The sequence below is a fragment of the Balearica regulorum genome, chromosome 1 (assembly GCF_011004875.1).
Source record: "Balearica regulorum gibbericeps isolate bBalReg1 chromosome 1, bBalReg1.pri, whole genome shotgun sequence".
In the NCBI taxonomy this organism is placed as follows: Eukaryota; Metazoa; Chordata; class Aves; order Gruiformes; family Gruidae; genus Balearica; species Balearica regulorum.
In genome coordinates, this window is record NC_046184.1 from 191,857,360 (window position 1) to 191,928,677 (window position 71,318).

Sequence of the window (71,318 nt, forward strand, 5' to 3'; positions counted from 1 at the left end):
CCCCCTCAGCGGGGAGCCGCGGGGCGGGGAAATGGCGGCGCCTGCGGCGGCTGCGCTCCCGCGGGACGCCGGGCGGGGGGCGAGTGTGAGCGCGTGTGTGCGCGCGTGTGTGTGACAGGGGGTGAGGTGTGTGTGTGAGACGGGTGCGTGTGAAGGGTGGATTCTGTGCGAGTGGGTGACTGTGCCGCGGGGTGAACTCTGTAAGGGAGTGACCGTGTCCGTGTGTTTTGAGGGGGTGAACTCAACGTCTGCGGTGGGGGTGAGCTCGGGGAGGGGGGGCACCGTGTGGTGAAGCGCACGGCGTGTGTGGGTGCAGAGGAGTGCACTGTGTGTGTGTGTGAGAGCGTGTGGTGTGTGTAAGTGTGTGTGTGAGAACGAGCGTCTGGTGTGTGTGTGTGTGTGTGTGCGTGAGCGCGGGGCGGCGCGGCGGGGGGGGCGCAGGGGCGGGCCAGCGGCAGCGGCGCTTCTGGCCGCGGTCCAGCCCGGCGCACTAATACAGGCTGGCGGCTCCCGCCTGACTGACGCCGGCCGGGGCTGCTGCTGCCGCTGCCGCTGCGCCCTGGCCCCGCCGCCGTCGCGCAGCTGCAGCCCCGCTCCCGCCCGCGGCGTACCGAGACCCCAGCCCGCGCCCGGTGGCAGGTAAGAGCCGGGGCTCCCGGCCGCGTCCCGGGAAGGGCGGGGAGGGGGGAACACGGGAGATGGGGGACGGTCCCGCCGCCGCCGCCCCAAACTTCGCCGCATCCTTCCCCGTGCTGCGCCGGGTCCCGGGGCGGCGGGCCGCAGCATCCCTCCGTGTGCCCAGCGGGGCACCCCCAGCGGCGCCCCGGGCCGGTGTCCCCGCGGGTGCCGGCCCCGGCCCCGCTGCGCTGGGGCGGTGTGCGGGCGGGGGCTGGGGCTGGGGCAGCAGCGAGATGAGACAAACCGACGCCAGGACGGCGAGCGAAAGGAGGAGCGCGGGGAAAAAACATTTTTATGGATGGCTAAACGCTGACAAGTCTTCCCGCTGTTAGGATTTCTTCTCGTTTAAGTAAGAGAGAGAGGGGAAAAAAAAAAAAAAAGAAAAAAACCAAAACACACCAAAACTCCACATGACACGTTTGGAAATACTTTTCCTTTCAGAGGTTATTTTCTGTTCAAGAAATGCCGCTCCTGGACATGCTCCCAAGCAAAACGGAGCAGAATTGCTGGGATTTGGGTTTGTATTCCAGCTAGAAACGGGGACTGACTTTTTTTTTTTTTTTTTGGCTCCGAAGTTAAAACGTTACTTGTTAGCAAGTAACCAACATTTCCAAAAACAATAGCCCTCAATATGGCAAATTGTGAATTATTGTAATTTTATCTCCATGCCCGGGCAGCTCTAAGTGGAGGGAATTCAAAGTTCGACTCATTTATAACAATTTGGATATTGTGTGGTAACTTTGTGTTTTCCTACTTTGATTTTTACGGGTAAATTTATTTGATGTTATCCAGGTCTGTTTTAAAAGAGGCATTAGTGGGAATAAAAATAAATGACACACACACAGACGCGCACGCACACATGCGTGCTGTTCATTACTTGCGTTTTATAAATTAGTAACAAAATTTTCAGCCCCGGAACGGTCAACTTTTCAGTGAATGAGCTCTCCCTTGGCAGAAGTGGGAAACGATGTGCACGGCTCAGGAATGGCTTCGAGTTTGCAGCAGTTTGGGAAGGACACTGCAGATAATGCAAGTTTCAGTACTTTGTATCTCTGATGTGTGGAAATGTGCATCTTTATACATGCATATATTTGTATGGTAGGAGTAATCTTCTCATCTTCAGGAGTATAAGCTGAAGAAAGCACTGCAAAATTCTTCCCCTCAGCAATGGTAGGACAAATGTCATCACTCAAAACAAACCTCATCCGTTTTAATCCAGCCAGACAACTCCCTTCTTTCAGATTTGATAAGTACCAGTGTCTGGCTGGTTCATGTTTGTTTCCTGTTAGATTTTAAAGCAGAGGCTGGGGATGTTTGTGGTTTGTTTGTTGTTGTTGTTTGTTTGTTTTTTTAATATTGGGATAATGTGAGGTAGTAGCTAAAATAAATGTGTCCAAAAATATATTTGAAGTGAGTTGTATCAAGAAGGGTATCTTGTATTATGTTTACTGAGTTTGGCGGTAGTTCCCATTCTTGTCTGTCCTTTGTGATGGAGTTACAAACGTTTTCTTCTTCACTTTGTTAACTCGTATATAAGCTGATAAACAGTAATTCTGTAAAAATGAATGGAATAATGGTCAAGTGTATTTTATCATTAATCCTTTTGATAATCATTATTTGTAAATTGATAGGAGTTGGAGATAGAAGCTTTTCTTTACGGACAGCAACTGAAACGAATATGCACAAAGCTGTCAACTGCACAACTTTGTGAAGAAGTTGGGTATTAATATTTTATTAATGCACTTGCCCAAGGCTAAGAGGCACACACGTGTGTGCTAAATATCTGTGAAAGGTGGGGATGTGTAGAGAAACTGGGTAGCACCTCTGGTTTGGAAGCTGCTCTCACGGAAACCGGTAGTACTGCCCCATGTTGTCTTCAGTGGGTACCAGACGAGGCCTAACTCACTAAAACAGGAGTGTAGAAGTGTCAGTATAACGTATCTCATAACATCTGGACAGTTAATCCTCCTTTCTCTCCTTTTATTCTTTTACAGACTTTCTGCATCTCGCGTTTGAATCCTTAGCTATCTGCTGTTATCAGCCCGGGAGATAGTGTGTCATGTAATCCTCTCTCCTGAATGCTGAAGTGCTGTAATTTTGATGGCCAGGCTAATCTGTCTCGATAAAGTTTTATTTTTCCATTGTTAAATTCAAAGGACAATGACTACTAATTACAAGTGACCTCTAAGCAAAACACTAGCTAGAGTTTATCACCAGTGCTGATACTGGCTAACAGTAAATCCAGCATCAGCAATATCAGGCACCCTGTTTCAAAGAAATTTAACAGAATAAGGGGAACCAGAATGGAAAAAAATATATGTGCCTTGGGTAATTTGTCTGCTGCAAAAAATACAGTAAAAATGTACAGAGATTCCATTTGCTGTGCAATATACCCCTTACAAATAATAATTACAGGGATGGGGAAGAAAGAAAAAAAAATCATAAATATTTTAACTGAAAACAGCACAGCAAAAACATACATAGGAAAGGTTGTTACGGTAGACTGCCTGGTTTCCTGCTGCAGGCAGGTATAAAGAATCATTAGTGTTATTGTACTTTAACAGCAAAAGATAGTAATAACAATGACAATTTGAGAGAATCATTGCTGTCCTATTAATGTCTTTGAGAACATTTGTTGTAAGGAAGCATTAGACTCTGAATACAGTATAATAAAATTAATTTTTCAAAAATATCCCCAATTATTTCCCATCTTATATTTTGTCTGTAATGTTCGAATGGTTAATACTGTGGGAATTTTACAGATGAAGAGGTGAATTAAAGAGTCTCGGGTCCCGTGTATTTATTATAGCAACTGAAAACCTTGCTGTGCTTTTGCAGATGAGTGGATGTAATAGACTGCGGGATCAGAGCCCAGACTGAGATCCTGACTAATACATGTATGCATTTAAGTCACAGCAGGTGAAACATTATCTGCCCAAGTTTTGTGCAGATACCTGTGATTTTTAGACAGATTGTTCTACAGGACCACTTGCAGATTTCCGCAAGCACTATTGCAACATCTTAGGTGGGTATAAGGTTGAGTAGTTTGCTTTGAGATTCAGGTCCTCTGGACAAGGGCACAGCAAGGACACGGTGGAGGTGGACACAGAGTGGACTCCATTTCCTAGTTTATGCAGTCACCCCTACATAAAAACACAAAACAGAAGAAGAAAATCTGGTAATTGATCTCTATTCTTCTGAGACAGCATTAAGATCAAAGTGTGTTTCTGACTGGGAGGAGAAATGCCTTATCTTTCCCACATCCTTCTCTCCAGAACTTGTTTCCTTCCCACTCTTTTTCCTTGTCAGTAGCATCACCATCCTCCCTTCTGCCAAACTTAGCATCGTCTTTGACTCTTCAGTTTCCTCACAGGTCTTGGTACTCCCAGATGTCTCCTGACACTTTTTCTTCATGTTATGTCTTACATTCCTTCTTCCTTTTGTCTGCAGCTGCCAAAGCATTAGTCCACACTGTGGCAACCTTCCAGCTTGATACTGCAACCTCCCGTTTCCCAACAAGCTCTTTTCTCCCACCTACGTTCTGCTCCCAGTCAGCATGACCCCTGCCAAAATCCTGCGTCTTTTGCTTTTCTTTCTGAAACGTCTCCATGCAGACTCCTGTTCTGGAGTCTCTCTGTATGCCTGGTCTTTGTTTAGGCTTTGAAAATGTTTCCCACTTCCAGAGTTCCCCAGAACTATTGGCCTCAAACTCGCCATCCACTGAAAGAGAGAAAGGAGGAGGAAAGAAAATCAACAGACCCTTGGGTCATTACAGTTTGTTCTGCTTCAGGCTTCCTTTCACTCTCATTACCTGGCTGCAGTAGGAGCCAGATTGGACGTTTCTTGCTGACGGTTGTTCTGTTTGTTCAGTCTGGTGCTGTACTTGGTCACACAGCTGCACTGTGAAGAACAGGAGGCAGGTAGCTGGCGGTGGTGGTACCCTTTCCAGAAAGTGGTGTCTGCTCATAGCAAAACTCCATGTAATGAAGAATCCTTTATAATGCAAATTGCTCTGCTGCTGAGCTTAGTACATTTCAACAATACGTAATCATTTTTTTGTGTGTGTTTTCTTACCATGCCTTTTCTTTTTTCTTTTTTTTTTTTTTTTTTAGCATGCCCATGCAGCATTCCTCATCAGGAGAGGTCATAGTGCTTTATAAAGCTGTCCCCATCAGGGTACCTGTATGACAGATGCAGAAATCGAGGCACTTGAGGGAAAGCCATTTACCCAGAGCCGGTGGCGGGATGCAATCCCACACACTGCCCAGTAGGCACAGAACTGACCAGAGGCACAACTAGTTCACATGGCTTTTCGAGACTCCCTTATGATTACTTGCTGGCCTGGCCTATCCAAACCTACTTGTCTCTGTCAAATTACTCTAGCCTAGCTGCCAATGTGCAGTTTCTTACCCTGCAGCACATATGAGGTAGCTAATTTATCTCTCTCATCAACAGATCTTGAATTACTCCACACAGGGTATGAGGCCTCCATAGGGACATCTAGAATAGAGAAACCAAAATTCATTCCTGTGTGAGGCAGCAGCCTGTGGCTGCCATGCCTGCCCTGCTGCATGTCCTACAGCACTGGTGCTGGGACCAAGGCTGCTTGATGGTAACCTGCTCGAGACTTCTGGGCTACAGGGGCTGCATGGGGCAGAGCTGAGTGCTGGAAGGGGAGAGGAAGGGGAGAAACAGCCCTGGAGAGATGGGACATTCCTTGGACACCTGGGGTGGCTCTGCAGAAGAGAGATCTGTTTCTGTTGAAGACTCAGGCCCTGTTTCTGCCTTTTGCTCAGTATTCTGTGTTTTCTGAAGCTGGTTGTTAGCATGGCATGTCATCTTAAATGCTAAAGAGAATCCAGCCCTCGTTTTATACTCCCAGGCTCAATGTAGGCATATGAAGCCTATTTAATCTCATAAGCAAGTGTTCTGGTTTGTAGAGAAGCCAAGCACCCACATCTTCGGCTGAAGTCACTGGGAATGGCCAGCTGTCTCCTCCTTTTCCCCCCACAGGAGGGAACTAGATAGACAAGTTCTTGTTCCTTTTGTTCTTATTCCTGTTGTTGCGAAATAACTTCCATAGAGACTCCAAGCATATCCAGATATTTTTCATGGAAAACGGCCTCAGTGGTGTTTCTTGGGAGCATTGGCCCCTTGTCCAAGGCAATCCCTGCCACTGAATCAGATCTTTACATGGATAAAATACACTAATACTCGTGCTTACCTGTCCTCCACACTCTTTTTTTTGCAGTTCTCCAAGATGTAGGCCCTGTGGATGCTCCACCCTTCCTCCCCCCTGCAGGGTTTCACAAGCCACTGAGGGCTCAATTAGCACAGATTACTGCGGATGTTCATGCAGGAGAACCTATATGTCAATCTTATTGCATTAGCAATTTCCCAGTGATGCACAATGAAAGCCTTTTAGGAAAAACAGATTTGAATGTGATACGGTTTGAACACAAGGAAATGCTAATGTGATTCCGTGGAAAACTGCTAACATGATGTGTATGGAAAGCCTTTTGTGTGTGAAATACATCCCCCCATATGCACTTGGCCAGGCTTTCTCACCTGGGAGGAAGGAGAGGTGGCGAGCAGCACTGCTGCTCCCTCTCCAGGCCTGCTGTCAGTCAAAGAGGAAGCACTTCTGGAAGTTCTTCCTTGTGAGTACTTTATTGATGATCTATATCATCTATTGATCTATATTTAACTTGCCAAGCTGTGTGAAGCTAAATCTTCCACAAAAGATGTCTGCCATGTTAACATGATAGCTGAGTGAGTAACCCTTCAGTCAGACCTCCCAGATGTCTGTCTGTCTCTGGGATGTCGGGTGTTAGGCAGGGAGCCTCTGTGCCAGGCTACATCTAGGAATGTGGCTGGGGGTGCCCTGTCAACCTGGGGTGCTTGGAGGCAACAGACTCCCCAGCTAACTCCCAGTGTCACAGGTTATCTCTGACTTTGTGGCATTAGATACCTGGCACAACTAGGCAGCAGATCTCAAAAGCATGAGATGCAGTCCTTGCATGGGGAGAACCAGGTGCCAGAGTTTCCATCGCCAGGATCAGATCTCACAGATCTGACAGCAGCAGCCAGCCTTCTGTCAGTTCTGTGTATTCCCCCAAGAAATAGAGGTATTCAGCACTGTGCTGAACCTCATCCAGCTGGCCCTCAGATCTCCTGTTAGGTAGATGGGACGTGCTACCATACAAGACGATGAGAACATTTGCTTTATCTGTTTCCCCTCTGTGCACTGTAAATGTACAACCAGAGCTCCACAAGTGCATTCCTTTCTAACAACTTAAGACACTAAACTTTCAGGATAGGTTACCATCAGACTTGAGCGCCACATCCTTGGTGAAGTAATTGTTCTTTAGATGTATCCTTATTCACAGCATTCTTAATATCTAACTCTAAGCAAATCCTTTTCCTAAAATGGATATTTGGGAATGGCTCCAAGAATGCCAGTGATTGATAAGGAGGATTACAGGATCCGATTAGTGTGGATATAAACTGAAGGCCAGCAATGAAGCTGAAATTCTTTTCTAGTCCCCTTCTTCCTTTGTGAAGTGTTTGTTCTGGAGGCACTTGGCGGCATGCTTTGTATTAGAGACGAGTCAGCGTTTATTTTAAAAGCAGGAACTCTATTTTTTGCGTATTTCAAACCGTTCCATTTTTAGAAACACCGATGGGCTTTGCTACAGTTTCTCTGGGAATGGTGGGTATGTGAGGAATGCAGGACCAACTGTCTATAAAATGGGGATAACCAGAGTCATGAGAAGACATTTTGGCTCTTCAGGGCAGGTTGATGCACCTCCCCATCATATCCCACTGCCTCATTCCTTCTCCCCCAAATACTCTCCTCGGAGCTCCCCCATAGCATGTGTGCTCCTTAGTCTCTGGCTCTGCGGGAGGAAGGCAGCTGAGAGAGGGGCTCTTCCTCAGAGCTGCAGGTCTGAGCCTGAGCAAGGCAGCCACAGGAAGGGATAAGGCAGGAACTGGGTGAATGGGTCTTCCTCCTGCCTGCAGGGAGCAGGGCGTGGGGCAGAGAAGAGGATGTGTCCCTGTGGGATTGCATCTCAGAAACTTCGGTGTGGCCCAGCCGGGGAACATGGTGCGGTTCACTCCATATAAACATCAGATGCTGGTTTCCTTTAAAAATTAATGCCAAGGAAGGAAGTGCAGTCAAAGAGAGATCATAGTGATAAGTTGGTCTAGTTTCATATTTTTGTACAGACTTTGGTTGTGGTAATTTTGTGGGGTTCCTTCAAATATTGTGGGAGATTTTCAAAGACACAAATGAGTGAGAACATCCAGCCCTTTGGTTTGGGTTTACCGCGAGCAGCAGGAGGCAGGTAGCCCAGGGGCCAAAGCCAGCGTAGCCATGTTAGCCTAGTGCTGTACCTGAAGAGAGGGGCTTTTTTGCTTGGTCATAGTAGGGGACATAGGATCGGAAGGGACCATCTCGAGGGGTTTTCCAGTCCCTTCTTCCTCCCCAAGGCCAGCACAGTTCTTCTTGAAGAAAGCTGTGCAATCTACACTCACAGACCTCCAGCAGCGGTAACTATCCCAACGCGTAGCTATCCTGTTCATACCTTCTCCCTATTTCTTCAAGTGGACATGAAAGACAGATTGCCTGTATACTGCTTGCAACAGCCTTTTGCACATTGGCGTACTGTTACCATGTCCATGCCCCTCTCTTCTCCCCATTTTAAGTCAAACTAACAAACCTTTGTTGAAGCATCTGTCGATGTGCTCACCCAGAGCAGTCCCACCGCAGGAATTGGTACATCCCTTTCCAACTGGGCATCATGGGCATACCAAAAGTGAGCTGGGTACTTAATTTTCTTTTGTGCCTGAATTTACACCTCTTACACACACCCACAAGTGTTTGATATACAGAGATTTGTGTAGCTGTGTTAAGGTGTGCAGCTTACCTACTCTAATCTGTCCTTCTCTATGTCAAATGAGAATGTGTTATTCCTGTCAAGAGAAGCTGAATGATGCTGAGCAGATGAGTTAATATTTGAGTGATTCCACAAGCTCAGAGAAATTATTTGGAAGTCGTAGATTTTCAGGCACTGGCATGAAATTTTGTCATTTTATCCAGGAGGTGGTGAATTCAATGAAAACTCCACAGTGTAGACAAGTGGCTAGAGAGACATGAAGTGCTGTGGGATTTGCTCTGTGATATTGATGGCTTCACATAAAGTTCAGTGTAGAAGGACTTTCAGGACAAACTTGAAAAAGCCCAAGAAAATGAATTTCAGAAGTTTGCATTATTCATTTAAGCTTATAGGAATAAACAATGAGATGTTGCCAGTGCTGTGTGAAACATGGATAAATTTGAGTCTCAAGTACTTTACCTCCTATCATTGCAGCTGTTTTCAATTGGAGCAGTCCAGGGTCAAACCAGGAAGAAATTTAGTTTCTTAATTAAAAAAAAACCAAAAACCAACAACCTTCTTTACATGTCATTTAATTAAAACCCTGGGTGTCAGGTTCTGCGGTTGTGGAAGAACTTGGTAACATTGTAATGAATAATTCATTCTCTTTATTTTGTTGGGTGCAAAAGACAGTGGTTTCAGATGGGCTCATAACAGCACCCTTGTCTGGCTGGTCCTAAGCACAACAAGAAGCCCTGGGGGATCCCAAATGATGTTGTGGGTGCCACAAGTGGAACATGAGTCTTTTCCACTGATTTACATACGTCAAGAGTAACATGTGGCCGCTGTTCCCGAGCCATGAGCTGGTTACTGGAGCGGCAGCAATGGTGGCTGTGCAGCTCGGGTGCTTCCATGCTGCTCTTGTGGAGTGAACGCATGTGTGAAACCTCTCCTGCCCAGTGAGTGGCAATGACTGTGTGACCTGGGAAGTTCTTTGACAGCCCTGGGTGCACGCTGGGCACGTTTGAAACCAAATCAAGACTCGATTACACTGGGAGAACTCACATGCTTCTCTCTTTTGTAGGAGGTAGAAGTAACTGAATCAGTGCTAGGTAAAAATAACTAACCAAGTGCATGGTCACAGCATTCCTCTCTACATTGTTTGACTAAAATAATTTTCTCCCTTCCAATTCTGTTGTGATTTAGTCACTGAGCGGCAGACTTCCAGCTATAATTGTCTCACTACTCCATTTTCCAGCCGCGTGCATCTCCAAGAACTGCACAGCTTGTGTCTAGACGACCCTCTGAGAAATCTCCCTCTGTGGCCTTACTTAGCTGTTGCAGTGACACCGAGACTGATGATGTCAGCCATTTTCGAGACTGATAGCCATGCCTCTCACGGCTCAGTTAGCCAAGACAGGCACTCTGAGTGGAGGCAGTGTCTTGGAGCTTTATTCCGAGACCAGATACATACACACATCTGCATACACATGCACTTACACACACATGCATGGATACGCTTTTGAGGGAGGCTAGGCACTGTGCTTTTACAGTTATGTTTTAAGCCTGTTTTCACTAGCATCTGTGCAGTTTTCCTTTTTGACTTCTGCATAAGGCTTGGAGTGAAATGTAACGGGGACTGGTACAATTCCCCTGCTACGCCCATGGGAATTGGATTAGAGAGGAACTTCATCAGCATGTTGGCCTGCACAGACATTCTGGTGAGGGGTGATGTGAGTCTTCCGCAGCACAGTGAATCCTTTTTACATTAAGCGAAAGCTAAATTTCCCAAAATCTTTCCATAGTGGAGGAAATGCATAGTCAGCATGCTGCCACATGAGACACAGAGGAGGGCATGTTTAATTTCCACAAGCTCTGGAACCCATCTTACTGACTTCAGCAGGACCTGGCTGAGGTCAGGAATCAGCAAGCTCATAATGATGGTGTATTGTTTGTTTTCTCTGCTCTTGGTGTGTCAGGCTCTTTAGTAGCACAGTGGAAGTTACTGTAATGAAGTTCCTGGAGGAACACATTTCTCCTCCTAACTTGAGGACCTACAGGCTAGTTCTACACTGGCGGGTGAAAAATGGGCTTAGGAGTAGGAGAAAGTATCCCAGTCCCCTTCACTCCGTGTCCATGTTGCTGAGTGTTAGCCTGGCAATCATTCCTTGAGGTGAGACTCATCTCACACAGCATTAGCTGTATGTGGTGCTTGGTTTTGCTGATCTTTTTCTAAGTGTTTACTTCTGGGTGGAATGGTTCATGCCATGTACATGCATGTTTTTATCAAATACGTATTTAGGGGCTTGAGGGTGACTAGGTCAGATATGTGTGTCAACAATTTGGACATGTTTATGTGCCCAGGGAAATTCTACTGAAAGGCTGTTTCCATGCTAATAAACGAAACATGCCTAACGTTCTTAGCCTTGAGGCCAACTGGGATGGAGAGGCTTGCTTCCATGCAGTGGCTGTCTCACCCTCCAAAACAGGGTGACTCTATGCAGACTTCTTATTGGGAGTGACCCCGGTCCCTGCTAACTCCTGAACTATGCATAAGAGTTATTTGGGAGAGTGCTACTGGCATAGACCAAAGCCATGCCAGATACCATGGTAATAATTTATTCTATAGATAAAATTTCCATGCTCAGAAATGTTCCCAAGCACTAGTATAGCCATAGCTAAGGTAGGCACCCTATGTTTAGGGAGAATAGAGCAAGTAAACTGGGCTGAAGCATTTCCAGTCCCACCTTCTCCTGCTCCTGCAGACCACAGAAACAAAAGGGTGGGTCTGTGCTCACATGCCATATGTCTTCTGTCTCTCCCCTAAAGCAGGCTTCAGATCTTACTCTGAACTTGGCAATGGAATAAAGATTTACAGCATGGAAGACTGACCATGTTTGGTCTTGACCGGTCACTTACCTGACAGATGGACAAAGCCTTCTTTGTAGTCCCAGAGGAGGAAATCATGTTAGGGATGTACCCTGAATGATGCCTGGCTCATACTGACGATAGTACATCATACTGTCACTGGGGGAGGTAGAGGCGGCCAGACCAGAACTTCCATCATGGTATGGCCCAGGGCTTGATACATGTGGTGGGGTTATGGATCAAAACTCTAAGACTTCCCTCCTCTCATGCCACTCTCTAGCAATGAGCATTGAGAAATATGATGGATCATCAGCACAGAAAATACATCAAATGTGGTTTTGGAACTTTTCAGTGCTGGAAGTTTCCAGTTGGGTAGGCAAGTGGCCTGTTACAAAAGGCATACAGCTTAAGCAACTACTGTCCCGAAAGACTGTTAAAATGAATTGTGAATTGACATCTCTGTCATTACAACCCTGGAGCAGTGTGTCTGCTGAGGTATTTCATAATGGAGTATCCAAGCCTAGCAACACATGGCTTAGGCTGCTGAATAATATGCAGTATTATGTAATTTAATAACATTAAACTAGGATGTTCTGATAATAATATTATTTGAAAGCTGTTTAGTTTGTAATACCATTTATATTTTGTATGTCAGTTGAATTCGGAGAAAAAAAAGATTCTAGAAGAAACTAAGGGGAGTGTGGTAGGAAATTGTGCAACGTACTTATCTGAGACTACATCACATGGTCTGCAAAGCACGGCTTTTGCTTTTATACACATAGTTTTGGCGACTCTCCCACTAGCAACAATAGTGCTCAGACTCATACTGATGTCACTGTTAAGTTATTTAATTTGACTGAATGAGATTAATGTGTTTATTTAAAACCTTGGTCAAAATGGAAAAGAAAATCTCAGGACAATACTTTTACGTGAACATGTATGTTTTCATATCTGATGATTGTGATGTTGCATTAACTTATCAGGGGCAGTTGTTTACACATGCTAACGCCTGGGAGACCCTCTCAGATAAGAAGTGTGAGCCATTTTCCCTCTGTGTTGGTTTTGCGTGGCAAGGTTTTGGTAGTGGGGGGGCTACAGGGGTGGCTTCTGTGAGAAGCTGCTAGAAGCTTCCCCTGTGTCTGACAGAGCCAATGCCAGCCGGCTCCAAGACAGACCCGCCGCTGGCCAAGGCCAAGCCAATCAGCGCCTCTGTGATAACATATTTAAGAAAGAGAAAAACAGTTAGAGAGAGTTTTTGCACCCAGAGAGAGGAGTGAGAAGATGTAAGAACATCTGCAGACACCAAGGTCAGTGAAGAAGGAGGGGGAGGAGGTGCTCCAGGCGCCGGAGCAAGATTCCCCTGCAGCCCGTGGTGAAGACCATGGTGAAGCAGGCTGTCCCCCTGCAGCCCATGGAGGGAGGATGAGGGGGTGTAGCGATTCCACCTGCAGCCCGTGGAGGACCCCACGCCGGAGCAGGTGGAGACACCTGAAGGAGGCTGTGGCCCCGTGGGAAGCCCGCGCTGGAGCAAGCTCCTGCCAGGACCTGTGGATCCGTGGAGAGAGGAGCCCACGCCAGAGCAGGTTTGCTGACAGGACTTGTGACCCCATGGGGGACCCACGCTGGAGCAGTCTGTTCCTGAAGGTCTGCACCCCGTGGAGGAGACTCACGTTGGAGAAGGCCGTGAAGGACTGTCTCCCGTGAGAGGGACCCCACGCTGGAGCGGGGGAACAATGAGTCCTCCCCCTGAGGATGAAGAAGCGGCAGAAACACCGCATGAGGAACTGACCGTAACCCCCACTCCCCGTCCCCCTGTGCCGCTGGGGGGGGCGGAGGTTGAAGCCGGGAGTGAAGTTGAGCCCGGGAAGATGGGAGGGGTGGGGGGAGGTGTTTTTAAGATTTGGTTTTATTTCTCATTCCTCTACTCTGTTTTGCTTAGTAATAAATAAGATGAATTCCCTCTCTAAGTTCGGTCTGTTTTGCTCGTGATGATAATTAGAGAATGATCTCTCCCTGTCCTTATCTCGACCCGTAAGTTTTTTTTTCATTGTACCTTTTCTCCCCTGTCTAATGAAAGAGGGGAGTGATAGAGCGGCTCTGGTGGGCACCTGGCCCTCAGCCAGGGTCAACCCACCACACCCTCTCAGTCTGGAGCAGAGACTTCTACACCACTACTGGTCCTGTGGGCTTTCATCCCAAGCTCTCCTCGCTTCCTGCTGCTGCTTTCAGGGCTGAGCCACAGAGATCCCTGCATTGTTTCATTTTCTCGCGTGAGGATGGGGTTGATGCTGCCAGGCAATGACAGTAGCACGGTGGTGGATCCTCCCCAGGTTCTCACCAGGGCAGCGAGGGACAGACACCTCCACTGCACCGGATGCCTAGATGGGGCTGGCACTGGGCTCCTTAGGCTGAGCCTGCTCCCACAAAGGCTAGAGACCGCCTGCCTGAATTTTATCCACATTATGTTTTACAAGCAGCTTGAGGGTTTTTTCCTGTGATAAATCATTCTGAACTTATTTCATTCTCACATATACTTTCTAAGTGTTTGGAATAGACCTTGGTTTTGACTAAGAGGCATTAGTAACTATCCAGTTAAATGCTCCAGGTCATTGGATTTTTACTAATACAGAGCGGGAAAAAAAATCTGGAATCTGAAGTTTCTCTTTGTGTGATGGGACAAGTTTGGGCTGTTCTGTGGAATCGATCATTGATTGCTGAATGGCCCGAGTGATTTCTGCCGTGCTCTGTCAAGAACTTTTTTTGACAGTTGAGGACAACTGGACATACACTTAGATTAATAATGTAGAAATTGCATAAGGCAGAGCTCAGTGCTGTTGTGGGTGCCTGAAGCAAGGTGTGCCTGCTCTTCTTTCCACTTTTTTAGTCCCTCTGCTCATATTTTCATGCAGCCTCCTGTTCGCTGGTGCTTGAAATACAAATCTCCTGGGGGAATAACAGCTGCTGCTGGGGCTTGTGACATGCCAAAGAGTTGCTTTTATACTTTCTCTTCTGTGGGGCCAAGTGCTTCCATCTCCCTAGCTCTGTGGAAGGCTTTTGGGAATTTGAGCCCCTGTCCTCATCATTGCTACTGTCATGGAAGAAGGGAAAAAGCTCCTTATGTATAAATGTGTCTGCATTTCTCAGGGTGCCGGGCGTCCTAAAGGCTAAATCAGTGGGGTAGAAGAATGGGCATGAGGAGAAAACAGAAAGGCTAGGAAGAAAACAGCTCTAGGCAGTCACTGGTCCTCAGCAAACATTGCACGTTGTCTAAGAGTCTCTGATGCCATGGGCCATGTGTGCTTACTCTGCAGCATGCTCCAGAGCTGTGTGGTGCTGAGCATATCAGGCTATGCCGAGGAACCAGTCTTTGGGACCAGCATCCTGTCTGAATATGTTGCACCTGTGCCTGTGCTCAGTGTCCCCAAGTGCTCTTTGAACTCTTACAGTTTAAGGAAACTGCAGAATAATATGGTTTGTAAGCCCTGCTGCTCCCAACACCGGGCAATATCTCTCTGTCTCCTTAGTGGCTGCACATAAGTAGTGCTGAGGACTGTGTCCAGGCCTTTACTGGTGGGGGCCAAGAAGGACCAAGTCCTCCCACAAGGGTGGAGTAGAGTAGTCGTGGAGCTACATCTCTGGAGGCATCCATTTGGAAGCTGCTCCCATCTCCTGCTTTAAGTGCCCTCTGTATAGTTCAGTCCTTTGGACTTGGTATGCACAGGGGGTCCATGAAATATATTTAAAGCAGTAAATAGCTTGACACACAAGGACGTTTTTCCTTGGAGTTCCAGTCAGTGGAAATATGTCATTTTCAGCTAAAATTAGACTGGCTCCAGCTACATTAAAAAAAAAAAGGAAAGAAAAAAATAAAAACCCTCAAGAACTAAACTCTTTCTGTTGGACTCTGTCAGATGTAGCAGCTCCTAGCAGAAGTAACTCAGGATCCATCCAGCACAAACCGTGTCCAAAAGTCTGTGATTTTCATCCAAAACCCCTTGAATTGTTGGAGAGAATGAAACAGACTGGCTAGGCAAACAAGCTTTTCTCTTGCATGTGAGACAATGTAAATAAACTTAGAGAATAGTGATGGATCTTTCAAAGGCAATAAATGAAATCTGCGAGTAGTTGAGTTTTAAATTCATTTTGCAGTTAATATTGTATGACTTTTGACAGTAGAGTGAGATTGGAGGGACAGAGAGGGAGTTGAAATCAAAAATATATTCTACTCATTACTTCTATAAAATTTGATATTACAGATTTAATTTCATAGAAGATACTTGAGCTGAATGTACAGCTACCAGCATAAAAATCTAAAGGTACATTTTCTGTTGTAGTAAGTATATCCCCAACCCTGCAACAATTTGCCTAGTGCATTAAACTCTAAACACAACTTGAATTGACTGGACACTTAATGCTTTCCAAGGTCCAACTCTAAAATGTGTGTGAAGGGTAGTGAGGAGGAGAGGCTTGGACCCAAAATAAACAGCAAAAAACACAGAAAACCATTGAAAGTTAAATACACATTTTGAATAATTTCTCTTTCAAAAGATTTTATTGAAGAAACAGTGAAAGAAGTGTGTGAAGCCTAACTATGTATTGTGTTGTTATTCCAGGCTTCATCATCAGCTTCTTGATGTTTGGAAAGTTCTGAGACCCACTCTGTTGGACTACTTGTAACCAGTGCTTAAGGCTACAAAAACATACGTGTGGAAGAACCTTTCCTTGAAGGAAGCGTCCATCTTAATATTGTGGAAACTCCGTGCAAGCCTTGCAAGGCAGGAGAGTGATTTGTGCTTCTGTTGACACTCGTGTGTAATCTCTGCTTCTTATGCACTCCAGCACCCCTATCAGTTCCTTGTTCTCCTTCACCAGCCCTGCAGTGAAAAGGCTGCTGGGCTGGAAACAAGGAGATGAAGAGGAAAAGTGGGCAGAAAAAGCTGTTGATTCCTTGGTGAAGAAGTTAAAGAAGAAAAAAGGTGCCATGGAAGAACTGGAAAGGGCTCTGAGCTGCCCAGGTCAGCCCAGTAAATGTGTCACGATCCCACGTTCCTTGGATGGGCGGCTGCAGGTGTCTCACCGCAAGGGGCTTCCCCACGTCATATACTGCAGAGTGTGGCGCTGGCCTGATTTACAATCTCACCATGAGTTGAAACCACTGGAATGTTGTGAGTTCCCGTTTGGCTCAAAACAGAAAGAAGTGTGCATTAACCCCTACCATTACCGGCGGGTGGAAACCCCAGGTAATTATATCATCTGTAAATGATTCACATCCCTCTATTAGCTCGTGCACTGGCAGGTCTAGTCTTCGTGCATCCTACCGAGTTGAGCTCTGAAATCTGAAAAAGCAGTTTCCATGTGATGGAAGGTCCCTGGATCTTTCCCCACCTGGAGGCATCACAGCTCCGGCAGCCCAGAGTAAAGAGGGAGTAAGTAGCGCATTGCCCTGGAGGATCCGTGCCCCATCGGACCCCCGAGGGCTCCCGGATCTTGTCCAGGGTGCTGAAAGCGATCTTCTTCTCTGTGGGCATGGGTCCTGGCAGCCCTCTGAACCTTCTCCTTGCCAGCTAGACTCCATTTGCATGAAGTCTGGGCACCAGCCTGGACTTACCACCCTGGCTAGATCTATGCCTCATTGTCTGAAAACCAACAATTGACTCATTAACCCACAGGAAAAAAGTGTATCACTAGCTCTCTCTCTAAAGATCAGAGTTACAGTAAGATGGCTTATTTTGCTGTGGGTATGAAACCAGGTCAGTTGATTCTTCCTAAAATGCCTGGTAGCCTGCCTTCAGTGGGGTTTACTTACTTGAATGGATATCCCCCAAGTTCACATAAAACTTTGAATTTTTCCACTGATGATTCTCTTTAGACAGGACTTGGTCAGCACTGAAAACTTATGAACTTGCTGAAGGGTCACTTAATTGGGCTTTGTGTCAGTGAAACAGCTGTTAAAAAAATACAGTGTTCAGTGTTGACTTCTGTAGGGATCTTAGAAAGCAGGGCTGGCAGAGATCTTGAGCAGTCATCCTGTTCTCCTCTGCCCGTACTCCCAAAACAAAACAAATTACCAGGTACATTCCTGACAGATGTTTTTCTAATGAGCTCTAAAAATCCCATGTGATAGAGGCTCCACAACCTCCCCAGGCAAATGAATCTATTGCTTTGCTATCCCTACAGTTCAAAATTATTTCTAATGTCTAACCTAGCTCTCCCTTGCTGCCAAAAATCACAGTAATTTAATTTACTAATGGATATGCTTGGTAAGTGTATACTTATTATTCTGTGATTACTCTTTGTCTGGCATGAACTTTACTCTGAGGTGACATTAGGATCAGATAAGTGAACTGTGGGATGTTTCTTTTCACACAGATGAAATAAGGGAAGGACATTTGTTAACATTTGTTAAACAACAGGGGCTGCTTGCTTTTCTGATAGTCCTTCCACTGCAGCAGAGCTGTCATTTTGAAGTTGTATCTGAACTGCTGTAAACATTGTCACAACTAAAATTTTACAGCTGCAGTGAGTGGTGCTTGTTGTCAACAGTTTTCAGTGGAAAGAGCTGATCTCTTGCCTTGCTAAAATAAACTCTTCAAGAATCTAAGAAAAGATGCTCATAAAATATCCCATTTTGTGTATCTTTCTCTTTCAAGGCTGCAGTCTTTAGTGTCTTCTCATTTCTTCTGGTGTAACTCCAGTGTAGTTAATGGAGTCTCCTCAGCATGGCACCTGACAGCACTGCACAGTTCTGTTTTCCACCCCAGTCTTCTGATCTGTTCAGTGCCAGCTAAGAAACACTAGAACTGGGATAATCCAGCAGCTACTAAATGGCTGACAAAGCTTGTTGTTCTGACCCCAAAACGCAGAAGGTTTCAGCTGTGAACAGGTCTCTATCGTTTGTCTGTGGAGCCGACTGGCTACGTCTCTGCTAGTAAATGAGACGGGACCAAGGTGCAGGTCTGAGTATTGCTGAATCAGTAGCGTACTCTTGGGCACAGCTTTGACCCGTGTGGACTCACATGAGCTAGCAGTCCTCAGGGTGCAGGTGTTAGCCCACGGAAGGAACTTGGGGCACTTCGGATGTGACCACCTTGTGTTGGAGGTGAAGGAGAGCGCAGCTGTGAGGATCCAAGCTGTGCCATGCCAGTTCTCCACAGGACCCAGGAATTGGTTTTGGGCTGTTGTATTCACCCCTACTGCTCTTCTGACAGGGACAGCTTAGAAGCCGAAGCTCACAAGTGAATCACCTGCCTGCTAAAGATGAGGTGCAGTAAGGAGTACAGCGTACTCAGGTTTGCTGGGGCAGCAGCAGGAGAGGTAACTTACACCGCTGCAAGTGGCAGTAATGCAGGTCCAGGCCAGAGGCAGTTAGAAAGCAGTGGTGCAGGGAGGTGGTGGCGACGCAAGGGAAGAAATGAGCTTCAGGAGAAAGCGGTAGCAGTGAGATCACCACAGAAAAGGCTGGGAGTGGTTGATCTAGGTGCGAGTCCGTTTAAGCAACAGTCCTCTTTTAACTACAGGAAATCTTCTGCATCTTGGCTGTTGGCAATCTTAGGCTTATGTGAGATTCTCTGAGTCTCATCCTCTGGAGCTAAAGAATCCACCCACGAAACTAGTCAGCAGTGCATTTTTTTATAATCCACAAGCCAGTATTATTTTCATACGAATGTCAATCCTTCGGTGGCTCACTTTCCATCACTGCAGTCTCTCTTGCTGAGTCAACCACTCCATGACCAGATCCGTTAACTTTTGTTCAGAATGAATGAGTCGTGTCAAAGATGGGAGGGCCTCACCCTTTCCTTAATGGCCTGGCAGATGTCTAGAGCTCTGTTACTGGAGAGCAGCTTTAAGCTCCAGTCTGAGCTTCAGGGGTTTCATTGCCTCTGCTGTGTCCTCAGGCTGCCCAGCCACATCCTAGTGTATGCTACCAGTGTCCCCAGCAGATTTCTTCTCAGGTCTGCTCAGCAGCAGGTGCCATTTAGAAAAAGGCAGCAAATATTTCCTCTGTTTGTGCAACATCCCACTGCAGAGGGGGCTAGGCCACCTAGCCTAAAGTAGATAGGTATGGTAATTAGGCTCTGCTTCCCCCTTCACTGTTTTGCCTCAAAGAGCTGATCAGAAGTCTGAATGGTTGGTTGTCAGGAGAAGCTGCAGTTTCAGAAAAATATAGAAGCTGCCTAAACACGTACCCTATTATTTTTATATGAGATCATTCATGTGTAGATACTGCAAATTCTAGTGTGCACCATTGCTGTAGACAGCAGGAGCTTAAATGAACTTTTGACTTAGAGTAACTGACTGCTTTCGTCAAGCCCAAGTGGGACTAAGGTGTGGTAGCTTCCCAGTTGGAAGACCACCTGATGATCTCACTGTTGGCCATGTGTTTGGTGTTTGTGAATGGTCATGGGCATAGGGAACAGGTGGATCTCACCAGAGGGTAGGTCTCCAAAGGTAGTAAAGATGGGCTGATGTGCGAGGAATCACAGTGTGGGTGTTGTACATGGAATTAAATTATGAGGCAGATAATTTGCTTGCTAGCACTTGAAGTCACAGGCTCTGGGCACAGCCAAGTTTCCAGCAAGAACTGTTGCAGCTAAAGGGAACCTGAGAAAGCCTAGTGCAGGAAAGGCAGTGGCAGGACTTGGGGCATGACCGTATTTGTCTTCAGTTGAACAAAGATTGTCAACACTTGGACATGCATAGAAGGAAGGATCCGCCCCTGGCTCTCAATGGACAAGAGCAGGTAGAAGAAAAGGACCCCACTGAGTGGAGACAATGCAGGTAAATTATGAGGACAGACAGGTCCCAATGCACTCAGTCACTCACTTTCATGCCTCTGGTCACACTTCCCTCAGAGTGCTCCAGCCCTGGAGAGTGACATCTGTTACCAAAAGAACAAGGAGAACAAGGCCCTCTGGGGAATTTTTAGCCACAAACAAGAAAATCTCTGAATTCCTCATCACCACAGAGGCTTTAGCCCTCTAGGCAGCCACAGAGCAGTCAGTGGAAAGATTGAGTGAGGTGGCAAAAAATGTGCAGTAGAGCAGAAATTAAGAGTACCCTGGTCAGAGCTGGGAAGGAGTTCAAGGCTTTGAAAATTCCTCTTGCTGACTCACTCAGGGCGAGTCAAAGGCTTTCCCTGGCGAGTGCTGTTCACACATCCAGATTCTCAGCTTTCATTTAGAGAAGGAGTTGCATTGAGTTCTCACAGGGCTGAAGAAAGCCGCTTTCTTAGCGGTGGTGCACACAGCGAGGTGCCAACCTCCCAACGCTGCATGGCGTTGCTGTAGCACAGCTGTCCCTTGCTCAGCACCTCTGCTGAGTGCAAAGGAATCATCAGTTCCGCACTTTCAAGGGCTGCTGGTTAGACCTGGCTGAGCAGCAGCAGACCTGGCAAGCATCATGCCAGTTTCATGAAGCAGCAAAGGAAAACTCCAGAAGCAGCAGCAGCAGCAGCAGCTCACATGTTCCTATGATCCTGGGAGGGATCCAGCTCACTAAAATCACATCTGCAGTGGTGATACTGGCCTTGGCCCAATATGGAGCAGATAAACTGAGCACCAAAAGAGTCTCTTTCTCTCCACTGGCTATGAAGATACCCGTGGGGGACTGGGCAGTGCATCTCAGATGCGAATACCTGTATTGTCTATGAGTCCTACATGGGGAGTCTAGGAAATCCAAAAAGCTAAAGGAACGGTAAAGAAGCAGAAATACCTTTCTCTACCAAAGGACTTAAGAGACTGGCAACAAAATCTTGATCCCACAGGTAAGGGTATATCAGAGGCAAAAGGAAGGAAAGTAGTCTCTGGAGCACCATCCTTGTGCTGGCCAGAAGCTGATTAGAAATGCATTGGGCCAGAGAAGGGTCTGTGGATAGTCTCTTAACAGGCATCCCAGTGCCTGTGTTTCCAGGCAGGTAAGAAGATAACTTCTGCAGTGAAGCCCCTGTCATCAGTCCAATCTTTTCTGCGTTTTTAAGGCGCAGTTCTTCGGATCATGGTGACTGGCAGAAGCATGGTTTAACCCTGCCCCGGGTGCAGCATAGTGCTATATCAAGCAAGAAGCTGTAAACCTGTTGTTGGTACCAGGCACAGGTCTTCCTCCTCCCTTAAACTGCCCCAGGTCTCTGAGCAATTGATGTGCACTGAGGGTGCACTTCAAGGAGGATGTTCCTACAGCTTCTTCTCATGCACATGTTTTGCATTATCTATATATTATTTGCTTTATAGCAATTATTCCACTCTTTCATTATGCTGGATAAATGAGAGTTTGCTGTAATTAAAAGGTGTTAGCTAACCCACCAAAAAAGAATTTGCCTTACCTAAACAGAGCTTTTGGACTCAAACAATATGTTAAAACATGTTCAAACCATATATTCCTGTCAGCATTTATAACCAGGAGTGCACACTGCTATTTGTTTCCATGAGCTAGTCAGGGTAGACTGAAAGATTACGTGCTGCTGGGTTTTAGGCCAGAGGGACTCTGGACACTAGGTCAATCAATACAAGCCTGCTGAATTGTTCCTGGTGTTGGGACAATTCATCCTTGTCACAATAACTCAAATTGCCTCCTTATCTTCTCTGGTGGTTTTTAAATCTGCACGATAGCAACTGGGGATTCATTCTCCCTACTTGTGTTTAAGGGCTTAACTAAGACAATTAGGCACTACGTGAGCTAGTAACTAATAGGGAAATCTTGGGATACATGAATTGCCCGTTGTAGGTGCTGTTTGCCCCCAAAGGACTGCGGGGGGCCCAGTTAAAGCCTCAAGTTGAATTCTCATATGCAGAACTATTTAGCAAGCCTCTTTTTGTGTTCCAGCCCAGGGGCTGCATCTTCATAGGCAGCTCACTAGTTGGGTTTTCTAAAGTGTTTTTTGACTCCAATTCTGCTCTCCTGATATGTCAGAATCCAAAATAATTTGGGTCAACTTTAGATTTCTCAGTGCAGCAATACTATTGCAGCACTGACAGTATGAGATGTAAGTGAAGAGAGTTTGTGAAGAGAGGTGGTATCTTCTATTAGACCAATTTTTACATGGATGAATTTGGATTTCGGTCTTCTGACCTGCGTTTTTCATGCCTGAGCTACCAACCATTGACATTTGCCTCCTCATGCTAGATCTTTTCTAACTATATTGCAAGAACTAAATTAATACTACTGCAATATTTGAATTGCCATTTACATTTCCTTTTAAAGATCCCACTGTCTGGCTGGCAGCATTTTCAAGTACCTGAAGACCTTTTAAATCTATTGTCTAGCTTCAGGTCTGTGCTTCCTTTTGCCCATCTGTAAAACAGTGGCAGTAGAATATGCAGTGTATTGCAGAGCACTGTTAATTGTTATTAAACTTGGCTGTGGTTTTGTCAAATCCTGGTGATAATATTTAGCAAAATCCTGACATATTCAGTCTTTCAGAAAGGAAGGAATAGGTAATTTTGAGAGGGAGAAATGCGTCACTTGCATTTCTGTAGGAGGGCTGTGTGCGCATGCTGTACCTGTGAATTTTATGGTACCTGGCTCAAGTCAGGAAAGTCCATATTTTGCATATGGAATTGCTGTAACTGACTGCAAATTTGGGAAAAAAAGGGATCCGAGAGTCAGCTTTTGATTCTTGTTTTTGGACAGGTTTGTTGCCCTTCAGTGACTCCTATATAGGCAGCAATTCTTGGGCAACGTGGAATATGCCTCTTTTTAACTTACAAAGAGATATACTTTCGAGAGTGCAGTTTTAACTAGTTTTTTCTGTTCTTGTTCTTATTTTCAGTCCTACCTCCTGTACTCGTTCCAAGACACAGCGAGTTTAACCCTCACCTCAGCCTCCTCGCCAAGTTTCGAAACACTTCTCTGCACAGCGAGCCACTGATGCCACACAATGCCACCTATCCTGATTCTTTCCAGCATCCTCCATGTACCCCTTTTCCATCATCACCCAGCCACATGTTCTCCCAGTCGCCTAACAGCATCAGCTACCCCAACTCACCAGGAAGCTCTTCTGGACCAGGAAGTCCCTATCAGCTCACGGGTAAGAACGAGCTTTCAGACATCCTGACTGAGGCAGTCAAGGTTCTTGCCAGAGCCTGGGGTCAGGTGCCAATTCTGTGTGCCCGTCCACCAGGTTGTAGCTACAAATTGAGCTCTTGGATAGGATGGATTTGGAATGTGATTTCTTGTGTCTTAACACTCTCTTAGTATTGTCTCCTAGTCCTTCTAACGGATGCTCAAGGAATTAAGAGTTGTAGTCATCCCACTCCTAGAAGTGCCTGGATAAGATTTCATGATTACTGTAAGAGGAAAGTTGAGGAGAGGAGCAGGTGTGCCAGGTCACCTTCTGCCTGAAGCTGCCCATCCAAGCTTCTGATACAATCCACGGAAAAGAGCACTTGCAACACCTAAGTGAGGCACCTCTAACAGAGATGGTCAGGGTAGGGACCTTTAGAAACTCCATCAAGAGAGACAGGATAAAATGGGGAAATCAGTGTGCAGAAATATTTTTTAATGTATGGTGATCCCACTGACTGTATAAACTTCATGAAATTAAGGCGTTTAACAAACTGGCCCAACACTTGGTGAAGCCACCAGGCAGATTCCTATGACTTTGGAACGTGTTTCATCAGCTTCACAGTTCTGAGGTCAGTAGGGTTATGTCACTCAGATTGCATTGTGAACTCCTTACTTAGTACTGCTCTAATTACCTGAGAATTTAACAATGCTTTTGCTGTTAAATATACCAAGAAGGTATATTTACCTACACACAACACAGCTGAGAGCTAGCTTTAATATAAAAACATGGTTCAGATTCACTTCTGCACTTTGTTGAAACTCTCAAATAGTTTCAATGATCTCAGCTTTTTCACAAAGATGAATTCAGGTCAGAATCTTGTAGCTTAATGTTTTCATGTCTCAACTACAAAGCGTTTAAATTCATGTCCTTAATGATATGCCTGTTTTGATTTTAAGTGCAAGAAAAGTGTTTATTTTTACAAGGTATTTGTAGTATTTGAACCTTCTTTTAAGCTGGACACTTCAATACAGTGTGGTGTTTTTCCTTCCCTCTCCATTCATTGAATGAACCTTCATTCATTTCTTCTCTAGATTTATACTTTAGATTAAATCATATTTAGCAGCACTGAAACATTTCAGCAAGTAGTAGGACTTGTTTGTCTTCTCCCATCTTTTTCTTTCACCTCTGTGTCACCAAGCTGAATTCAGTGGAGCTGGTCCTGACAGGTAAATCAGACCTGTTCCAACTATGTAATGACTCTCACTCGTGCGTTTAGCTGAACTTGGGACCTTGCAAAGCTACTTAAAAATGGAAGTGGCTCAACCTGAGCTTCAGTATATCACAGCACATGGCATGCTGATAAGTATAATTTGCCTGTGTAACAATCGGGGATGGAAGACTATCTAAAGCAAACTGGAGTAACATTAAGAACCTTGAGTGGGATTGGTGTGACCAAATATAGATGTCAACAATGCAAATTTCTGCATCTCATGCAATTGTCTATGGTCTCTTTGTAATCAGTGGAGAAAAACAGGCACTCCTAGAACGAGATTCATTGCATCTTAAGGTATATGTCTAAAGTAGCTGAGATGCACCGTATTTGCAGGTGCCTATTTTTCTTTAGTTGGTATAAGGAGAGCTTATGGTGACTAGCTTAGGTGTAGACATCAAAAATACCTGTATAACCACATTATATTCATTTCTGTGACTTGTATTGTCTTCCACTCTTTCTTGATTTTATTTTACTATTCTAGCTTGTTGCATTTTCTGTGGGAGGGTTATATCATCTATATATTAGAAATATAAAATAGCATATGAAATTCCTAAATCCTGTACAGTTCTTAAATAGAATAACATTCCTGTGCAGTACTTACGTGGAAGATTCAATGGTTGTCTTATGAGACAGTCCACATTTATGCACTCTGGGTGAAGTTGCTCTGTTTTGAGGGCCTGCCAACAGACCCCAAACACAAGAGGAAATTTCAACCTGGAACCAAGTTAAATCCTGGTCTTCTTAAAGAGACCGTTAGTCCTGCAAGCTTGTCTATGCCTGTACTTTACACATAAGCCTACTGAGTTTCTGTTCAAATGAATAAAACTACATGCTTTTAGTGCTTATGCAGTGAATGTCAACATTTTCTAATACAAAAATGAAGTCCCTTTTTCATTGGCTTTCTAAAGCCTCCTGTCTTTCTTCAGAATCCCCCACTATAGAATCACCTTCTGTTTTCTAGCTTACTGTGCCATAAGTGAAACAGATCAGGAGCTGGGCAGGTTGTGAGTTGATACTTTTTCTCCATACTTTTTCATCACATCCATTGCTTTTTGATAGAAGACTGAACAAACCAGAAGAGGGCCAGCCTTGCCTTGTAGGACAGAGGTAAAAAGGGCAAATCTGGAGGGAGTTTTACCGAGTCTGAGTTTAGAGTGTAAAGGCTTTCCATAGGCTTTTTTTATAGCCTGTGAAGAAAGAGAGCTTTCTCCCGGAGGATCAATTAAAGTTAGCTTCTGCTCTTAACTCAGCATCTTCAAGTTTTAAATTTGTGAGAGAAGTCTGGAACTGAAGGATCAAACTGAGTTACTCTCTTGGGGTAACAACTGGTGTTAACAGAGAGCTTGACTGGACACCAATCTAGGCCTGAGGCACTGTTGTGACTGTCCCTCTCTTTTTCAAGTGCAGCATGTCCAACATGGCAGCCCTTCCTTCCGGTCCTCCCTGAACATGTAATGATCTTGATCTGGAGACTGAAGGGAGGTCAGGTTCAGATTTATGCTCTGTTTCTAGCCCTTCTCTAGTTAAACAATGCTGAAGAAGTGTTAAGTATCCACTAGGAGAATTTACCAACGTATTGATTTAGGTGTCTTTTCTTTCTTTTCTTTCTTTTTTTCTTTCTAATAGTGGAAACTCCACCCCCACCTTACCATGCAAGAGAACCTCCAGGACCCCACAATGGGCGGTCAATGGATGCAATAGCTGAAAGTCAACTAGTGCTGTCTTTGCCCAATGGAGGTAAATCTGCCGATGGAGAAGCTGAAAGTAAATAACCATTTGTACTATTCTTCAAAGAAAAACTGTTAAGCAAAAAAATTGTTATTTGAACAAGAAGGTTCAGTGAACTGCAGTAGTAGGTTTCAGACAGTTCTGCAGTAAGGCTGTGTACTAGACCCATCCGTTAGCTAGCAGAATAGGTTGATTTAAGAATTCAGTGAATTGTATGTGAAGTTACAGAGTTTAGACCTTATTTGCATCCATTGACTAGTGCAGTTTGAAAGCTGTTAATGAAAGCAAACACTGTTATCTACGTTGTAGACAAATACATCAAATCAAGGATGGTGAGGCAATATAACACACAAGAGCACTATCAATATCAGAACTGATTTCTTTATCACCTTCAGTTCTGGGTTCCAAGTACTTTAAAGCCGTGTGGTTGGGACCTTTCTTACTGCCATCTTTGTATTAGTGTTACATTACTGGCTGGCTGGAAAAGAAAAGGATGTGTTCTAGTGACGTACAGGGAGATTTTTACAGAAGGCCAAACTCTTTGTTCTTATATAAGAATGCTTCAGTAAGAGAGGGCATGGATGGTCAGAGTAGAAGGGTCTGGGATCCTCCTTGCTCCCCTTAAAGCAACTTCATGACCTCTCCAGCATGGTCTCTGCTACCTCCAGACTAGCAATGGCAGGTGATGCCTCCAGCATTCAAAGCCCATTGCTGCAGAGCAGTGAGGGGAAATGGAGTTCCTCTGCTGGGTTTTCCTTTGGCTTCCTGCTACTGCAAAGGAAAAATCACCATTGTTCTTTTAGTCCAGCATATTGTAGTCCTAAACAAATGTCCTTTATGGCATGAGGACTGAACACTGTGCACACATGTGCACATTAAAAATATTATGCCAGCCTTCTGAAACAGTGAGGAACATGTATGTATCACAGAACTGGAGCAGAAGGAAGATGAGGGTGATAGGGCTAATTACAGATGCGTACACAGAATGGCCAGATAATAACTAGATATCAGACACCAATACTTTTAAATAAATTGTCGAGATACTTTAACCTCTTTACCATCCCTGATCACTGCCCTAGTGAATATTAGTTCGAAGTTTATTAGAGGTTATGCACAGAGGTGCTCTGGAGGCAGAGGGACTCACATGCCTGTGGTGGGCAGGCAGGATAAGGTTTCCCACTAATTCCTGTAGGACAAATGAGGCTCAGGGATTCTGTTACGTTTTTGAGTCTTTCTCTGTCTCTGAGTTAGAAAACCTGGGCAGGGGTAGATCGAAAAGAAATGACCTTGCTGACATTTGTGCTTACAGTCCCACATGGAAGCGGAAGGCCCCAAAGCATGCAGAAAAATTGAGTGGAGTGATTGATTACTTCTGAACTTCAAAGTTTGGTATTAAGCTGAAAGCTTGGCTCAGTTTTGACTTGCTTTGAGCCCATCTGTCATCCCTAGCTCCTGCTGGTGTGCAGAGCAGATGTATCCCTTACTATTTTCAGTGTAGAGATTGGGCCCCAAGGTTCAGTAAGGAATGTCAGCATGTGCTTAATTTAATGCAGTGGAGTTATCACTTTTAAGAACAAGTGGGACTCCTCAGAGGCTTAGAGTTAAGCTGGTGTACCAGCCCTTTGCATGTTTGGGGCTTCAATCATAAAATTAAGAAGAAACAGAAGCTGCTGTTGAGATAAAGCCTGACATAAGTGACTGTTTAGATGAAGAGCTAGGGGGATGGGAGTGGGAGGGAGGGAGGGAGGGAGGAAAGGAGACAGAGAATGATTGTTTAAAAAATATTACTGAGACCTGAGCAGCTGATTAGGTTTTTTTCCTGCAGACTTTCGGCCTGTTTGCTATGAGGAACCCCAACATTGGTGCTCAGTTGCCTACTATGAACTCAACAACCGGGTAGGGGAGACTTTCCAGGCTTCCTCTCGAAGTATCCTTATAGATGGATTTACAGATCCCTCAAATAACAAAAACAGGTTCTGCCTGGGACTACTCTCAAATGTAAACCGCAACTCTACTATAGAAAACACCAGGAGACACATAGGAAAAGGTAAGAGGAAATCTCTTTTCACTGGGAATATTCAGGGCTTGAAAGAGCTGTGCATTGCATTAACAAACCTAGCAGATCTGTTAGATGTACTTGTCTTAAAGCCAAACCTTCTGAAATAGAAGAAAAGCTGCTGATTCTTTTCTGACTGGATAACAATCAGCAGAGTAGCTCCTCACAAAAGCTATTTATTTGGCCAGCGAAGAGAAAAATGTTGTTTATAGTTGTGTGTTCTAATTTAGCAGTATGTATTTTCATTTTATTTATTAGAGCTTCTGGCAACTGGGAATATTGCCATTGAAATGCCACTAAAAGGATAATTGCTGGTGCCTGAGGGCTGGTTCTCCTACTACCAAATAACAAAGGCAGATGGATGAAACACTTAGTAGTTGAGTTATTTAGCTGAAGTACTCTACCAGAGGTGCCTTTGTAGCTTTTTCCCCCCTACCAGTCTGATTCCCTGTTGTGTCAACTTCTCGCCAGTAAAACTAAGTCCAGGATTCTCCCTCCAGCAGTTGTCCCTGTGTGCTCCACTTCTGGTGCACCCATACCCTGTGCACGCAGGATCATGTGCTGCTGGTGACAAGTACAAGGAGACCACACCTGGACGTGCGTGGCCGCACACACTCCATCCCAGCTCGCTAGGGCTGTGCAAGGCCTGATACTCTCCCAGAACTTACTGTTGGTTGTGGTGGTGACTCAGAAGCCCTGTACCGGCCACTTCTCTGTGCAGACGAAGGTTTGCCTGTTCTGGTATATCCAGTCTAGACTCATTATCTTGCCAACCCAGCCTCTCACCAGTAGCTGCCTGGGAATGGATTTCCCACTGGGCTAATTAACTCTAATTGTTCCACTCCTATTATCTTGTCAACCTCACCTCATTTCCCAGGCCTAGAGCAGTATTTTAATTGGCTCTTGATAGTCTAGTGTTGAATGACTGAATACAAGGAAGCTCTGAGACAAATGTGACATAGTTTTTACAGACAGCAGTGAACCTGAAGGCTAGTGCAAGAGATGTTGTACATAGCTCTTGCACTTTTCTCCAGTAGGGAAAGCCCTTGTGTTGTGGATGCACTGTGTGAAGCCAGTGTGATGCTACAAGTGTCCGTCATATTAGTTTGTTGTGAGGGGTGGAAATGAGTAGTACACCTTGTTCTAACTTAGAAAATAAAGCAAAGCTTCTCTATCAGCATAAGCTGTCAGAGAGGTGTAGATCAAAGCTGAGCCCGGCCCTAAAAGAAGAAAGACAAAAGATCCCAATCAAAGCTGTCATCTGAGAATGTTACATCCTGTGACTTTCTGCCCAAAAAGAGGAAGAGACAGAACAGAAAGAAAATTATGTAAATGCTAATGGTCCTCATCCATTCAAATCTGAAGATCTGTCTTCATTGATTAAAAGTCCTTTAAAGTCTTACACTAGGAATCTGCCCAAGGGAAGGGAGCAGGTTACCCAGAGAGGAGCTTAGTATATCAGAGATCCTTAATTTTACTGCTCTTCCCTGTTTATGCAAATCTTAAAAAAAAACATGTTCAAGTGGAATAGAAGTGGCACCAGTACAGGCCTGCAGAAGAGCACAGAGCAGCTCCAAAAGCATGTAGTTCAAAGGCGTGCTGGACAGATGAAAGCTACTGAGATGGATACAATTGCAACATGTTAACAGGGGAGAAAAAAAGTGAGTAAACAAGATTAGCTCAGTAGGATAAGGATATGTGATTGGATTGTCATCTAGTGTATCAGCGTGAAACGGTTTCCTGGAAATACCACATCAAAGCTAAAAACAATCCAGAACACAATGCAACATCTACTAGCAATTGGACCTGTTTCAGCAGTAAGACTTCAAGGACAAAAAGAGGACTTCTGATCAGAGTGTCAGAAAGATGTGGATGTTTGGAGACTGCTGACTTTCCAGTTTCTGCAGAGAGCAATGCAAACCCGCTGAAACATATGGACCCTTGATTTGGTCTTCTACAAATATGTATTCAGCTGCTTGGCTTCCTTGAGGGTGCTTGTCTCTGGCAAATGAATACCAGAAGAATGGAAATTCACAGTGACATTTCATTACTGCTGTATTTATTGCTTTAAAAAAGTCCAGAAGCAAAATGCAAACTGTAGCCTCTGCTTTCAGAAGTGACTTTGGTGTTTTTGTTATTGTAGTACCCATTTTGGGATATGCCTTTAAAAGCGTTCATTTTTTTCTAGAAGTTGGGTTGCTGAATATGCTATGAAAATTCAGCCTCTAAAATTTTTCACCTTTGCACCCAGAAGTGTGATCACCTTAAATCAGCAGTAGCCACATCTGAAGACTTGAAATGTGGTGAACATTTATGTCCTTATTCTTCTCTCCTACCTTCAGTTCTCACTCCATCTATTTCAGAAACTAATATGGACTCCAGCAAGGTCACCTAGGATCTTCGTATTTTCAGTCCTTCCCTTTTATCCATCTTCCAGAGAAGGGAAAGGAGACATAGGTCAAGTAATAGCAGTCACAATGTGCAACACCCCGTAATGTCTGGTGCAATTGGACTGGAGATGATGACTGGTCCAATGGAGCTGTCATGTTGCCCGTGTTCCCAGTGCAATACTAGTGTGTGCTCTGAGCCACACACCCCTGCCACGCACATTTAATTTGAAAGCTCGTGGGTGCATAGAGGTAAAAATCAAGTGATGGCTTGAAGACAGACTTCAAGGTTCCTGTCTGAGTCACTCTGGAAGTCTATGGGAGAGCATAGTTTTCCCAGATTCCTTTCCCACTCAACCTGCTTTTCCCCAAGCCTTTCCCACTTCTGTTTAGAGGCTGCCTTTGTCCTAAGGATGTGCTGCTGCCCCTTGCTGTCATGACCACAAAATGATGAAGAGACTGGGAATATGTAACCAGTCTTTTTTGTATGAAAGACAACAGGAATAAAACTAATTACGACTGAATTATTAAAGCCTAGTTATCACTAGCTTTGCAGGGCAGTCCACTGAGAGTCTCTGAACATGTGCATTTGTATGTAAGGGTTTGAATGCTGCACCTGGGCGTAATAGATAGGAGGATTCTATTTTTATTAAGTGGTGGATTTTATGAGAACAAAGAATTGAATTCTTCCATCTCTCTTGGCCATGGGAGGGGTTCATCTCACCTAATCTAACCATGGGAAGGGTGAATGTCTTAAAGCAGCTTCACAGGATGACTTGGCCCCCTTCAGGGTGTGGTTTCATGCTCATGTTTAAGCAGTCTGGGTCCCCATTGCCACCCTTGTACTAATGAAGATCTCACTGCAGTTAAATCTTCTTTTGTTTTGTTTGGTTTTAAGTTTATTAGCTGGTTCAGTTCCCCAATCTGTATGGCTGCCCAGTCCCCAGCCAGCAGAAAGCAGGTGTGGGAAGAAGCAGCAGGGGCAGGGAACCAGAGAGCCTTTTCAGCACCTGCACAGACTTCCATCAAAGCTGGCTGTGAGCCTGCACTCTGTAGCGGATGGAGTGAATCATCCGATCACAGTGCCTCTCATCATCTGTCAACTAGAGAAGGCATCTACACAATTAGCTTACACAAGATCCCTAACTTTAAGGTTGCTCAATTGGGCTAAGATAAATTCTCCCACCAATTTAGGTGTATTTTGATGCAAGCAGACATCCAGGGGGCATCAGAGTCTTTGAATGGATGGAAATGCTTCAATCTTCATTTCCTCCAGGCATGGTAAATACTTGAGAGTTAGTGTTGGTAAGTCACTCAGGCACTGAAAAGTCCAGAAGGAAATCAGTCAGTTTCTTGCTAAAGGTCACTTTGAACAGGATCTGATGAGTAAGTCATGTCATGTAAATGCAAATACATGTTTCTGATGTGGTGGATAAAGCAAAATACAGAAAAGCTATTTCAAGTACATGCCATGCTGTGTTTGAACTGCATGAGATAGGATCCTGTAGTAAAAAAATAGCATGCAATGAAGTGGGTCTTGGTCAGCATGCATGTGCTGAACAGTGAAAATAGGTTTAGATGTGTGATGCGTAACAGATTTGTCAGTTCTTTGACAGTTTTGATCCATGCTTTGTACATGGTTGACATGTGTTTGACATTTATGTGTCTGTGTATGTATGTGCGTGTGTGATAAAGTACTTTGCTGTTGAGTTAAAGAAGCAAACCAACCTTCACTGAGAAACAAGGCAGAACAACACATGCCAAGACTTTTTTCCCCAGACCAGTACTTCCAAATAGCATTTATGACAATTTCCTCTTAAAGTTGGTGGGTCCATTGTACAGATAGATGGATATGCACACAGTTTACTGTCTTTGAAAAGGCAATGTGTAGGCACTGAGTACCTGGAATGATCCTGGGCTTGTATGCCCACACCAGTAAAATACTTAAAAAAATACTGGTATAAAGTGGGTTGTGAACAATGGAGAAATAATACACGTTATTTTTTTTCTTTTTCAAGGTGTTCATCTTTACTACGTCGGTGGGGAAGTTTATGCTGAATGCGTCAGCGATAGCAGTATTTTTGTGCAAAGCCGCAACTGTAACTATCAGCATGGTTTCCACCCAGCCACTGTCTGCAAGATCCCCAGTGGCTGCAGCCTCAAGATCTTCAACAACCAGCTTTTCGCCCAGCTGCTTGCCCAGTCAGTCAATCATGGTTTTGAAGTGGTGTATGAGCTGACCAAGATGTGTACTATTCGAATGAGCTTTGTTAAAGTAAGGATTCTTCGTTTTCTCTTGCATTTCTAAAAAGGCAAATCCCATCACTTGCTAGCTTTGGTGCAAAACTAGACCCTATCAAATCCTTCCCAAGTGGGGATTTAGACACCCAACGTGCAAATAGCAATTCAGACTGCCTGTTTCCCAGTATTGCATTAAACTTCTAGGTGCTTAAAATCAATAGCTTTTGTGATCAACGTGGAAATTTCTTAGATTGCAAAAATTAGGTATTCCATAGGCTTTTTGTGGAAAAAAGCAGAGACTGAATGGTGATGTTTCCCTATTGATTGCATAAAGAGCTCAACTTAGAGGGGCTTAGCAACATGTAAATGTTGTAGCACATATCTTAGGCAGTTGTGATCTCTCCTATTGTTACCGGTTTGCAATAGAGCTTGGTAGAGCCATAGTCCTGAAAAGAATGTCCTTACGTTTCTAGACTAATTTACAGTCTCATCATTACTATAGACTGCTATATATATGTTATCAGTCAAGAAACACTAGGTCCTCCTTCATCCCCCACTGAGCTTGCTGGGGAATTGTTGTTTGCCACCTGTCTGATCCCTGGCAAAGGATCATCTTGATTTCTGATGACATTCACTCTGGTCAGCCACACTACCAAAAGGGCTTCTTGCAAGCAGAATACAAACCCCAAAAGAACATCTGACCTTCCTGCCCCCTGTTATTTGGAAGAGACAGGAGGCCACCAAAGCCATTACTGTTTCCACGTCTTTCATATCTGAGCTTTGCAGTCTGACTGCTCTGTGTGCAATGTATCAGTCTTTGTGGGAGTTTCTTAAATCTTCTGAATGACCTTCTCACCAGAATGAGATCTCTTGATTCCTTTTAGCACTTAGGATTTACTTAGGTGCCTGTTGTAGCATCTAAACCCCAGAGAATGGTGAGTATTTCAAGACTGTTTACAGATGCACTAGGCTGACTTCCTGTAGTGCTGCTGGGGAGAGCAGGCAGCAGTGTTCAGCCTGCAAACTAGAGAAGTTGCACCATTAGAAGCAAGTTGCTCCTGCTAGGTACCAGAAGAAGTGGCTTGAGTATGTCCCTTTGACTTGCAGATTTGGTTCTATGACTGAATGACTGAATCAAGCTGATTGAATTCACATCTAAGATACTACAAAACTGCTTGAGGCTCGAGCCCAGTTCCCCTGTATTCTGCAAAGCAGATGAGTTGATTCCAACACAGGTTTCTGGTTTTGACTCTTTCCAGCCATCCTTGGGGACCCATCTCCCTAACTCCCTGAGAGCATTAAGAATGCCCTGTAACTTTTCCCAAGAGTCCAAGCCAAAATCTCCCTGCCCGTGACCACGCTGTTGCTTTTTCCTTGGGAAGGAACTGACAACTTATTCACACACAAGCATTAGGGGAAAAAAAAGAAAGCAGGAAACCCAACAAACAGCATTTTTTTAATGGAAGACGTGAATGGGCATGTTGTTTGTAAAGGCAGTTACGCAATATTTTCATTATCTCAGCAACTCAAGGGCAGTCTCTTTGATGTGTTATCTGCCTCCATGCCCAGCATGGCAGCAGAAACGTGGTGTTGATACACTAAATAGCACTGCTGCCATATTATCACCTTGCTTGTTGAAACAATAGCAGCCACTATAGTGCCTCAGGCACCAGAAGACCAGTGCAAGGAGTTTTTTTGAACCCTTTCCCATGACCTTTGGAAAATGGCTATGCAAATCTCATTTAGGTTCTTCCTCCCTGGCCTGTACAAACCCTTTCCTGTACTCAGTTGTCTCAAATTATTTCTCTCCCAAGGTGTGAGCCTCGGTGTGTTTAGCCTGGGGACAGGAATGCCCCTGGGTGTTGGGTATGCAGTGCGCAGAGGAGCATGTTGTCTGTCAGAGCCACACACCAAGAGCCTCCAGGTGCAGGGCAGTCCTTTGGCTTCTCCCCTGATTTGTGACCACATGCTGCTGGTCACCTACAGCCCATTGGGCAGGCAAATGCAAAGGGCTGGAGACCCAGCCTCGCCAGTGCTTGAGCTACCCACTGGGAGGCAGGGATGGGTAGGGACCAACACATGAGAAACTTGCCAGGACTGCATCATCTTCTGGAGGCAGGACAAGGGACAGAGGCAGTTGAAGGTCCTGTCCCCTCTGATACGCTTCATGTGCCCACAGAGCACCTGGGAGGACCTTAAACCTCAGGCAAATGTGAGTGTGTCATAAGCGAGAGCAGACAGCAGTTTCCATCCACTGAGCACTGCTGATAGCAAAGCAGGATGGCTATTGTCCCCTCTCCACAGAGGAGGCAGCTGAAGCACAGTGGAGAGATGGAGAGTTTCTCGAAGCCAAGGTCTGAACCCAGCACCCATCCTCCCACATTGCCCCAGGTCTTGGGGCTACAGGGACAACCCAGCAGACTTGGCCATGCTCCCCAGCACGAGGCAGCTCAGCGCTCTGGGACATGGCTGGACCCTGGGCTGGAGAGAGCTGTTGCCCAGAGGAAGTGGGAAGGGCTGGCAGGAGCAGCAGGACCCCTCAGCTGATTTCTGGTCTCCCCGTGGTGGTGTCGGTACCCTCTTCCTACTCTGCAAACCACTAAGCTTTGCAAGTTGTTCTCATTTCATTCCCTCGTTAAGAGAGCTCCATCTCCGAGTACATTTCAGCCCCGGGGACGAAGGAGGCAGCCTGCGGCCCAGGAGTGATGTACGGGAGGCACAGAAGGTCCGACCCCCCGGCATTTCCCCTGGCGGGAGCTCCAGCCAGCAGCCTGAGAGGTTGGGGAAGGCGACTGTGAGTGCGGGGGAGTTGCCAGCAGAGGGAGATGGCCAGCCACGTGCTGCCAGACTCCTCCAAACCGGGCAGGTTGTGCTTGCAGCATGCAATTCCTATTCCTCTGCATTTTCTGTCCTGCCAGTCAGGAGAAGTGCACCGACTCCTCTGGCGCTTGCCGTGTATCCTCGCTGCAGCTGAGTACGTAGGACTTCACAAGCTCAGAAACCTGACTGCACTGGTTGGAAGACTGCATTTTGTGTGAATGCTTCCAGAAGATAAATCTGAGGTGCCTGTGAACACAGGCCCTTTCTAGGCTGATAAATCCTCTGCGGGTCAGAAAAATGCTGCCTGCTTAAAAGTACTCTCTGGGCTTTGGTGGGTCCATATCTTACTCTTCTGCTTTCTTCCCCCTTTTCTTCACTAAGTAGAAATGGATTTTATCCAGACTACTTCTTAGGGCATCTAGTTTTGGTGTTGATAGTAGTTTTGCAGCTGATTGTCTGGAGAAGCAGGTTCTAGAGGTCTCAGTTGTCTGAGTTTTTCAGCACTCTACAATTTAGGCATCAATCTTACTATACCTCCATGTCCTTTTTTCATGACAAGAATATCAACCTGCCTGACTAGCATAATGATAGGTAAGGCTCAGATTCTCTGATCAGCGGCCTCATCCTGCAGCGGGACCGCATTTTGCAGTTGCCCTATGGAAATGCAGGCTCAGTTCTGGCACTGAGACGGCCAGTTAGCTGTGAGACTTTGGGCTGTGGCTTAGATGTCTTGCGTTGCTGTGAAATCAGGCTGCCTGCTTGACAAGCATCCTCTGTGCCTGCCTGAGGTGCGGGGACTTCTGGTTCTCTTTTCTCCCTGCCAGCAGCTCATCCCCATCTTCCATCAGATGCTCTATAGCCCTTATCTCCCCACAAGAGCTGGAGAAATTACTGCAGGACTTCCCACAGCAGACAGCCAGGAACCGTGGGGAAAAAAGGACATGTTCAAGGATAGAAAACGTGTGGAGAATGTCTATACATAGGTTAAGTTTAAGGTAAAGGGGACATGACGAACCTTGCTGGAGGTTTCCAGAGGTTCAGATAGATAGAACTTGTAGAGGCTCAGACTTGTAGGATGCATCTCTACCAATAAACGGAGCAGTGCCCAGGATCATTCCCAGTTCCTGTTAAAGTGTTATGACAGGCCTGGCCTGCTTTTTGTCTGTGCCAGACAGCAGTCTGGCAGACTTTCCTGGGCACGTCTCCGGGGTGCGAACAGCAGGGACCATTCCCCATGGGCTGTTTGCAGGCAGCCAAGCTTGGAAACAGGCCTTTCCATGCCAGTTGGTCTCAACACCTGGAAGTGTGACCGAGCATTTTTAATTTAATAGTATAGAGTCCCTGATCACTGTGATAACAATGACTTTAAAAGGGAGCAATGTTTCTAGAGAAAATTATCCCTAGGACATAGCATTAAATCTTGGACACTCGAGTGATGGACTACCTGTAGTTGTGTTAGACTGTCAGCACTGGAGTTGCGATTTAATGTTTGTGTTTTTTTAAAAAAAAACAACCTCACTTTTTGGTCCTTTGATACTTTTATAGGGCTGGGGAGCAGAGTACCATCGCCAGGATGTTACAAGCACGCCCTGCTGGATTGAGATCCATCTGCATGGACCGTTGCAATGGCTGGATAAGGTGCTGACACAGATGGGCTCACCTCATAACCCCATCTCCTCAGTCTCTTAAGAATCATCTCTATAGAATTCCCTTAGGATGGATGCTATTGCAGGCAGTGGCTTATAGGATTTCCAGTGAACAGAAGCTTCTATATGTAGATGTATGTAGATGTAAATATATCTATACATAGTCTACTCTCCTTTTTTTTTTCATGCTATGTTTTGTGGTTTCTAGTTACTCTGATGCCAGTACAATAAGTTTAGAAATTCAGGTATAGCATCTCTGTTCTCTAGTACAAAATAAGCCAAATTCCTGCAAAAGTGTCAAACATTTCCTGTGAGCATCTTCATTCCCCAGCCAAGCCAGTAAACGGTGCGACTTCTCAGCACTTTCATGTGGATTCAGAAACCTGGCTGTAGCTGTTCCTAGTAGGTGAAATTCACCCCTCTGCAGGCAACCAAAGTCAGATCTCTGCACCGTTTATATCTATCTTACATCCTAATTTCAAGTCTAAAAGAGGACCTTAAGTGGTGCACAGAACTTATGCATAGAGATGACTTTTATCCAGTGAACTGAAGGACTAAACTGCAATTCCAGTCTGTCTCCCTACTGCAAAGCATGGTGGGACAACAGATCCTCCGAGGAGCTGAGGCACCCTTGTCTCCCCTGGGATTTGGCAGGAGGAGAGAGCCCTCAGGACGCGTTCAGCGCTGGAACCTTATCAGAGCATTCTGGACACATCTGAGTAGTCTGATACTGTTAACCCAGTAGTGTACGGTACTGCTGCACTGAAAAGCAACAAGCTCCTAAGAGGGAAAAAAAAAGAAAAAAGGAAATTTGAAATATATGCCTATAAGTTTGAAAACTAATTAACTTCCAGTGCTTTTTTGCAAAGTACATACATACTTGCATATGTATCCGGCATGTAAACTGAATCCTATCCATTATACAGTATTGATGTAGTTTGTTTTAAAGTTAGGACTGTCTGTAGTTAGACTACTGTGCTGATATCAAGGGTACGTCTAAACGGGACTTGAACTGTGATTCAGAAAAGGGAAATGAAGTGTGCATTGACGAACTGAATAATTACTTTATCATTCATTCTGGGATAGTCTCTGTACTGGGAACAGGAACCCCCACGCTGACAAGATGCAAGGAGAAGGAGGTGGGAGTCAGCCACATCCGTCCCCTGTGCTGGGCCAGTCCTCAGGATCCGACTGCAACACTGGGGTTTGACAGCGAGGGCTTCCCTGCCAGTCACCTCGTACATCCCCAGGGATGGTTCCTCATCTTAGATACAGGCTTCATCATTTGCAGTGCTTTTGCCTCACCTGCAGAGGATGGTGAGGCAGTGTAAGCCATGAACAACTGAAGAGTGAATCTACGTGCAGAACCTTTTTTTAAAAGCTCCTTGTCTGTGGTCCTTCTGTAAGCAAGGAAACCTGTTGCCCGTACTGACATCCACAGAGCCAGCCTTACAAAATGCTGTTCACTTGGTAACCTTTTCTGAGGAGGCAGGTGAAACATTACATTTTGATGGTCCCCATTACCTTGCTGAAAGGGTATTGGATTATTTCTTTCCAGGCATAACAGTCCACTGAAAATTGTTTTGCTTTAAGGGTCAGAAAGAAGGATAACTTCTCCAATCTCATTCCTCCTTAGAACACATCAGACGTATCCTGAGAAAAAGCATAAATGTTTTACAGAATGTTTCTTTTCTTCTCACACAATATCTGGTGCTACACATCTTACTGCATAATTAGAAGAGAATGCCTGAAATCTTCAGCTACGTCATGTATGCAAATCAAGTAACATTCACTGGAAAGACTTTCCATGTGTTTTAGATGCTATGTAATACCTGTTATGGGGTGGTAATTACGAACAGAGCAGAAGAATCGGTAAACTAGCGGGGTTACTTTCTTTCAACGCATCTTCAGCTACCTGCAGAATTTGTAGGGCACAGAAGGATAAATTATTGTTTGAGCGGGAATAGCAAGTTGTATAGGAAATTTGTAAATGCGAAGAACCCTGTTCTGTCACCATTTGACGTCAGTAGGGTCACTGTAGGATAGAAAAAGCTTTACAGTCTCCTGCAGCAATGAAATCCAGTAATAACGTTACACAGAAATTCCAGGCATGCCACTTACTGTTTAGCAGACTTGAGAGACATCAGTTTGGAAAAATGCGTTTTCCTCAGCTTCCTCTGTCATCAGCACCACTGTACCGAGGTACTGCTAACACAGTTTTTAGCACATTCATTGCACCTTTTCTCCAGTAATTTCTCTGTGCTTTTCATGTTGCTCATCCCTTTGCTTTCTTAGCGGCTAAGGACAGAGAAAATCACCTCTCCCATCCAGGATCTAGCTCTGACCTTTATCCTAGATTTTTCCTTGCCTTTTTGGCTGAATCCTCCTTCCCTCCTAATATTGAGAGAAGCCTAGGGGTTGCTTTTAGACATTCCCAATGTGGCCATCTTCCTCACAGAGAGCAAAGGGGGATGTTCTGAGATGTGTCTGCTCTTGGGCAGCTCCAGAACCCAGTTTCCTGCCGATGCTGCAGAGGAAAATTGGATCGCCAGTGAAGAGAAGAGGGTTCTTCTGGGGCATCGTTCGTTTCATCATATGGCAGGTATTTCAAGTAGGTGAAATAAGCTGCACTCTGAGCGTGCTTATGTCTTTCCAATGAGTATAAGGGGAACTCAGGGTCAGCAGCACAAATGTGGACTGCTGACGTATCCAAAAGAAGGTGAGGTGGGCCCTAGGGAAGATGCGGTGGCTTTCCCAGCCTGCTAATGATGCTAGCTCAGTAAGTGTCTGTGTTGTTTAGGTGGAAGTTGGTAAATTCGGAGCAGTTTTTCCTTTCCTGTATGTCTACTTTTACAGTAATCCTCATACAAATAGGGTTTGGCTTCAATGCAGTCCACGTGCATCTCATTAAAGGTAGCCACTTTAATAGTCCCTTACTAGTAAGTAAAGAGGCATTTCTGGAGGATGATTCTTCTGACCTGTTTAAGAAGTCAGCATTAGGATGAGATGAATTTCAGCAAATGTAACTATTTGCTGAAAGTTTGATCGAAGGGCCTGATTCTGGGCAATCAAAGCCAACAGCCATCTCAAGAGTTGTTAACATTTGGGATGGCTGGTATCTCCGTGTGATCTCTTGCCTGTTTTGATGGCCAGTAAGGCTCTAGTGGCTTAGTCCAGTGCATGAGATGCTGTGCAAACACACAGCAGCCGACGGCTCCTTCCCAGGAGAAGAAGAGAGCTCACATCAACGAGGGAGAAGTGGTAACAGTGGACGAGTCAAACAAGTGAATAGGAAGATGATCCCTGCTCAGAGGCAGTGATAAAAAGTAAGGTAAATAAACCATTTATTTCCCTTTCTTTTTGAAGAAAGTCTCTCTCACAGGCTTCTCTGCCCATGATTTGAGATCAATTAAAAATTCAGGTTTCTCATAATTTATAGCAATGTAACTTTGTATCTCACTCTAATGTCTCCCCATTTTGGAAGGAGATATTTTCTGCTTAAAGGTCTTCATGAACCTATCAACCTGTAGTCAATTTAAAGCCTTTAAATGCACTCATTAATACTGAGTCTTTGGAGATAGGCTTCCTGAGAGATTTAAAACCACTTACAGCGAGACTACTTAGTCGAAGACAGATTTTTTTTTAAATGTTTTTTGAGCCATCAACAATTTAGAGCCTCTTGAAAGTTTCTGTGGAGAAGTACAGCGCATCAGCAGGCAGCGATGGGAGTTTGATCAGGCAGTGGCATAAAGCAAATTCATCATGGTACATAGACCACTTGCTTTCCTGTTAAGCCGCCGAGAGAAGGCGGCTGCTTAATTGCTGCCAGTTCTTCAACAGCACCAGTATTAATGTGCCATTTGCATCCAGAGGTGAGGGAAGGAAATCTGGCACGTGAGTGCCCGGAGCCATTCAGTGGCACTGGTGCTCCAATAACAGCTCCTCAGGTGCGGTACAGCAATGGCTGTAGCTTTCAGAAGTGCAGCATATGCTTTGCCTCCCCATCAGAGGCTATGCTAAGAACATCTTTACGCCTCATATTTCATGTTTTGCTGTACTCAGTCTGAAGGATAATGTATCAGCAACACGAAGGGGAACTGTGGCCCCAAGTAACATCAAATGGAGTCATGCAAATTCCTTCCGTGTCTCCAGCAGGTACTGTGTCAAAACTTTCACCCCCGAGCAGCCTTCTCCGAGTGGTCCCTGCCTTGAGCAGGGCATCGGACTCAATGCCCTGCAGAGATCCCTTCCAATTTATGTTATTCTGTGGGTATGTGCAGAGATTGAATGATAACTGGTCGCCACAGGCAGGAGCTCTCTGTTAGTGGAGACAGTTTCAGGGTGAAGCATGTTTATCCTCAGCTATTTCTGCATGAGTTCCATGCAGGAGAGTTACGAGGTATTAATGTTTCCTCAGCATAAAATCAACACTGCAAATGTCTCTCACTGTAAACATCATCTCCACCTCACAACTCCCAAAATAGAGAAAATCAGGCATTTGTGATTATAACTTCACCTAATCTGCCCTTGTTCTTCCTGGTTTACAACACTCACCTTTGCCTATAACGTCTGTGAATCAGAAAGTCTCACCAGTGACTGAGGAGCTGCCAAACAGCTGGATTTACAGAGGCAGCTTGGGCAGAGACTGTTTGCTTCTTGGCTGGATGGAAATGATTTATAAAGAAGCTTGATCAAATTTAATAATTTTGAAGTGGTCTCAAGTATATGGCCAGTTTTTTTGACTCTTTAGAGACTTCTCTGGTGCAGCTGTAGTGTTCAGTAATACTTGAGCACTACATGGTGCTCAGCACAGGAAAGAAACATCGTCTGTACTATTCACCTCTCCCCCCAGCTCCCCATAACCTAACTTAGTAACACCAAAAACAATAAAGAAAGATCAATGATTCATAGGGTAGACAAATACCATTTTTTTCAACGTTGAGAAATGCTGCCCAGCATATAGATTTATATAATGAGAAATGTACCAAATGTAACGTGCTCTCCAAGCCAAAAGGGAGAGCTTCTTGCTCTGAAGAAGCCTGGAGAGCAGACTGTTACTTGAACAGCTGAACCCAAGCGTTTCTGGGTGAGTGGAAACCCTGCTGATGGGGCTGAGAACATTTTTATAGAGGACTTAACAGCTCATGGTTGGTTTCAGTAGCCAGAGATGCACTTGAGAGGATAAAAGCACTGGGGAGGATGGAGCGTATGACCGGCTCTGCTCAGTGGTCATTGCTGGAGGTACCAAGGCAATATGTGCTTGGGCAGCCATTGTGCTCACTATAGAGCTTTTTACATTCACATCTAAACTAATCATCAGGACCTGTTTTAGGAGCAGCTGGAGTACCACTTCATCTGGTGCTTCCTATACACACAGCCTGGCCAAGTCTGCCAGCCTCCTTAAGCCATTAGATATGTTGGGGCAAATAATGATGTCCCATGGGATCCAAGGAGTAGGCTCTGGTTGCATCTGGGAACTGCACTTGCAAGATTACCCTCTGCCTCGCTGCAGGACTAATGAGGAGGTCAGCTTTGGGGCAACCATTCAAGGACACTATGAGCATATCCAGTGTGTGTTGCTCAAAGAAAACTGCAGCCTGAACAGAAACTGCACGACCGAAAGACACGGATTATATAGAGTGTCTACCTGGGAACTGCAATGAAGCAGCTCACCTCATGCATAGGTGGGAAATTGCAGTGCCCAATGGAAGATGGAATCAGCAGGAGCCTCCGCAGGGACTCCTGACTGTGAAATCATATTTATAACAGGAACCAAGAATGACCAAGTGTGTTTCCCAGAGAGTGACTAAGAGGTCAGGTCACCATCAAGAAAGAGCCTGATAGAGTTGGTCCCATCTTGCAGTGAGGAGAGAGATTATACAAGACTTTAAAAGCTTCTCAACCTGAGGCTTCATTGCAGTCACTGAGACAGGGCTTCTTCCCAACGGCAGCTCTGGGATACCTTTCTGCAAGGTGCAGAAAGCCTGCGTGGGCATTTAGTCTTTGTTTAGCAGAGAGAAACCACTTTGTGTCTCTAGTGCAGACAGACACTTCTGCATGTTGAGTACCAGCACAAAACACAGCCTTTGGTTTGTACTGATCATCTACTTGTAGGAAGCTCCCGAGTGGCCAGGAGCCGCCAGGATCCTGTTACCTTTTCATCCCAGGGCTTTCCAAACAGCTTGCCCGGGCGTGCCTTACATTATATCGCCACATTGATGCTGCACTTCCCTGCTGGGGAGGTGAGGCGTGTGAGTCCTATCAAGAGGACACGTGCACTTGAACCTGGGCCATGCTTTCAAACTTGGCGCCTGTACAGATAATAATTTGCCGGCCATGTCTCTTATGCAAGGTAGACATATCCACTATGTCCTCCAGAGTCAGCTACTCTTCCATTATAGCCAGTGTGAACATTTCCAGCTAATTGTGAACAGTTTTTACATCTTCAGTCATAGTGTTTTTATTATCCATGGATGCTGCTATTTTATATTCCATGTTAGTATTTGAATAATACTGCATATGAATAGCATAGAAAGAAACAGACCAACCAGTTAATAATTTTAAATACAGACCTCATCAGCAAAGAAAAGCTAGAAAACACTTGGTAAAGTCTGACCCCTTGCACTTTCACAGTAGTGAGCACATCATGTTTCAAAGTGGGTTTTTTGATGGTAAAGTGTGTGTTACATCTTCTTAATTCACAGTTACGTCCATCAGATGCTTTGCAAACAAGAGAGCAAGGGAACAAACACACTGATTAGCAGAGATAATGCACATGCAGATCAATTTTCTTCAGAAATTGGAGTTTTTAATTATTTATAATACTAAGTACAAATTAAATGTACCACAGCATACTTTCTGCAGATAATTCAGTGTTAGCAATTTAATCCCTCATTTCAGTATCGCCTCTGTGATACAAATTGGGCTGAGAAGTGAGACAAGAAGAAACAGGCCTTTTAGTGTGGATCGATGAAGCCATAAGGTTGCAAAGTTCTATGCAGTCAAGGGGCCAAATTTGGTGGATTTGCAGGTGGTGTGGGTTTTCTGTGTTAAGTGCAAGCTATCAGTCTTGTGCAGAAAATGAACCACGACTCATGCATATTCAACAGTGTCACTTCTGCCTATGAACAATCCTGCCCTCTCTTTTCGATGAGAATCCAGGCAAAACGTCTGCACCATGCAGATGAAAGTATTCGTGGTTAGCAACATTCTGTAAAACAGTGTAGATCGCCATATGAAGAACGCTACATGGACTCCTGAGAATGAAAAAAATCTCAGACAAACTTAGTTTCAACAGCCTGAGAGATCAGGGTAGCTCAGAGTCCTCTGATCAGTCCCCCAAGTACTCTATCCCATACCCTGTCCTATCAGGAAAGAATTGCTAATCAAGTGGACATTTTCACAAGTATTCTTCCTGCTGCATTTGATTTGAGGCATTCTGAAGTCAACATATTTAGTCTGATGTTTGAACAATACACTTTTTAAACACACTCAGTTTTCTTTGGCTGGAATTATTCTATTGTAAAAGGGATTATTCACGTCTTGTGTTTTACTGTTAATAAAGATATTTCTGATTTAAGAGCTCATTCCCTTGTTGTCTCCTATTTTTCTCTCTGAAAGAGATTAGCCTTGGAAAGCTGTAGGTCCCAGCCTGATCACCAGCAATTTTAGGAACCAGAACATTTAGAAAGCATTTATTCATACAAGTCAGTCTTAGGCAAGAGGAATTGGTGACTTCACTGAGTAATGGGATGAAGCAATGCTTCCAGCAATATGGGATGCTAGACACTATAAAATGGATTGAGAATTAACACGGCATAAAATCTGCATGTTATAAAGTGTATGCATCCCTCAGTGTCCTGTGGCAGATTTGAGATGGTTCAGCTTACTTTTGAAGGAGGCAGCCCTGACACAACAGGCAGTTAACAGGCGGTGATGCTGCCTCACAACAGGAACCCTAGCTGTGGACCAGACTGACATTAGTGGGAAGACAGACGAGCTGTGCAGGTCTCAAACTGCTCAAGGAAAAACAGTAAGAATGTACTGTTACAGAAGTCAGGGTTTAATCTTCCTAAAAATCGAGATTTTTGTTCTGCAATAACAAAAGCAAAGGAGTAGAAGACACAATGGTCTTGGGGCCACACCAATACTGCCGGGTTCACAGTGCCTGAACAGGACAGCGCTGTTACCAGCCCCTCTCCTGATGTCCACACCAGCCTGTCAGGCACCCACATCACAGACCATCCCAAATACAGGGCAGCTGAGCTGCACTGTGCAGAACATCTCTGTGCACATCTTAAGCAAGTTGCATTTGTTCTGATGTAACCAACTCCTTCAGTGCTGTCTTCAACACTCCCCATGCCCCTTTTCTGCTGTGTGGGTTGGTTTTTAAAAAAGTTTAATCTGATCAGTTCACCTAAATACTTTCAAAAGCAGACCATTTAAAACAAAAGCAAATATTTTATTCTACAAATTCAGCCCATTCCATTTTCACATATATTCTGACACACTGAAAAGAGTAATGTGGTTTTCCTTAAAGCTAAAATAACTTTTTATAACAAGAACCTTGGGACACAAAAGTCTAACACCACTTAGACCTAGCCATGTTAGCACAGAAAAAAAATAAAGCCATACAAATTTACCAGAACAAAAAGAACAAGCTTTGGTTTTGTTTTTTTGGGTTTTTTTTTTTTTACAGAAAAACAGATTTTACTCAAACACTTATTGGTCCATTACTGCTGATACAAAGTTTTTCAATTTCTTTTTTAAAGAACAACTTGTACACTGCTAAATACAATAAATCCCTACTGAACAAGTTCTATACAAAGCACGGCTTGTAAAAATTCATAAGACTAACAAATACTCCTGAAGAGATTATTCAGCGGATCAAACTGCTGCAGCAGCAAAGTAGTACTTGTAATAAGCACCTGCACCACTCAGATAACCTCTATTCAGAAACATGGTTTAATACAAAACTGTTTTAAAAACAAAAATATGGGATTCAACACTTACATAAGACACTGTTTGGATTCTTAATCAGTTGCAAGTTCCATCAGAATTGGCTGAAAACCTGAGAAGTCCAGCACCCAAGCCAATTAGATATCAGTTGTCTTAATAGAATATTTTTAATTATACTATTTTTAGAAGAAAAAGACTACATAAAGGAAAAAATGTACAATTTTATTTTAGTTTTTGGTTACATTTGCTATTATGAGTTAAAAACTTTAAAATTTAATTTAGTCACTTAAAAATGAGTGATACTCTCATCTGTAATTAAGTTATATTTCATGTCTAAGAGGTTGGTCCTTACAAAAAACTCCATAAAACAAGGTCCAACTCTCAGTTGCATACGATCCACCTAATTCTCCTCTAAAGCATTTTGCCAGTTCTCTCTTTTGGAACTTTTAAAACACAAATTATTTGACATGCTTTGCACAGACAATGAAGCATTTCAAGCCTACTCAACTTGCAGTTAATGAATATATAGCAGGAGGATCACCTGATTTGCACTTTTCTGAACCACTGGATCGACTTCTTGATGACATGTTGTCTTTAGCCTTTAGTGCAAGATTCGACTGGACATAAGTTTCTCATATCCCTGAGCAATTGCAGTTAGGTCATGCCACTGGACTGGCTCAAATTCAGGACTTTATTTCACAACTTCCATAGAAAGTAACTGGCTTCCTTCAATGATTGTCATCAAAGAGTGACTTGTTTAACAGTAAATCCCTATATAGAAAAATGTTAATTTAGTGGAAGACTTTGGTAGGAAAAGGGTGTACAGCTAAACATTACTAATAAATTTCTATTAAAAAATTCAACATTAAAATGAAGCTTTAAAAAGAATCAAAAAATAGACTCCTCCAGATTTGCTCACAAGTTTGCGGACACTCAAGCAGCTCAAAACCTCAAAAGTGCAAACGAGAAACAAGTAAAATATGTAACAGCAGCAACTTCAGTTTTCCTTTAAACATTGAGATTCCTTGTATTTATATAAAATACACATTCTCTTCCTCCTACTGCACCAGACTCATCAGCAGGTCATCAATCTGTTTTGATTACCCAGGTGCTCCTTGAAACTGTTGCTGTCTTTGTTCCAAAGCCTGCTGACTTAACAGTTGCTGCTGTTTCTGTAGAAACTGCACTACTTCTGGACTTCTGAGCAGGGACTGCAAGAAAGAGAACGTGGACTTTAAAGAACTCACATCTATTAAACAGCTACCATAAACATAGTCCCATACAAGCTACTGTGAAGGAAATTAACTGTCTCTCAGTCCAAACCAGTACACCCATATAAATGAGAGTTGAATTAAATGCTGAAGAATGACAATATGTGCTCAAAAAAACCATCTAAAAACTATTTCAGGACATCAGCAGGTAACCAGAAGCAGCATTAATGCACATGCTGAAAGCAGATTCAGAATGCAAAGAATATACAATATCACAAAAACCAAAGATAGCAAAAAGGGGTAATGTCACTGACACATTGAAAACACTTTTCAATTGCGTTTCAGCTCTGAGTCAAGTTCTGCAGATAGCTCAAAAATACTACAATAAATAAATAAAATACTATAATTCTACAGCAAAGCTCAGGTGCCTGCCACAGTTCAAGCGTCCGGACAGTGCTCTTAGTCATAAGGTTTAGTTTTAGGTAGTCCTGTGAGGAGCAGGGAGCTGGGCTCAATGATTCTTATGGATGCCTTCCAACTTATGACTCTATGTTCATTGAGTGTTCAATAATTTCCCAACATTTCAAAACAGCAGTCCAGCCATGAGGAATGAGCCAAAAGACAGAAATATCTACAACTGTTTGCATCTGGCTCCTGGCCTGAACAGTTGCAGTCTGTGATCCAAGTCTGGTTGTTCACTCTCATTCCTGCATGGTGGCAGCACAAGTGTTCATAAAGTCAAATGGCAAATCAGATTGGGAATGGATCCTTCCAAAAATTAACACAGGAAAAAAGGTTATTTTGCAGTTGAATTAATTCCCTAGACTGCTTGCTCATTGTGCATGGTCACTTCACTGATGCAACCAAAGACGTACTGCATGCAATTCTGTAATCCAGATTTACATTCAAAAGGACCAGCAACTTCCAGGGCAGGGTCTAGAACTTCATGCTACTGGGGCAATTCTGCAGAGATTATAATTGAAAACAACCATTCTGCATAGAACTCACACCTACAGCAGCACTGAACAGGTAAGATAAGCGAATCAGCCACTGAAAGCAGTTACTAATAACAAATAGACTCAGTGAGCAGATGCACAGCCAACTTTTCCTTACCATACGTGAGCCTTATCAAGTCACTTCACTGCACAGGGTAGTTCTGCAGTATGTAGTTCTTTACCTGCTGCTGGTTTATGACATTAAGACACTTCAGGCTCTCCACCGACAACTTGCTGCTTCTGAGCCCCTCACCTCAGCTTTCTACATCTTTATCCAGTGCGAGCTGCACATCCAGGCACACACGGGCCACCATAAAAGCCTCTCCTCACAGAGATTAACCACGTGCAAGAGACTTACGAGCAAGCACAAGGGACTTGGCACTTCCAAGTGATAAACCTGCAGGCAACTACCAGTGACATGCAGTAACTTTCATGTGCAGGAACTTGAGGTATGGAACAGCCTTGGATATACAGGCTGAGAGGGATCTTTCTGGGTCACGATGTAACCCTCAGGCCTTGTGTTGTGTAGGCATGCACAAAACAAAGAAGGAATTCTAGAAGAAATAACGCTGACTGAGAGAAACAGAGTTGGAGGAAAAGAGACAAAAAAGAACCAGATCAAGGAGAATATGAATCTCACTTCACTGGAAAACTGCAAGGAAACCTCAATTCTTGAGGAACCAGAACATAACTCTGTGCAAAAGCTCTCAACATCTATTTAAAGAGCTTCTGGTTTCTATATTTCTAGAAAAAATGTTTCATTAATAAGATACTTTAAAATGTAATTAAAACCCACATGAATAGAAACAGCCAGGAAAGGGGACAACAATTCAGTAAGCAGGGCTTGAACAACAACAGAGAATATGAAAAATAAACTCCATAGTTCATTACTTTTTTTCTTGTAAAACTGAAGAGCTACACATACTCTTCTGAGTTTTACACATAATCATTAAATAGGTGCTATTATTGAGAAAGAATTCAAGAAAATAAATCTATATAGCTGTATACCTAAAACTGATACAAATTTTTTTTAAAGACTTCGTATTTCCAAACAAGGACTGCAGCACTTTAATGAGGCTTGTTAAATTGCTTTGCATAGCTAACAGAGAACAGGCAAACAATCACATTAGCTTCTGGAGAAAGGAGATTGTAAAAACCAGTAACATTGAAAGTTGTAATGAAGAAGCCCAAGGAACAGTATGTACAGAATTATTTCCCTTCCTTGCGCTTAGTTCTTTAAATATACTTGCAGGAGCAACAAAAGTGTTTCAAAACTGGTAACACATGCCATTCATGCAGTCTACAAATATTACAAGTCATACTGTTTGCTTTGTCAACAAATATATAGGCAATTTCAAGTGTGATATGATAGGTCTACAACTTTCAAAACACACTACAGTAATTAAAGCTTACATCAGATCTAAAGTCCATGCATTGTTCTATCTAAAGCTTTACAGAAAAGTTGGTTTAACAAGTTAAAAACCATCTCAGTTACAGTATAAGCATTATTTACCCTAAAGAAATAACCACGTCTATTTAGTACTACCAAAATGGTCAACTCCAGTTAACATGGCAGTGATCAATCATTTCAGTCATTAGTATTTTTCACGCTGAGACATACATCTGCACTGCAGCATAACTCAAATTTGAAAATCTGCACATGTAGCACATGATCATTAAAATGATTTTCATGTTTCACAAAGGTCACAGTTAAACACTGTTACACTGCCTTCGTTTACTTGAGCTCAAAGCCTCTAAGAAAACAAAACTTACCAGCCTCTTTTTATTCAATACTTGTTCTAAAAGAGTAGGTCTTGCTGGGCGATCTCCAATGGATCCTGTTCTCTGTTTTGTAACAGAAACTGAACCTTCAACACTATCCTGCACATTGAAGAAAATTAAAAAAAAAAAATAGAGAAGTGAGACTATAAACCCTGATATAATAATATATTTACTTTTCACCACAGGAAAATCCCCAAAGTGAAGAATGTTTGCCTCAATCTGCAGAGGAAAATAACAGCACCAGAACAGAAACATCTCTGTTCAAGTATGGACCTCTTCTTTCCACATTATTTTCACTATTTCATCAGTCACAAGCAAAGCAATGCAGCTGAGTTAGTCTTCTAAATTGTAAAACTAACCAAGTTATAATGGCTAGTTAATGGCTTGCATTTGTTTGATTGCATTTCTTAAAAATGAAGTCATTCACAAAAGCTCAGCCTCCAACTTGTGGAAGTAGATGATATTTAACATTTGCAATTGGATAGGAATGACAATAATACCTTTAATAGCAAAACAAAACGTACTTCAGAATACGATTATGAACGTCTCAAAACCACAAGAGACACAATAAGATCTACATGTTTTTTTCTTTGTAAATTTATTCTGACTTACTGACACTTCCATTTACCTGAAAGGGTTCAAGCAAAAACAACACCACAAGAGTATCCCAGTATCTTTCACTTCAATCCTGTCCACAGAAGTGAAAAATGAAACTTCTATTAGGAATCTAACTCTGACTCCACAAGATGACAGTATCTTGTGGGGCCTTGACAGACACCACTGCAAAAAAGCACACTCAGTTTAGCACTAAATATCTTGCTTTCTCCTGCAAGTTCAGGCCTTAATTTCATAACATTCAAAGCAATCTTGCTTGCAGAAACTGTGAAAAGCAAGCCTGCTCTCTTCCAACATGCAATAATCACTACTTCACATTACAGATCAAAAAGTCTTAACCCATCACTAGATGAAATGCAGCAACTGTACACTTCTCACATACTCTCCCCTTTTCTGAGCTAGCACAAGCATTTGTGTAGACTCATCATGAACTGAGTACAATGAATTATTAGGAAAGGGACAGAGAAGAGGGGAAATCCTGCCAGTATAAAAATCTACAATTGACCTACATCTTGAATACTGTATGCATTTTCTGTTCTCTCATCTAAAAGAGAAGTAGCTACTGGAACTACAGCAGGTTCACAGAATGGTAACAAGGATGATAAAAATACACAACTTTTCACTTGGAAACAAGCACATTACATCTTTTCACTGCAGGAAGGAAACAACTTAAGAGGCAAGCCTACCAAGTGTTACAAACCCAACAAGAATTAGTTGTTCACTGTATCTTCTAATGTAAACACTAACTGGCAAATTAAGTTAACAGCAGCCAGGTGCAAAAACAAGAAGGATGCTGAGTTTACAAAGGTTCAACAGAAATCTGAAAAAGTACACAGAACACACAGCACACAGTTACAAAATACACCAGAAAACCCACACCTGTCTCTGCAAGTCCTCTGAGTTGAAAGAGAAAGAAGCTGGGAGAATTTTCCCCAGCAGCATCATGTACACTTGCCTTTTTTTTTTTTTTTTTTTTTACACACCTGCTTCATGGCACCTTTTACACCTAGACACAAAAAAATATTCTTTGCTGTGACACCCAGTATGGTTGCTGTTACGTTTATATGAAGAAAAAAAAGAAAAAGGCAAGTTTTTGATAGTTAGTTTGGAGTTAGATCAGCTCCCAGTCACACAACTCCCAAGACAACCGTGCTGACAAAAAAGGATTGCTTTTAGCAGGACCACCAAGTAAGACTTCTTTCTTCTGGCAACCACTATTTTATACTTGTCTCCAAGCACAAACTAGCCCACACCTTCAAAAGTAAAACCATTTTCCTTCTTCTAGCTCATCTAAATACAAGATCTTAAAAGCTAACTCAGTACAAGCGACTATCAGAAACTGTGTTATCCTGGCTGAGTCACAAACTGTAGGAAAAAAAAACCTATCTAAAAAGTTGAACATTAGCATCAGTTCTCCCACTGATATTTCCCCATCTAAACAACATACATAAGTTCAGAAAAGTAAGTATGACCTATTAGTGGTCTAAATATTTAACTGCCATTCAATATAATAAAATCAACAAGCATCTTGAAAAACATACACAACTGATTTTTATACACAATATAATCTGATATGCAATGGCCTTTGTTACTTTAAAACACCGCATTTCAGCACCAACTGGGCAACACGACTGACATCTCTCTTACACCTATGCTTTCATCTTTTCTGCTGTGAAATGAACACACGCTACACAGCAAAGCATCTTTTAGCAATTTTTTTTTTTCCCCTGGAATCTTCTGGTGTAGTTGTAAGCTGCTACAATTTATATCAGAGAAGAGAAAAAGAAACGGGGTTTGCTCTGGCACCAGAGGGAGAGTGAGCTCTAGGACTGTACTAGATTTCCTCTTCCTCTGGGCAGAAAGGTCCCACTCCTCTGACAGAAACCGTTTCCCACAGGGAGCCCCTACTCCGAGGGGACTACACGGCTGCCGGGCTGCCCGCCGACCTCCCCACCCGACAGGGCCCCAGCTGAGGCCCGCACCACTGTCACCCTCCCGCCGGTGCCTCACCTCAGCCCGCGGGCCGCCCCCCGCGGCGGCCGCCCCGCCGCCTCCCAGGGCCTGGTCGCTCTTCTTGCGCTTGTATTTGTCCTTGTAAATCTTGTTGCGGTGGCGCTTGCACATCCAGGGCTTGCGCTGCTTCACCACCTGCGTGGTGGTCTCGCTGCAGCCCTGGTAGGTGCAGCTCTTGCAGCCGCCGCCCGCCGCCGCTTCGCCGCTCGAAGTCCCCGCCGCTGCCGCTGCCGCCGTCGCCGCCTCCTCCTCCTCTAGCTCCTCCGGACTGGCCGTGCTCTCGCCGCCCACAGCCTCGGCCTCCTCCCCCGCCTCGGCCTCGCCGTCACCGGGACCCCCCAGCTCGTAGAATAACATGAGGCCGCCGCTACCGGGGGGCGGCAGCACTCCCCCCGCCGCCGCCGCCCCAACCTCCTCGCCGCCGCACGGCTGCATCACGAGCAGCGCCAGCTGCGGCGGCGGCGAGGAGGAGGAGGCGGAGGAGGAGGCGGAGGAAGAGGGAGCGGCGGCGGGGCTGGCCCGCAGGGCGCCGGTACCCGAACCCGCCGCGCCCCCCGGCACCTCAGCCCGCGTCCGCCCCGCCGCACCCACAGCGCGCAGACGCCGCCCCGCCGCCCTCTATCGCGCATGCGCCCGCGGGCCGCGCACGCGCCTTGGCGGGCGGCCGAAGGAAAGGCCGCGCGCGCCATCTTGCCGGTCGCAAGAGAGAGGGAGCGCGCATGCGCGGGCTGAGCGTGCCCAGGTGCGAGGCGTGGGAGGCGGGGTCACGTGCCTGGCGGTGCTGAGGGGAGGGGGAAGGGCCCGGGGTGCCTTGATGGCGGCCTGGCCTGTCAGGCAGGTCTCTGGGACTTTGTTTTGAGGCTACATCAGCTCCACTGGTATGACGCCCCCATGTCTTCCCAAGTGTGATGAACCACCTTGTGGCCATGTCGTGGTTTGGCTCTGTCAGCCTGTTCAGCCCCTGGCTTGCTGCAGTCCCATGATAGCTGTCTGGACCAAACTGTCCAGCCACTGGTCTTCACAAGTGCGTTCCCTGGGCCATGCTTGTGTCCTCGTTCTCTAGCCACTGCCAGCTGGAGAGCGGGGACCCAGGGGTGCAGTTTCACTTCTTCTCCCACCTAGCCTTTTTATGGCTTCCAGCCTGCTATTGCTCCTGTAGCTTTCAGCTCGCTGTTCCTTGCCCTTTTGTCATTTAGGTATTGATTCTCTCCGTGGCTGACTTCTGCATGGCTCTTTAGATGCTTTTCCCTATTAAAAGGTTCATCTGAGCGGCTAAGACCATCTTCACCCAGTTGGTGCCATTACAGAGTAAACATCTTTATTCTGCAAGTTAAATGAATGCTGTATCTGTAATTTTAGCCATTTTTCCACTCCTCGACCCAGTTGAGGTTTTGTTTTGGTTTGGTTTTTTGGGTTTTTTTTGCAAAGGTCTTACATTTTCTTCCAAGAACAAATGCAACTGTCACGGCTACCTTCAGTTTTCTTTCTGCTTCCTCCTCCTGTGTCACAGGCATGGAATTTTCCTCACTCCTGCAGAGAAGCCCCACTGACCTCCATCTCTTTGATAACCTACCATTTGCTCCCCTTCATTTGTCTTACCTCCTTAGTCTCTGTGGATTCCTACCTTTCTTATTGCATGTGTGGGTTCTTCCCATGTTAAAGAAACGATGCTGACCCCATTTGTTCTCTGGCAATTATCACAGCTCTCTTTTCCTGTCGTTAAGGTAAACAATTATGCTGTTTACAGTTGTAGCTATTCGCTTTCACCGTTGACGGTGTCATAATACAGTTCTCTCTCGTTTGTCAAAATAGATAAGGTGGTATATCTATAGGAGAAATCACAATGAACTGTGTAACTGTCCTCATCGCCTTTGACCCACCAGTCACCTTTAACATGGGCGAGATGACTCCCAGCTCTAGTGTTTAAACTGGAATCACAGACTATTTCTTTTTTGTCAGTGGAGACTTACTTTCCCCACACCTGCCTCAGTGCCTTTGCATCTCTGCTACAGCCATGCTGGGATGACTTACAAGACGCTCTCTTCAGGACTTAGCCTCGCACCTGTGCCAGTAGTTAAACATGTAAAAATTACATGTATTGATGTTGTCCTCCTGCCTCTTACCTCTTTAGATGTGAGCTCCTCAAGGCAGAGGTTGCCAGTAAATGTTTGGATTTTTTTTTCACGTTATAGTTCCATTGAAATAATTATAGTTTATTTCTTTTGATTTAAGTGCATCTTGAAAGAATGCCTACTTAAAATCCTAAATGCTCCTGATATTAATTAAAATAAAATCCAATGTAATAATGAATCAAAAGCAATAGCATTTTTCTCCAGCTATACTCCCTGCATGTATCCACACCGTAACTAATTCAAGTGCAAATAAGAAACGGGAAGCTGATACCTTTTAAATCCCAGGAAGAAGAGTTGCTGGTGTCCTTCCCCAACACTTCTCTGAAGCCTCACTGAGGCAGCTAGGTTTGGCATGGGCCAGTCAGACCAGTAGAATGAAGCAGATCGAGGCTAAATGACACAATGATTTCTGGAGTGAAGGTTTCCAAGCAAACATTTTGCTGAAAACTCCCTCTCTCTTTGAATCAGTTGGATTCTACCTCAGACACCCTGGTAACACGTGGGGATCTCATTGGAGAGTGTGTCTGGAAGCAGACTTCAGCTCCGTAGTTCTCATTTTCCTCATCTGAGGGAAAAAGAACAACAAAAAACCCCAGAAACTAACAATACTTTACAAAGATATTTAGGGGGTTAATTAATTAGCAAATCAATTTGATATTTAATGAGCCTATTACTGGACTGCAATGTGAAGTGTTATCCAATTCTATTTACCCCAGAACCTTATCATCTGCTTGCTCAAGGGCATAGAGACATAAACAGGAATTAAATTAGTGACAACTGACAAATGAAGCCCTTCTTAAAAAGCTGCCATTGGTGCTTTTTTTTGGTGTGGTTTTTTTCTGCCCAGTTTGCTCAGAAGAGTGAAACATCGTGATGGAAAAGAAATCAAGCAAAGTACTAGTTTCCTTGGGCTGCACTTCTGGCAATCCAGCTCTTGGGGAAGGAAGGTCATGTTTGGAAAATCTTGTCACTAGTCTGTACGTCATTGCCATCCAGCCAGGAGCAGCTGCATCATGTTTTGCCTTCCCAGGTGCAATTAAGAGGAGATGCCAAATGTGATTATTGAAATCTAATAAGTTCATTTGTCCTTAGGCTGACAGCTTGTTGTTTAAATAGATTCTGTAATTTTCTGCTGTCTCTTTCATTTGTGTTTGTGAAATACTTCATTTTAATGTTCTAGATATCTGTGCCAGTTCTTAATATCCAGTTCTTAATTGTCTTGGGAAACAACATGTATTAAAAAAACAGATACAGGATAAGATTGAGGAAGGTAATCATCATTGGAGAGGCTGATCTGTCCTACTTACAGACCAAGATAGTACTAATGATTTTAGCTGCAGTAATATTTTCAAATTGTGGAAGTTATTTTAGCATTTTCCTATGAGTGATGATATGAATTCTGTTCATTCAATAGTTTTTTGTCTGTCTGTCTATCTATCTATCTTTTACACAGAAGTGCATTTGCCTTTGTGATGTGTTTTAAGAGCATGGTCCATACTAAGAACTTCTGTGAGAAGTGGGACTATGAAATTCATGCATCCAGTGTTGTGATATCCCTACAAAGAAAACATAATCTAAATGCAAATTATCTTGTAACCTTATTGCTCTGTTATAAAATGAAAAGGTCAAGTCAAGGAGAGCAGTTGGGTTTTTAAAACAGCTATGAAAGGTACTTGAAAGATACAAGGGAATGAAGACTGCTGGAGGAAGCTGAGAACTAATTCTTTTTAAAGCACATCTCTTTAGAAATACATCATTTGATGAGGGAATCAAAATGCGAGTATATAGTCAAGAGAGATTTTTCTACTTTATTGTACCTCTTACTGCTTAGCAATCTCCCTGTTTATTCCTCTTACCTGCTGTTGGGGTTCAAGTCAAACTGTGCAGTCATACCATCATGGAAAGGTTCAAAAGCACAGCAGCCTCAAAACAGATTTCCCCTCAAAGGGAGGCAAAGTGCAGAGTGGTCAGTATGCTCACTGATACGAATTTCCAGGTGACAGTGAGTGCTGAAGTCTTACCGTGAATAACAAAGCAAATGACTCTAAGCCAGTGTAGTCAGTTTGTTAAAACTTGGTTTTCAGATAAGTGTACAAAAATTTTATGCCAATTTTATCAAATCTTATAAACATCCCTTTTTACACTATTCAAGTATTTCTGTTTCCTGTCGATACTATGAAGTCAGAAACTTATTAGACTTTATGAATTACAGACAAGTTTATTTTTGCAAATCATGGAAATAAAAAACCTCTAAATAAACAGAAGTTTGGTTTGCATTATGGGTATGTATTCTGGTTTTAGTATATGTATGACATAAAATGGCCATCAGAAATGGGTTTCTTTCCCCAGGCCCTTCTCATTTTGCATGGTTACCTTTGTCCCATGCCAAGAGATAAATAAGTCTGCTGAAAGTAAGTCTCCTCTTTCATTTATTTACACTTAATTAGACATAAATTAAGCAGCTAATAAATAACAATACCAACCACAATATAATCAATCAAAAATAGAGCTGAATAAAAGTGTGCAGGACAGGAGTTAGAATATACTTTGAACCTCACATTGGACATTTATTAGCCCTTGTGATCTCAACAGCTTTAATTACTAGAACACTTACAAATCTCAGAACAGTGTTTATTTGATGCTCTTTTCAATTGCTGAAGTAGACCTTATCTAGAGCCTATCTTATCAGTCTAGGTGATTTCCATTCACAGTGAATGGATGTGGGGTTATTGCTTTTAGCACCCCAGCAGGATCAGTGTCATTCTGGATGTTCTCCTCCCATGCAGAGGCAGCATCCTTGAATGTGTCCCGAGATGTCTCCTGCTCTGTGTGAGTCATGATATATGCCTTTGTGGTACGGAACAGTGACCACCTTGGCAGGGCTCAGTATCTGCTAATTCTAGTTATTAGCTTTACATATTGATTCCTTCTCAATCTAAATAATTTTATTCAGGTCTACTTTAAAATAACATGCCAGAAGATCTCTCTCCTTATAGCCAAGAAAACGTGAATAACAGAAGAAAATTGCTTACCGTAACAAAAGTAGGCAGAACCACTCTGCTTAATGAAACAGGAAACATAAATAATGGGATAAATGTACAAAAATAATAAAAAAAAAGTAATTACCTCAGTTTTAGACTATGAAATATTCTCTTCCAGTAGAAATAGGGAGAGCCTCACTTATAAAGAAAGTTAAAACTAGATGGAAGCAAAGCTCTAGATAAGGGAAGCGATCCTCTGTTGGCAGGGAAATATTTCAGATTAGCTGCTCTGTCCGTTGCTAACATCTGTGACTGCCAAATACAAGCAATGCATACCCGTATCTGATGTCAGCATCTTTTCCTTCCTTTCTTATAACAATTGGTAATGTCACTCATGTTTTTTGACCTTTGTGTTGACATTCTTTCATGATCTAGAGGAGTCATGCCTTGGGGTGAGTTACACAGGTTGTGTTCTGAGTAGTCTTTTCTCACTATAATCAAGCAGTGAGATATTTCCTGTATAGTTCTCATAAGTAGGTTTTGCATGTCATTTCAAGCAAAAATTGGAAGATTTACTTCTGGCATAGTTATCTGGATGGAAAAATTTATATTTTCTATTTTTGGTTTAATGCCTCACATTTCTCACATATAAGTATTATCAAAGGTGTCTAGTTTTTCTGAAAGATGTATTTCACACTTGAGAGTCCCCTTCATGGATGAGGATGGCTCTAACCCATTAATAGGAATTTCTTTCTTCAACTGGAGCTATTTTTCCAGACTTTTCTATCACTTTCTTGAAGCCGTGAACTAGCAACTTTGCCATTTCTTTTACACAGTCACAGAGATGTCCTTGTTTTCTTTTTTCAATATGAAGTTGGGGATTTTCATTTTGATGCGTTCTGTTTAAGCCACCATTCTTTAAAAAGAAAGAGAATCACAATCCCTTTGTCTCCTTTGTACTGCAGGGGTGGAGAGAGCACCTGTTCGTGGAGAGGGGGAAGGACAGAGGCGTAGAATGTTCCTGACACAGGAAAGCCAAAATGCCCTGGTTTATGAAAGTGCATGTTAAGAACTGACAGTGAATAAGATTTGTAGGCTCCTCATTTACAAGCTTTGCTAGCCCACTCTTCTTTACAGAAAGTCAGGGAAAAAGCAGTCAAATTAATGGCTTTGTGGCTTTTGTTGTATACTGCTCAATAACTTATTCCTATTCTCTTTGAAATGCTTGACAACTACAGCCATAAAGGGAGTTCATATGTAGGGACTTCAGTATGGTCAGATTCAGACTATCAGAGATCGAAAAGGACTCATTTTTTGCAGGAGAGAGGGGAATGAATTAACACTCTGCAGGACTGAAGCATGGCTTGATCTGCAGAAAATAATGAATCTGCGCCTAAGAAGCTCTTTCTTTTCTCCTTTCTTAAAATGATGTTACAAGACATGTATATTTAGTAACAGGAATAACATTTTCCAAGCAAGTATGCTGTCTTTGTACTGTGCACATACAGCTATTCTCTGCCTTTCATCTTGACAACCAAGAACATGTCTAATTTGGACCTGAATGCCTGCCCGCAAGCATTCAGGATTAACAGCCTGTTGGAAAGTCCTTGGGGACCCACCTGTTTTCAAAGCCATTCTATTAAAACTGAATGTTTAAACAGTTTAATTCTGGAGGAGTCAGGGCCCAGACTTCCAGCTGGATCAAGTTGGTTCCAAATACAGGAACCTGAGACCAGCCCGCAGAGAAGAGCACTGCTTAGTCATTTGCTTCTCTCTCTCAATTCGGATTGCCTTATCCTTCTTTTTCAGGGATATAGGGCCAGCTCCTTGGTTAGTTACTAGATGCCCTGGGACTGCTACTTCACATGAAATTTTTTCTCAAACATTGAGTTTATTGGTCCCATCACACAACTTCCCCTCAAGCATTTGTATTGATTTGCAGTCTTTTTACCACATTGGCATTGCAGCTTCGTACACCTGATGCAGGTGTTTCTGGAGGCATATCACAGACTTCAACATCAAAAGCCATTTCTAGGGAAAAGATTTCCATTTATTTTTTTCAGAAGCTTTTTGTGAACCCAGAAGTCCCTGTAGCCTGCCAGCCCATTTGGCTGAGTCACATCTGTTTCTGCATAATTCTTATCCATTCCAGCCAGAAGGATAAATGTGATTCACAGGCTGAACTTCTCCCAGTTGGGATCAATGGCTTGTACCATTCAGTAGACACTCAGACTCTGCCCAGGTCCTGGTTATTATTTTAGAAGCAGTTATTGGCATACAGAAAACTAGAAGTTAATTTGGTCACTACAGACTTAATGACTATGCTGAATAATGCTATTGGTTGCATATTCCAGTACAGGAAAATTAGTGAAGATTATGTTGCTTTGTACATTGGAGATGATCAGCTTCAGATACAGAATTTTTCCAAGAAGCAGCAGACATTCATGCAGCTTTGTGAAGGAGTTACCGTGTTGCTTCAAATCATAGCACTCAAAGGAGACCACCTCCTTAAAGAAGCAGAGCACAATGTTCCTCTTCGAACAGTGCCACCCCAACTGCTGCAGATTTTCTGTAACTTTGTTCAGCACAGAGAAGTCAAGCTGTTTGGATGGCAGTGGTGGAATGTCGTGTGATGGTTTTTATGAGTTGACGATAGCTAATAAATGTTACGAATGGTACAGAGTAAGTGACTTGCAGAAAAGTAGGATTCCTCAGTTCCCAAGGGCCATAGGTGCTGTCCTAGAGGAGAAAATGAGTTGTTGAGTCTGCAAGTCTACCTTGCAAGGTAGAAGGATTCATGGATAACTATACAGGAAACATGGGAAAAGTGCTGAGAGATCTTGGCATATCAGATGTTGAGAGAAGTAAGGACAAGTCCTTCCTAAGGACTTTGTATATGTAAATATGAAGTTTATTTTGTGTTCTAAATACACAGCATCATGTAGGCTTAATGAATTGTTAGAATCCAGCATCCTTTTTTGTACTGTTTTGCGAGCAGTCTTACAGCGATCTGTGCCACACAGTCAGACTCTCCTGATTGTCTGTTGGATTGTGTTTGGAAGGGAAGGGAAAAATGTGCAACCTAGACTTTTCTGTCCTCCACTCTCAGTTTTCTAGACCATTTTGTCCATCCTGTATAGAGTTGGGCGTTTAAATTATTGAAAGCAGAGTAGGGAGCTTAAAATGCAATTTGGACATGCTCAAACCATTGATGAATTTTGTTTAGCTCCCCACATATTAACTTAAACACAGAATCTTAGAATCATAGAATCACAGAATGGTTTGGGTTGGAAGGGACCTTAAAGGTCATCTAGTTCCAACCCCCTGCCATGGGCAGGGACACCCTCCACTAGACCACGTTGCCAAAGCCCCATCCAACCTGGTCTTAAACACTTCCAGGGATGGGACATCCACAGCTTCTCTGGGCAACCTGTTCCAGTGCCTCACCACCCTCACAGTAAAGAATTTCTTCCTAATATCTAATCTTAATCTACCCTCTTTTAGTTTAAAGCCATTACCCCTCATCTTATCACTACATGCCCTTGTAAACTGTCCCTCTCCAGCTTTCTTGTAGGCCCCTTTAGGTACTGGAAGGATAGTTATGACTTAGCCTCTCTTCAACAGAATAGTTTGTATAAAAAAATTCTCATTACTTCTGAATGTTCCTTCTTATATTGCAGCTGTTGTACAATGCTATGAAATAAAGTGGTTCCCCTGGTATTATTTTCTTATTATAAATTATTCTTCACACAAGGGTTTTAGTGAAGACAATTTTATTCCAAGTAATGTGTGAAAGTTGTCTAAGAAAAAAAGAATCAGGTAATTCTTGCTCAGCTGCTTTTTCTCATTAAAGAATTATAAGTCATGTTTAGAAACATGTAAAAGTCTGAAAACTCTAAATCTGTTCCTCTTTCCTTCTCTTTGGCACTGCCACTCCACCAAGAATTTCCTCCACTACTCTTTATCCTGAAATGAGGAGGGCCAGTAGCTTCAGGCCAGTGCTTTGAGGATAAAGCTAATTGACAGTCTGCAGTGTAAGGAGTACACAGATGCATATTTTGGGCTTCATTAGTGGTGATGAAAAATGCAAATGCTGTGTTTTAGATAATAAACACAAGCTGGAAGTTTAGATCATTGTGCTCCTCTGAAACTGCCTGTATTACAAAAGATATTTAGAAGCAGAGAATCTAGATTTTACAGCCTGCCCTCTCATTTATTTTAAATAGACACTGTTGGCTTGATTGGTTTTAAAACAGTATTAATAAAGTGAACCTATGTCTATATATGTTTGTTTACTATCTAGTAGGAAGGACTACTAATTGCCAAATTCAGCTCTGATTTAAAGCCCGAGCAGCCTCACTGAAATTGGTAAGAACAAAGTCAATCCTGCCAATCTGCACATAGCTGTGCAAATACCACTCAAGGCAGAATTTGGACCTACAAGCTATTTATTTGTTGATGGTCTCTTCTATGACTCAAGCCCTACTGCAAAGGAAATCACGATGCCTTTACTTATTCAGGTGGTGTCTGGAAGATCCATCTTGCTTGTAGAAAAAAAGAAAAAGAAACATTAACACAAAAATCAGTCACCATCACTGACTGCCATCATATCCCTGAAGGCTAATAATTTATTTTACTGTGTTTGGTCCTCCTAGTTTGCCCATGACCTGGATCTCTCGTTACAAGGGTAAGTGTGTCAGATGTTTGCAATGACGTGACCAATTGCAGCTGTGCTTGGCCTATTTCCACCGGCATCAGACATGAGCTTGTATATAATATCCTTAATTTCTTGGTAGCTTGCTGACAGGCAAGACAGCCAGCACTACTTAGTGTATTAATGTAATCCATGAGAGTTGCTCTTTAACCCATGTCTAGCCTTGTTAGTCTTATCTGCTTCTTTACTCCCACATAATAAAGTGATTGTACTTAAAGTAATGGGCTTTCAGGCATGTCCTAGTCAGGCAGATCAACAAAACTTTTGATCTTTTAACAGTTTATTCTATAACAAATACATCATCCTATTACCTTAAAAGTGTAGAACACCAAGGAGGGTGGGCTCAGACTGTCAGTGCTAAGACATTGTTAGACTTTCTAAAAATCTGACATGGACATTTTCTTACACGAAAGATGCTGTGCTGTTTAGTGTCTGATTATGATAAAGAAGAATTAATCACAGAGTGGAAGATTGGTGGATCAGTAACCAAGACTAATTGCAGTCACTGTGGAAAAAAGATTACCCTAAACAGTAATTTAGAAAAATATGTACTACACATAAACATGCACAGCATGTGTATAAGAGTTAATTTTTAAAACAAAAAGATGTGTAAAAAAAAATGAAAATAGTTGGTTTAAAAGAAGAATTTATTAGATGGTTAAAAAAGACAGTTCCAGTCTATCAGAAGGGACAACTTTGGTTTAGAGCCAGTCTTGGCACAGTAATGAAGCCAGGGCAGCATTTGTAAATAAAAAAATATAGATAAGGAGCCATATACAGTCATGAAATGTAGAAAAATTGCTAGAGTGTTAGCATCATATAGAAAAAATGAGAAGCTGAGGATTATTAGAAAAGAAATTCTTCTTAGGCTTGCTCCTAAATGGAGATTATAAAGTTATTGGTAAGGAAAAAAAAAAAGTTTAATAAATAAAGTTTCTGTTAATTTGCTGGAAAACATACCATGCTTTTTTTTCCATTGTAAGAGGAAATGAAAAGTGTTTTCCAGTTCTGTAGCAACTAAGGAGGATATTAAACATCTGCAAAAGAAAAATTTTGTTAAGTCTACAGGCCTATGTAATTTGTACCTAGAAACCTGAGGAGCTGGCCATGTAGACCTCTTGTCTGTTGAAGTTTAGTTTTAATAAATCTTGGAACACCACAACTGTTCCGAGAGACAGGAAGACTCTTAATACAACAGCAATATTCCAAAGACAGGGATGGTGGCTCAAAGTAGTATATGCTGGTTATCCTGATGTAAGTCACAGGTATATAAATCTTCATTAGTGAAGACTAGACATGAGTTATAGCTATTAAAGAATTGGATGTCAAGCATACAGTAAGTGCCAATGAAGATTCTTTTTCATAGGAAACAGGCCTTTTAAAGCGAGTCTGATTTTAGTTTTGTTTATTGTGGTTTGGGGTTTTTTTTAATTGTATTTTTAAGATAGTATATGTTTGCTTGAGAAAAGTACAAAATGTAATTTATTTAGGCTTTGGTAAGAAATTTGGCAGTATACCAGTGCATTCTGATAAAGATCAGTATTGCAGATGAACAGTAAAGGAAGAGTAAGAAAATAGTCTGGGAAGTGATTTTTTAAACGGACGCCAGTGATGAATTGTCCACGGAGAGTCATAACTGAATATGAATGTCTGTAGTGGGGTTTTACGTAGACTTGTACTAATCCTGATATTTTTCAACATTTGAATTAATGATGTGGAAGTAAATACAAACATCTGATGAAATTTGCAGACTATATGACGATATGGTAAATTACAGTGAGGCTGTGGCAGTGACCCCGGCACCTTCAAAAAATGTAGTTTACCACAATGCGAAGCTGAGAACATGAAATTCAAGCCAAGCTTACAGAGTGAACTTTTGCTGCAAGAACACGGTTCTGAAAATGATTTAAAGGTCACAATGTGTAAGCATCTCGCCAAAAACTCCCACTGAGATTTTCAGGTAAAAATGTCACTTTCAATACTCACAGTTAGGGAGATAGGTTCCTTTTCCTGTAGAACGCTCATGAAACTTGATTCTGAAATACTACTAACAATTCTAGCTTTTCTGTTTTAAAAGAAATGTATAGAAAATGGAATATCTGCAAAAAAACCTTCTCAACTGGGCTTTAAGGAAAGTGCAGGGATGGCTTTAGAATGAGACACGAGTTGAGTCAAAAAGAAGACTTGACACATGACATTTTAAGTACCTATTTGAAGAGATAATAATGGTAAGAGACTTGAATTAAATTGAATTAAATAGAGAAAACCACAGCAAAAGAACAGTTTCTGGAAACTAAACTCATACAGATTCAAATGGGACATTACGCACAAATTTTTAACAGCGAAGCTGCTTAACCACTGGATTAAGCTAATAAAGCAGTGGCGGATTCTCCAGCTTTCTGTTTGTTGGATTCAAGCCTAGCTAAATTGCTGGAAAATGTGTTTAGCCGAACACAACATACCACAATAAAAGGGGCGCTGGGTGATATATCTGTGAAATACCAAAGATTCAAATCCAATGATCTAATACCTCCTTCTCTCTAAACCACCTTCGGTTCAGCTGTAGGTACCATAAATCTCTTTTGATAGTACTCAGGTTATTAATGTCAATGCCCATAGAGCTCAGTCACACTAGCTAAAATAGTTTGCAAAAGTGTTTATTGTTTAAATATAATGAGCCAGCCAAATCTAGTGCAAAGATGTTCTACAGGTATTTCTTTCCCTTCCCTTGTATTCTGGGGAAGGATAATTCCTCCGTTATGAAGGGTTGTGTCATCCCCACTGTGGCAAAGGAGAAACTTGTCTTCTTTTCCACCTCTTCCCTTATTACGTCTGAGTTGTTCCCTATACTTACTCACGGTAGTTTCCTTCAGCAAGATAATGGTCAGCACTGCTACCTGTGGTGTCCTTCTCTCTAGAGCATCAAGAGAGGCAGAGCTGGGATGCTGACAGTTGCCTCCCTCCTTATCTGTGGAAACAGGCTCAGTGCTGTTGTAGCAGTAATGCACTTCTGTGCAACTACTGCGGCTTTCCACAGGGCTTTCAGATCTCTTCACATTGGACAGCAATTTGGGAATTTCTGTCTGCTCTTGTATCAATTAGATGGAGCAAAGCATACCTCCTGCAAACCTGCACTACAGATAGTGCTGCTACTTTGTGCTCCTAAAGAGGCCCAGCAAAGAAAGGCCTGGCAGCTTCATGTACAACCAATTGTATCCTTGAGACGGTGCCAGCAATGCTCCGACCTGAATGTTCCTACAAAGACGAGGGCTTTCTTACAGACAAGTTGCCGCTGCAGTGACTGTGCAGTAGGCTGAGGCCACAGCGTACAGTGGGGGTGAGGGACAAGTTTTGCAGACCATGTGGGCAGAATAGAAGAAACGGGCAAAAACTTGTGTCTCTACCCTTCCTAAAGTGTTTCAGCATTGCAAGCAGGGCAACCCCATGACGCTGCTGGTTCTGTCAGCCCTTGCCATGGAGGGACAAGGCAATCTCAAGGCAAAGGTCAGATTCTGAAGCTTTTTATACCTCACATTCCATTCCCTCCTAAAAGCAGGATTTTGTCTGGCTCTTTCCATGGGTATGCCAACAGAAAGGCTTGGCTGGGGAGTTTATAGCTGGCAGGAGCCAGGAAGCATGGCATACATTAACACAGTTCTCTGTCCCCTGCAGCCTGTCATTGCTAGCTTTCAAATCCATCCCCTGACTTCTGGTCCAGAAGAAAGAAATTGGACAAAATTGTACTTCAGAGAATTCTTGACCTGAGCTTTCCTATTAAAGGTTTTGTATAGAAACTAATTCTTTTCTAGTCCCACTGTCTGATAAGAATCCATACTGATATTCCTATAAAGAAATTAGTATGTTCCAGAATTAAAGATTAAAAGTTCTAGCTTAAGGAAAACTGTTTCTACAGCTCTAGATGTGAATATTTGAGGTTATTTGTAGGAAAGACACTGGTACTTCATGGAAAAGAGGGAGGGGAGGGGAAGGAAAGGGAGGGGAGAGGCAAGAAAGGGAGGGATGAGGTATGAGCCATCAAGAAAAAATTCATGAAAAGAAAATGTGTTAAATGGTCACTTCCTATTCTCATGTGGGTGAAGTATGTTTTACCCAGTGGATTGTGTTCTGTCTGGTTCTTACCCAGAAGTTCTTGTGGCACAGACACTGTCTCTGTCATTTGCCATGCTGCACCTACCAAGAGTCCCAGAATCATGAAGTGGCATTGCCATGAATCATCAAAAGAAAAAGACATAAGCTAAAATTATCTAAATAAGCTAAAAGCAGTTAAACAAGCTAAATAAGCTAAAGCCAAAGACATACAGCTGAAAACCTGTTTGTTAAATGCCTGCAGGAAAAAAAAGATTTAATAAATCAAGGCTTATCACACCTTTCAAAAGACAGTAGTAAAACACTCAATTAGAAAAATGGAAATGTGACAATAACGAAGGACCATTGCTCTCCTACTTCTGCTGAGTACATAGTAGAGTATGCTTCTCTCAGAGATTGCAGGGTCAGGAAGTAAACTGCAGTGCGGTAAGGAAGGAAGGCCATTCACAACCCCTATATGAGCAGAAACTCCACCAATGCTGATTTCATTCAGCAGGATTAGTTTCCTTTCTTTCCCACTTCATTCATGCCAAGTCTAGAGTGCTATTACTGAAACAGCAAACTCTAGTCTTGATCTGAAATGAACTTAGCTTCTTGATTTGAAAATAAAGGAGTTAGACTTGTCTTCACACAATTCCATGAGATTCTCTGGTATTTATATGGAAATGTTCCCAATTTCCTCAGAAAAGGATGCCTGAAATTATGAGTGCTGCAGGATCCTGGTGGGGCTGTTATAGGTTAGTTTAGTGAGTCTAAATGTAGAATGACATGTGAATAAGTGAATATACTGTTAAAACTTTTTTTTTTTTTTTTTCATTTTCTCCTCAACAGATCTGTTCTGTAGATGAGGACTAAGAACGGGAAGTGTTCCTTTCATCAGCATCTCTGAATAGCGTTACTAAATCAAGTTGAACCTGGTACAGGAAATGTTTTGGATCACCCATACCTAGTTCTAAATTAGTCCTCTTCCCTTTGGCTTCTTTTTCCTTTATTGGTCATTCTTAAAAGACACATGTCTCTCAAACTTCTCTTTTCCCAGTTTCCTTATGCATGCCATAAAAATTCTCAGCATTTCTCTCCAAAGCTCTGATAACATGATGATGGCAGTTCTGGTTTTGCTCTCATTCAGTTGATGCTAATCTGACTCTGTTCCTTTCTTTACATACTCATTTTCTTGTTTTACTGATTAAAATTCTGCCTGTCATGACTCAAAATTCGAACCCTAATTACTTGTCAAAGCCATGAAAACTCTGAGAAGAAGCCTCCTCACAGTGCCTGTCTTCCAGACGGTGCCATGTGTTTGTGTTGACTCCAACCAAATCTGTATGGAAAACATTGAGCTAAGAGAATTACTTTAGTATTCGAAGGCCTTATGCTGAATCAAAATTAAATTAGTTTTGATCTTTGTAATTATAAAACATGGAAGTAGTTCCTCCCAAATGAAAATCCTGGAATTTCTGGAGGAGCCTTTTTCTGGGTGGGTAGCTAACAATGGCAGGAAGCTGTCCCCTCACATGTCCCAGCTTCCATGCCAGGTAATTAAAGCTCCTTAGGAAACTATCCCCAGCTGAGAGCCATAAAGCATCAATCTAGATCTCCTTCTGGTCCAGTAAGTTATGCAATACTGCTCAAATGGTGGCCCCTTGGAAATGTCATAGCCCTTCCATAGAGCAATGAATGCTGGCAAGAAAAGCACGAGGTTACTCAAAGCATTATTTTTAATAAAAGCTCTATTTAAGACAGTTCCTTAGGGTTCAGTAGGAGGCAGCGGTCTTTCTGAGTTATGTGTGACTTCTTTGTACCTTTAGCATCTTTCCTGCTTTTGCATTTAGTGTGCCAAAATCAGTTCATACCTCCTTGGTGCTAAGGGATAATCTAGAGTATTTCCTTGTTATTTCTCTAATATATTTTTAATTGTTCTATCTTTAAGGAAAAAGCCACTAGTGTATTTATTAAAAAATATTAGCAAAGCAACAGCAAACTAAACAGAAAATAATATGCACAGTGTGCCTGTTGGAGGTGCTCAGTTGTGGTTCTTCTATCTCAAGGGCAATAGCAAAACTGGAAGAAATAGAGAGATGAGTGATAAGGATGATCAAAGATATGGAACTGCTGAATAATAAATAGACAAGTGAGTAGACTGGCAGAGAGATAACTGAGAGGGTAGAAAGGTCTATGAAAATGAGTGGCTAGAAAGGACAATTTTAAATTGTTATTATAAGCTGTCTCATCCAGTACAAAAGCAAGAGAACTTCAAATGAACCTAGCAGATGACTAGATAAAAGCGAACAAAAGAGGTGAATTTTCATACAATATTCAGTCGAGCTGTGGAACTTTTCCCTGCAGAAAGTTATGGATGCTAAAAGTTTACATAGTTCAAAAAGTGACTGGACAAATTAATGAAAGAAAACTTCAAGCAAAGTAAAATGCAGATGTATTGTGTTATATGCAATAGTACTGTATATAACTGTATACAACATACATTTTAAATATCCATTGTGTACTACACAATTGGATTAAACAATTGCATAATATGGTTGTAATATACATGGTGACAGTATCTCTGACTCAGGAAGTCCTTGAATGATTATTTGTTGGATGGCTGCCACAAGAGCATTTGGAGGAAGCACTACTGTGAGCGTACTGTTCTTATTACCTTTATCAAGCATACGAACTGCTGTTTTCCTGGGGATTGTTATTGTTTTCTTCCTTTTTTGTTTTCCTTTTTTTTTTTTCTTTTTTCTTTTTTCTTTTTTCTCCTCAAAATAAACTAGTCTTACTGAATTGAGTGCCAGAAACAGCTCTCTGGAGTGTTTCACCAAACGCCCCTTAACTAGAGGGGTATTACCATCCATTCCTGCCACCTTTTAAGTCTGGCTGCTGCCACGGGCACAAAGCCTTGCTTTCGTCAGTGGGTGGGAGAAAAGAGAATAAAAAAGTGGGAAGTGCTGAGGTTTCGTAGGGTCTCATCTGTCGCTGCCCTTGTCTTCCAATTCTGTCGTTTCCAGTAGCACCAGTCCTAGCATCAGATGCCTCCCACACCGATATTACAATAGCTAAGAAGTAGCCCTCTAGCCTCAGCAAATGAACCAGAGCATGTTAAGTTAGGAGCCAAGGTAGACAGTGTGAAGAGTTAAGACATGGAGCACATTATGGGGCGATGCAAGAGTCTCAGCTAGCACCATCATTACAGTCAGGTGGTAGAACCCCAAAGGAGAAGAGCATCCAGCACTTCAGTCTTTTCTGCACATAGCATAGACGTGTCCTGGAGCACCTCCAAAGACCAATCCAGAAAGCCCAGGAGTTAGTCCATGGGAAAAGGGGTGGTTGAACTCCAGACCTTCTCTACTGTTATAGGCAGGAACCTGCATTAAGTGTCTCCATCAACTTCAGTGCTACATCCAGAAACAAGTACTTCACAGAACAGAATTCACATCTTCTAAGAGTCTAAATCATTCAGGAAGTGTGGAAACTGGATTCAGCATCCTCATCAATCTCAGAGGATGCAAACCATCTACCCTTCCTTCCAACACTGTGTTGACCTCCAGGCTGTACATGTGAGAGGGGCAGGGTACCCACAGCACCTCCCTCCAAGTGAAGTCTCTAAGCAGCCAGGAAGGCAAGCACAGTGGGGTCAAGAGATCAGTCCCCCAAAAGACCCTAAGTCTCACAGCTAAGTTTATAAGGTGAAGACCTGGGTTCCCTCCTCTGAAGTGGTCACATAGCTTACAGAATCCTTGAATAAAACCAGAAGTTACCCTGTGAACAGGAACCACAGCCCCCAGCTCCCCACATCCATGTCTTGTGTGCATTGATCCCTGTCAATCAGTACCAAATTCTGGTAGGGTAGCTTTCGCTGTCCAGAGATTTACATAAAAACTAGGCATCTAGGTCCCCGGAGGAAAGCACATTGAGCAAAACCACTGCTTAAGTGCAGAGTCCTGGGGAAATGCTGGAATAGCAAGCTGTAGGGACCTCCAGGATGTGGTTGCCGTGAAAGTTGGGGCTTTGGGATGACCCTTTGACCTAAATGTCAAGCCCATTCAGCTTTAAATTCAAAAGCAAGCAAGCATATGCTCCAAGATATTCTTAAAAGTGATCGTTCTGAGCCATCTGTCCCAGGTCACTAGCAATGGAGAACTTGAAGGGTCTTTGGTGGTCTGAGGAAAGAGAATTACAGACCTCTTGTCTTGCTGTGCATGTTAGCTATTTCAACAGAGGAAAAAAAAAAA

The 71,318-nt window shown here is 43.3% G+C and overlaps 2 protein-coding genes across 3 annotated transcripts; one reads left to right on the forward strand and one right to left on the reverse strand.

Moving 5' to 3' along the window:
• Window positions 1–502: 502 nt before the first annotated feature.
• On the forward strand, window positions 503–45,157 carry SMAD9 (SMAD family member 9). 2 transcript variants are annotated; one of them, XM_075741975.1, is made up of 7 exons: window positions 503–639; window positions 16,040–16,666; window positions 23,191–23,448; window positions 26,327–26,464; window positions 28,254–28,475; window positions 32,890–33,146; window positions 37,478–45,157. In XM_075741975.1, exons 2-7 carry the CDS (start codon window positions 16,255–16,257, stop codon window positions 37,619–37,621), a joined length of 1,431 nt encoding a protein of 476 aa, XP_075598090.1. In that variant the 5' UTR covers window positions 503–639; window positions 16,040–16,254; the 3' UTR covers window positions 37,622–45,157. The 2 variants fall into 2 exon arrangements, with proteins under 2 accessions (XP_075598090.1, XP_075598091.1); XM_075741976.1 differs by having other exon boundaries at window positions 504–639; window positions 26,327–26,437.
• Window positions 45,158–46,018: 861 nt separating this feature from the next.
• RFXAP (regulatory factor X associated protein) lies at window positions 46,019–53,756 on the reverse strand. The gene is made up of 3 exons (XM_075741977.1): window positions 53,150–53,756; window positions 50,516–50,623; window positions 46,019–47,747 (listed from the first exon to the last, which is right to left on the reverse strand). Exons 1-3 carry the CDS (start codon window positions 53,585–53,587, stop codon window positions 47,637–47,639), a joined length of 657 nt encoding a protein of 218 aa, XP_075598092.1. The 5' UTR covers window positions 53,588–53,756; the 3' UTR covers window positions 46,019–47,636.
• Window positions 53,757–71,318: the final 17,562 nt, after the last annotated feature.

What these genes read in the sequence shown, in the direction of transcription:
- SMAD9 (XM_075741975.1), top strand. Translation starts at nt 16,255, where the DNA reads ATGCACTCCAGCACCCCTATCAGTTCCTTGTTCTCCTTCACCAGCCCT. An exon ending in CCGGCGGGTGGAAACCCCAG is followed by an intron (nt 16,667 to 23,190) that starts GTAATTATATCA and finishes TCTTATTTTCAG; the next exon opens with TCCTACCTCCTGTACTCGTT. An exon ending in AAGTCCCTATCAGCTCACGG is followed by an intron (nt 23,449 to 26,326) that starts GTAAGAACGAGC and finishes TCTTTCTAATAG; the next exon opens with TGGAAACTCCACCCCCACCT.
- RFXAP (XM_075741977.1), bottom strand. Translation starts at nt 53,587, where the DNA reads ATGCAGCCGTGCGGCGGCGAGGAGGTTGGGGCGGCGGCGGCGGGGGGA. An exon ending in GGGGCGGCCCGCGGGCTGAG is followed by an intron (nt 50,624 to 53,149) that starts GTGAGGCACCGG and finishes TTCAATGTGCAG; the next exon opens with GATAGTGTTGAAGGTTCAGT. An exon ending in TATTGAATAAAAAGAGGCTG is followed by an intron (nt 47,748 to 50,515) that starts GTAAGTTTTGTT and finishes TCTTTCTTGCAG; the next exon opens with TCCCTGCTCAGAAGTCCAGA.